Source organism: Quercus lobata, chromosome 8 (genome assembly GCF_001633185.2).
Source record: "Quercus lobata isolate SW786 chromosome 8, ValleyOak3.0 Primary Assembly, whole genome shotgun sequence".
Taxonomy (NCBI): Eukaryota; Viridiplantae; Streptophyta; class Magnoliopsida; order Fagales; family Fagaceae; genus Quercus; species Quercus lobata.
The window spans coordinates 16,947,620-17,019,708 of NC_044911.1; the positions used below are offsets into that span (position 1 = coordinate 16,947,620).

The 72,089-nt window shown below is 36.1% G+C and overlaps 4 protein-coding genes across 6 annotated transcripts; 1 reads left to right on the plus strand and 3 right to left on the minus strand.

Annotated features, from left to right (window-relative positions):
- Positions 1–10,919: 10,919 nt before the first annotated feature.
- LOC115956508 (G-type lectin S-receptor-like serine/threonine-protein kinase At4g27290) lies at positions 10,920–15,382 on the minus strand. Its single transcript, XM_031074862.1, has 7 exons — positions 14,080–15,382; positions 13,832–13,945; positions 12,653–12,846; positions 12,186–12,396; positions 11,843–12,077; positions 11,590–11,737; positions 10,920–11,269 (listed from the first exon to the last, which is right to left on the minus strand). The coding sequence occupies exons 1-7, from the start codon at positions 15,380–15,382 to the stop codon at positions 10,961–10,963; spliced, it is 2,514 nt and encodes an 837-aa protein (XP_030930722.1). The 3' UTR covers positions 10,920–10,960.
- Positions 15,383–21,407: 6,025 nt separating this feature from the next.
- Positions 21,408–38,296, minus strand: LOC115956509 (receptor-like serine/threonine-protein kinase SD1-8). The gene is made up of 9 exons (XM_031074863.1): positions 37,665–38,296; positions 27,408–27,423; positions 26,762–27,305; positions 24,289–24,465; positions 23,992–24,191; positions 23,556–23,766; positions 23,082–23,318; positions 22,847–22,995; positions 21,408–21,866 (listed from the first exon to the last, which is right to left on the minus strand). The coding sequence occupies exons 1-9, from the start codon at positions 38,294–38,296 to the stop codon at positions 21,558–21,560; spliced, it is 2,475 nt and encodes an 824-aa protein (XP_030930723.1). The 3' UTR covers positions 21,408–21,557.
- On the plus strand, positions 27,487–30,827 carry LOC115957668. Of its 2 annotated transcripts, XM_031075974.1 has the most exons (5): positions 27,487–28,088; positions 28,222–28,322; positions 29,301–29,480; positions 29,557–29,957; positions 30,038–30,827. In XM_031075974.1, exons 1-5 carry the CDS (start codon positions 28,075–28,077, stop codon positions 30,572–30,574), a joined length of 1,233 nt encoding a protein of 410 aa, XP_030931834.1. In that variant the 5' UTR covers positions 27,487–28,074; the 3' UTR covers positions 30,575–30,827. The 2 variants fall into 2 exon arrangements, with proteins under 2 accessions (XP_030931834.1, XP_030931833.1); XM_031075973.1 differs by having other exon boundaries at positions 27,487–29,221.
- Positions 38,297–52,596: 14,300 nt separating the features above from the next.
- LOC115957667 (G-type lectin S-receptor-like serine/threonine-protein kinase At4g27290) lies at positions 52,597–55,966 on the minus strand. Of its 2 annotated transcripts, XM_031075971.1 has the most exons (7): positions 55,051–55,966; positions 54,644–54,766; positions 54,385–54,506; positions 54,073–54,283; positions 53,642–53,879; positions 53,285–53,435; positions 52,598–53,213 (listed from the first exon to the last, which is right to left on the minus strand). In XM_031075971.1, the coding sequence occupies exons 1-7, from the start codon at positions 55,877–55,879 to the stop codon at positions 52,905–52,907; spliced, it is 1,983 nt and encodes a 660-aa protein (XP_030931831.1). In that variant the 5' UTR covers positions 55,880–55,966; the 3' UTR covers positions 52,598–52,904. The 2 variants fall into 2 exon arrangements, with proteins under 2 accessions (XP_030931832.1, XP_030931831.1); XM_031075972.1 differs by lacking the exon at positions 54,644–54,766 and having other exon boundaries at positions 52,597–53,213.
- Between the last annotated feature and the right edge of the window lie 16,123 nt (positions 55,967–72,089).

Genomic DNA, 72,089 nt, shown 5'->3' on the forward strand with positions numbered 1-72,089 from the left:
TGCAATCATGGATGCTGATGAGCTGTACATAACAGACTTCAATTTAGAGAAAGAAAAGAGTCAACAAAGTCTTTTGATGGTGTGTAGTTATTTAGTGTTGGCATTAGTTTATTATGTCAAAATAGATTGTAGTTAGAACTTTAAAGGAGTTTATTTTGTTAAACTAACAATGAATTTGTAGAGCTTGAACGAAAGAACTAGATCTACTCCAAAAGAAAGACAATGAAATTTGCTGATTTAAGAGCATTAAACACAAATAAGATAAGAAAATCTGTCCTCAGCATGGCCTGAGGAGCTTATATTATAATGTTTCGTTGATGAACAAAATTACAAGAGTTCATAGTATTATTATAAAGATTTCTTGATTTTTTCCTATCCTGCTTTTTTAGGCCACCTTCCCATGCTATATACTACAATCTTGGTATCATTCCTACCATACATGTGTAGGTTAGATTCCAAGAACTCCTTTTTGTCCCATTCAACACCTCCCAGAACCATCAACTAGTAGTTGTAAGGTTGCTTGACCACTGTTTAGGCATTACCTCTACATTAATGCGACCAGAGAGTTAGTTAGGAGGCATTTAATGTACAGGTAGTAACTTTTGAAGATATTTGTTGCCTCCCTTTGCTCATCCCTTATCCAATGTCTGACTCTTAGTTGTGATGCAAATTTGAAGGATGTCCGGGATGATAAGACATTCTAATTGATCTCGGATCTCCGTTTCCGAGATGACTTTTCTCCTTGGACGTATTTTGGACTATTACATAGAATCTTTATTTCTTCTTTTTATACCATTCCCATTATAGTCATATTTGACCATCCTCGGATTGGTTGATGTCCTCGGTTTGGGCCATAGGCCCAATTCATACAATTTTAATAATACCTTCTAGACAATTGGCCCCCACAATATATATATATATATATATATATATTTTTTTTTATATCAAGATTCAAATGAAGGATGTAGATATGAGATTGAGATTATAAAATTAAAACTTGATTAAAAAATTTATATTAAAATAATGACATGAAAAAAATATTAAATTTCAAAGTTTATGTGGCAACATTCAAAAATGTAAACAAAAAGTAAAATGATTTCATTTTATATGTAGAGATTAATTTCTCATTATTAATTTCATTAAACTTCTATTAGATATTCTCTCATTATCAATCATTCTAATTTGTTCCTTCAATGAACTAATTATCTTTTTTTCCTTATTAGTCATTAATAAAGTACATAAAAATTACCATCAATCTCTATGTACCGATTTTATTTGCAAATCATAATACATAAGTCCTTTTAAAAAAAAAAAAAAAATCATACTTATCATTTGAAATTCGTATTCCCATTTAAATTGTCTATAAATATTACGTATAATAAAAATCAACTGAATTTAATAAAGTTTTGCCAATAGAAGAAAAAATAGAGGAAAAGAAGAAGATAACGGTGCATAACACTGGTTATAAATTAGTTAATTGCTTATTTTAAAGTAAAAATAATACTATTTTGAGAAAATTTTATTGAAAATTTTCTCAGAAAGTGTAATTTCCAACCTTCCATTCTAAAAATGTGATAGAAATGGTGAAATTCGAATTTTGTAAAACATTTTTGGATGAAAATTTGTGAAAGCAGCATTGTTATCAAATAAAGGTAAAAAAAAAAACTATCTTAATTCAGTTATTGAGTAGAAAGATTTTTTTTTTTTTTTTGGTTGAAGAAACCCAAAAAAAAAAAAAAAAAAAAAAAGGGATGGCATTGCCACAAAGATGAGAATTAGGGGGACAAATATGTTGGCAATAGAAATACAGTTAGGTTCGGCCCATTGACAAATTTCTTAGATTTCTTCACTGTGCACGATTGGGTTAGTCCTTCATAGGCGCACGGCCCCACTTGTTTTAGCTGGACCTGGCCCATTTCTTATTCCAGTCAAGTAGTGACTTAGATACAACTTCTTAAATGCTATTATAACTTAGTTTCTTAATCGGATTCAACCGCATAGTTGCATTGACCAATGAGCTACTTGGTTGAATTTATTCTTTTAAAGGATAACATTATTTGTTACAATAGTCAATATAACTATTTAAACCTTAATCATGATTTCCAAGTTTTTCAGGCTAAATTATTATTATTATTATATTTATTCCAAAATATGGCATCTACCTTGGCCTTGGTCTTCTTTTGGGTGTAGGCGCCTTTCAAGACTAGCCCTCCATCTTTAGAGACCAAGTTTGTGTCGTTACTATTACTGATGAATTGAGATTGAGTAATGATATTAGCAACATCGAACAATAAAAAGTACAAAAGAAGCAAATTGGAACTCAAAATCACAGAAGCAAAGATGTCCACTGCTTACAATTCTTAGATTTCTAGCCAAAACGTAGTGGCTTGTTTGGAAGTTTAGAGAGGGAGGAGAGTAGAAGGGAGTAAATGGGAGGAGAGTAGTAGGGAGGAGAGTAGAGGGGAATGGTTATCCTCCACCTTATTTGGATGTTTTTAAAATTGGTAAGGGGGAAAAGAGTAATTAGTTCTTTCTCTTATTTGGATGTTTTAAAAATTAGAATGGAAATGAGAGGAAATGATTTAAATAGACAAATTTAACCCTATTTGAAAATGCATTTGCAACATTGGTTTATGGTTAATTTGTTATATTAAATAATTATTTAATCAACATTCTCATTCCATCAAATGCCACTAATAAAAGTATAAAACTACTATTAACTATTATAAAATAATTTTTATTACCTCAAAAAAAATTATAATAAAAATAAAAATAAATTTTCTTTGTTGTATATACTTGTGATGGGGTTTTGGTGGAAATGTTGAAATTGGTCAATATGCCACTCTGCTTCGAAATGTCACTCTCTACACTCACAATCTTCTTCACTCCCTTCCCAGGCTCCCATTCAAAACAACCCAATTCCAAGTCCTTCCTCACTCGCTGCCTCGACTCGACCCCGACTCAAACTCAGGTTCTACTCCTCTAAGAACGACTCGTCCTTATTGTAAGGTTGAATTTTATTAATCATCTTGTTGGCTTTATTCCATGCCAAATTTTTTTCTATTTTAGCAATTAGTAACCCTGTATTTAGGTGGGAATCATGTAAGGGTAGTATGTGAGAGAGTGTGAAGAAATGCTCAAGATTATGCAAAGAAACAGGGACTCGTAACTGGATCTCGCGGGTGGCTCGCAACTTGCAAGCCACCAGAAGTTGCACACGTGCCAAACATGCTAAAAGTTGAAGCGTCATGCCAGTTGTTGCACTACAAGACAAAAGTCTCAGGCTGGCCAGGGCGTTAGCTCACGACTTGAACTCGCGACTCAGTCTAGTCGTGAGGCCAAGTCGCTAGACCACCTTGTTTGGTAAAAACTGGCTCTTCGCATTCATTTCTCACCCCATTATATATAGACCCTTATACCCATGAAATGTAGATAGCTTCTAGAGAGAATTTTGAGAGAGAAACCCTAGAGAAAAACAAGATTGACTCATCCCCAATTTTCACATAGAGACTCTTCAAATTCCTCTACTCTCACCCTCTCCATTGTTACATCCTTGAGAGGTACATTACCAAAACCTTTTCTCACCATACCCATATCTATGAGAAGGCTGTTTGGTACTTTGGGAAGCAGTTAAGCAGGGACTAATTTCATATTGGTTGATACTATGGTCAGTAGTGGAATCTAGTAAGCTAAAGAAAAAATAGGTTCGGCATAACCTCGTTGGAGTAGTAGCTTGGAAGGCTTAGGTACACTGGGTAGATTAGGCTTGGAGGGTCTTTTGCTGTTCATATATCCCAACTACATTCTTTAGTGGATTATTTACCGCTTGGAGGGCGACGGAGAGGTTTTACGCTATTTACCGCTTGGAGGGCGACGGAGAGGTTTTACGCCGAGGGCTTCGGTTTCCTCTTCGATAACACATTGTGTGTTGTCCTTGTGTTTGCATCTCTCTTCTCTTAATCTTTGCCATTTAATTTCTACTGTGTATGTGATTTTATTTGGTTTAGATTGTTTATCAATTATGTATTAAACTTATGTTCATATTCCGCACATTAATTGTTTGATATTAAGCTTGAATTGGTAATTTGAAAATTGAGGGTCTAAACGTTCATAGTGTTTTATACAATTATTGAACTTTCACTCATCCTCATCCATTGAAAACCCTAGCTTTGCTCTAGATCTAGAGACCAGCTTGGCAGCTCGTATTGTAGTTTTCGCTTCGCTTTGTTGATTAAATCATTGGTTTTTGAGTTCAAATTGTGGTGTCGTGTTCTCGATCTTGTGCTTTTTTCAGGTTACAGCTTTGAGATTTTGAGAAAAATTTTGTGGCTTTAATTTTTGTTTGGATGCTCTGAAAATGGAGGAAAAGGAAAAGGAATTGAAATTTGAGTATTGTGTATTTTGTTTGTTGTTTTGTTTGTTAGAAAATAAAACTTATAGTTTTGCTAGGCTTAGTTACACTTTTTGAAAGAGAAAAGTGTTTGTTTTTGGTGGCTTTTCCGGTTATGAATTTCTAAAAGTTTAGTATTAAATTATTTATTTTCTCTAAAAACAAACAAAGATTATTTATATAATCGGTTTGTAATTTTGTTAATTTAGAAAGGGTAATTTGGGAAATTTATTTGGTTAATAATTTATCTACTCTACTCTCCCTCCAAATCTCTTTAATTTGGGGGAATTAAAAATGAGGAGTTAGAGATAGTTGAAACCTCTCCAAATTCCTCTTTCTTCCTTAAAAAACTTCCAAATAAGATAATTAAATTACTCTTCCTCACTTTACTCTACTTCTCCTTCCTTTTTAAACATCCAAACAGAGCATAAAAGTTAGACGCTTCAAATGGTGGTTCTGTCTAGCATTGACTCAGTCACTTCAAAAAGAACTGGCTTGTTAGAAAATTCTTCATTTTTATTTTTTATTTTTTTGAACAAGAATTTCCTTTATGGTACCCTTTTGCAGATGTTGCACATTTTTTGTAGTGCACCGTGGTCCCCTCCGACTATTTATGCACCAGCATTTGGAATTATACAGTAGGATTACTTACATTTCTTGATTTTTTTTTTTAATTTTAAAAAATGACATTTTTTTTAGGCAAAAATATAAAACACCCCTTTAAATTTCATTAAAATTTATTTAAGGCCTTTGATCTTACTTTCTTTCATTCCAATCTTTTAAGTTTCAAAATTATTCAATCAAGTCCTCTGTTTAACTCTGATAGTATTCTTTGTTAGTTTGGTTTTTTAGTGATTTCCTGAATATTTTATTATTATTTGAAATTAAAAAAAAAAAGAAGAAGATGATTAATAAAAAGAAGAAGAAGGAGAATGTGGAACTCCCTCTTTTTCGGTGCCAAAGCTAGGTGCCAAACAGAGCGATCCCTCTAGATTCTCAACATCCTGCTTTGTTTCTCACAAAACTAAAAAAATCACCCAAAATACCCAAACACCCAACAACAGAGATCGAAAATTGGCTTGACATAGAACTAAAATCGCTCTAGTAACCCCAAAAACAACAACAAAAAGAAACTGTCTATAGGTCCGGCTATATTGTTGGTTTAGAATCTATAAAGGAGGACCAGATTAGGGGTCACATTAGAGCTGAGATTGAACGCATTAGGCCAGTAATGATTCAAAGCTTGTGTTTGTAGATTGACCCCAAAATTATAAAGAAAAAAGAAAAAAAATGTCGTTTTTTTTTAATAATAATATAATATTCAAAAAATACTAAAAATAACCAAAACTAACGGTTTGAGGGGAGATGTAAAGTTAGAGGACTGAAATGGTTTCTAGTGAAATCTAGAGAGTTAGTTTTGTATTTTAGCATTTTTTTTTAAAAATTTTATTTTATACCAAAAACCTTGTATCTCAACTTGCATCTTATAATGTTTCTAGGGAAGATATACAAGATTTTCATTTTGTTGGTGAAATAGTTGTTCTAAATAATTTGGCAGTTAAATTCATTCTAGCAATAATCAACTGTCCGATACTTTTACCAAGGGCTTACTTTGTCAACCTTTTATTCAATTAAAGAACAAATTGATGCTTACTTATATGTGCATTAGTTTGAGGGGGATGTCAACATCATTAATGAAACTAGCACCATTCAGCCAGTTGATACTCACCTCTAAGAGCATCAATATCCGGAGTTGTAAATCTCCAAATATGCTAAATTTTAGCAAGAAACCTCTAAAAAAATGCATTATTTGGACTACCAAATTGTGCCAATCGTAAAATTTTTTACAATATCGCTATAGTACCATCCTATATGTAAGATGGTACTGTAACAGAATGGTATAATAAAAAATCGGGTTTTATTGTTTGATTCTTCTTCTCTCTCTTTTGTTTTGCTCCCTCCTCTTCAAACCCAAAACTCATGGTGGAACACCATCACCAAGGCACCATGGCCGGACCATCGTCGCAAGCCACCGCAACCGACCTAACCAAGCCACACTTCTTCGACTTCTCTTTGTGGGTCATGGGTTGTTGTTGGTCTCTCAAGTCCAGCTCTCTCCTTTGGCTCATGGGTCTCTTAAGTCCAATTATGGTTCATGGGTTGTGGCTCTCTCAGTGATGGATTTTGGGTGTGGGTATGGGTGGTGTTGGGTTTGCTTGCTAATGGGTTTTGGGTTTTGGTGATGTTTTGGCTGTGGGTGGTGTTGGGTTTGCTCCTTTTTTATTTTTAGTGGTGGTGGGTTTGATGAGTGTGGGTGTGGTTGGGTTTGTGACTAATGTGGTGGTGGTGGTGGCGGGGGGTTGCCATGGTGGTGGTGGGTTTAATGAGTGTGGGTATGGTTGGATTTGTGATTAATGTGGTGGTGGTGGTGGGGGTTGCCATGGTAGAGGTGGTGATGGTGGGTTTGATGAGTGTGGGTATGGTTGGATTTGTGACTGATGTGGTGGTGGTGGTGGTGGGGGTTGCCGTGGTGGAGGTGGTGATTGATGGCGATGGAGGGGTGATGATTGATGGTGGTGGTGGGTTTGATGAGTGTGGGTGTGGTTGGGTTTTTTTGGTGTTGCTAATCAGTAGTGGTTGTTGGTTGCTTAAGAGGAAGAGAGGCAGAGGAAGAGGAAGAGAGAGAGAAATAGTAAAAAAGGAATATTTAAATAAAGTTGCAATAAAAAAAAGAAAAGAAAAAGAGTTTGGAATGTTGGGTGTGTTGTAAAATGGTATAGTATAATAGATAAAAGTAACTTTTAAGATGGTAAAATGAGATATTTTGTAGAAAGCAAATGCTAATGCTCTAAGTCAATATTGTAGAACTTGTAGGGTTAAAGGCATATTTTGCCAAATAGCATAATTTTAGGAAACATTTTGGAAAAAAGCATTGAGACAAACTTATTTAGTTATGTAGCATTTTTTTGGGAACTCGAGTTTGACATTATGGTAATCTAATCAAACATAATGCTTGGAATTTGAGTTTGAAAGTCTAGTTTGATAAACTTGAGTTCCAAAAAAATGCTACATAACTAAATAAGTTTGGTCATGTACTATTTAGTAAATTCCTAAAATTATGCTATTTAACAAATTTTCTTAGGGTTAAGATATCAAGGGTTATAGTGGGCTGCAATTAGTAGCATTGGTCAGTTAAGATATAACTATTCGAATTGGTCAGTTAAGATATAACTATTCGAATTGGTCAGTTAAGATATAACTATTTGAAAACAATTTTGTAACTAACTATTAGTTATGGCTTTTTCTCCCATGTATTATTTTAAAATGTGTTTATATACTAAGAACATGTTTGGTAGACTATAACAGTAATTATATTGGAATAGGAATAAATATTACAAGGAATATAAGATGTTATAATGTAATACTTATTACTATTTATTTGTTTGGTGACAAAACAATAATAGAACTCTGAAGACAATGAAATGACTATTCAAAAAAAAAAAAAAAAAAAAAAAAAACAATGAAATGAAAGCATTTTAAATCAAACTTAAGATATATTTTAGGAAATATCGTATTCATATAATTATATTTCCTAAAAAATAATATTTTTTAATTTTGAAAGAGAGATTAGTTGTTTTTTATGATTTTTTTTTAATTTTTATAATTGTTATGTGCATATGGAAAATTTGTTTATTTGAAAATATATTAATTTTAGAAATTAATACACCTAATAAAGAATAACTATTACAACCCTTTTAGAGATGAATAGTTATTTCTCATTTTAAAGAATAGATATTTATAAGGAATGACTATTCCCTGTATTAAAAACATAATTAAACTACTGAATAGCTAAACCATATGAATAACTATTATATTACAGTATCTATTACAGTTTACCAAACATACCATAACAGTGTACATATCGTATACTCAATGAGAATAGAATCACTCTTCTTCACTTAATCCTCTCTTCATTTTTATCTTTGTTCTCTGCTTCTTCTAATTCTACAGTTTCTACTTTTGTGATTTAAACCTCTCCTATTTAAAGAGAAAATTGGAGAAAAAAGAGAGCTTTATTGCCAAGGACAATTTTGCATTGTTAGTAGACTTCAGCCACAACCTTTCTTTTTTCATTTTTTTTTTTTTTTTGGTCCTGCAGTTGCTCCTATCCTATTACAATTAAATTTAACTACTTTTTTTCTTTTCTTTATCCAAAATCTAAATGAGCAATTTACCAATGTTTTAGTGTTCTTCACAATTCAAGTCTGTTTGGGATCTGCTTATTTGGCTAAAACTGAAAACTTTTTGCTGAATGTATTATAGATAAAGGTAAAAGTTAGTTAAAATAGTACAGTGAGACCCATGAATAATACCAAAAAGTGTAGTAAGTTTCGTGAATAGTAGCAAAAATAAGCTGAATAATAAAATAAGCTGACTTTTTAAGCTGAAGCCAAACGCACACTTCATTTGGGATTTTTTATTTTTATTTTTTTTATGTTTTAATATTTTATTTTAACTAATTTAATAAATTGAATTTTTTATATATAAAAATAAATAGAGAGAAATAAGTTAAAATAAAGTAATAATAAATTTTTTTTTTTGGAGAAACAAACACACACATAATATGTGTGTGTTAAAAATAAATTAATAATTAGATTGTGTTACTTTCATAATGTGTCCAATTATTTCTTATATGCTATGTAATAGGGGCATAAGAGTAAATTGATACAAATTACATTTTTTCATTCTCTCACCTTTCTCATCAACCAAACAAATAAGTATTCTATCCTTCCAATTTAACTATAAACCCATCACCAATTGAATAATTATTTTATCGTGTCAGCTTGTATTGATAATTAAGCTTTTTTTTTTTAAATTTATATATATATATATATATATATATATTTATTTATTTATTTATAGGAAGGTGTTCATAATTAAGCTTGTGTTGATAGTTATTCTTCACTTAAAAGAGAGGGGGAAAAAAGCTCGTAGGATTGCATCTTATATCCCACTAATGTGGACTCCTAATCCATTAGGAATACAATTGAAAAAAAAAAAAAAAAAAAAAAACAAAAAAAAAAACTATGATAGCATACCAAACGAAAATCACATTATCTAATTTTAATCATCTTCATTTGGTACCTCAAATATGGACGCTGGCACAGAGTTACAATCCCACACATATAAAAAAAAGACCATCAAATCTTATCCCAAAAAAAAGAAGAAAAAAAAAGAAAAAGACCATCAAAATAAAATGTGGGTTTTCTTATTAATCTCTAACCTTTGATCTCAGAGAGGAAAAAACCCTATGGGCCCAAAATGACTGTGCTGGTACGAATCCCGCAAGCCCAAAATAGTGGAACCGAGAAACCCACTTCAAAAGTAAATGGACAGACCTCAAACATGGCCACAGGCACAGAGTTAGTTGATCTTAGTGACTCTTATTTCCTTGAATCAGCCACTTTCACAATCCCATTCGCACATTCAGACTCAGATTCTGAACGCTAACATGAAATTTTTTGTGATTCAGTTTAATATATATATTAAAGTTGGTTTGCCCTTACAAACTAACATCAATCTGTTTGTCTCTAATGGAGAGGATCCATTCAGAACTTTTTTTTTTTCATAAATCTAAAAGAATTAACATTTATATTTGTTTATTTTCTCTAGCCTTTTCTTTTAGTGCTCAATAAAGAACTTGACATTTCTTTACTGGAGCAAAGCCTTTTGTAGTCCCACTCTAATCATACTAATCGTGTGATAAAAGTTGTAAGCAGTAGCGATTGTAGCTAAACTTTTTTTTTTAATTGACTGTAGCCAAATTAATTAAAGCTAATTCTGTCTTCTTTCTTGCTGTCAAGTCCAATTTTTGATGATAGCCTGTTTCAATTAAGTACTTGGATATATTTTTCAGTAACAAAACCACTTAAGGTGGATCGTAACAGCTTCTGTTTGTTCTTCTCTTTCAAGGAGTGTAGATAGTTTGAAATCCTAGTATTGTACTTCCTAAATATATTTCTTTTGGGGAAAAACTTAGATACAATTTCTTAAATGCTACTATAGCTTAATTTCTTAATCAGATTCAATCACGTAGTTGCATTGACCAATGAACTACTTGGTTGAATTTATTCTCTTCATAGGAAGATAACATTGTTTATATTGCATTAGTCAATATAATTATGTGCTTGTATTTAATTTGAAAACCTTAATCATGATTTCCAAGTTATTTAGGCTAAATTATTATTACTATTATTTTTATTAAAAAAAAATGGCATCTGCCTGGGCCTTGGCCTTTTTTGGGTGTAGACTTTCAGCAGTGGCCCTAAGGCCCTCCATTTCAGTCCATGAATATCCTTATGCAGTTATGCTAAAAATAGAAGGAGAAGAAGAGGAGGTATATAATGACAGCAGGAGAAACAAGAAGAAGAAGCTTTTAATGTAGGACTTGACAGACAACAATATGGCAGTGAGCCAATGATATTATAATATTATTTTTTATTTAAAACATACTTAGATAACACGATGAACAATTGAGGTATGATCACCAAAGTCTAAGACTCTAAATTGTTATCGAGCTTCCAAAATTGAGGCTGTCACGTCATTTACAGAACAAATTTCTAGCTTTTTCTTAGATGAACCCAAATCCTCGATACCTCTGGCAAATGAAAATGCTGGTTTTTTTGGTGAAGGTAGAAGTGCAGGTTCCTTATTGAACATCGAGATCACATCTGATATGGTAGGCCTATCAGCTGCATTTTCTTGGACGCAAAGGAATGCTATGTTTATATATCTCAAAAGGACATTTGCAGGAGGAGTATCTCCAAGGATTGGATCCATCAACTCCAACGACTTATTGCTTTTCCACAAATCCCATGCCTGAAGAAAATTTATCATCAAAATTAAAAGTAAGTGCCATTTATGATGCTTATCATATTATACATTACAAATAAGAAGAATTGCAAACTGAATTAAAGGAGCATTAGAAATGATCTTGGGTAAAACACTGAAAAATAGCTACTTAAGTTTAGAGGAAACTCAATTTGACACTGGATATATAACTTTTAAATCAACATTACAGAATTAGAAGATAATCCTTTGAAAAGTCAAGAGATGGTATAATACAGACACGGACTCAAATGGTCAAAAACATTTTCTAAGCTTTTGTTAACTTAAAAGTAAGAGGGCCCATTACTCACATATCCAATAAGATTGATAGAGCCACTCTGATAGAAACCAGTATTCTTCTTGCCACTCAAGATCTCTAACAATAATACTCCAAAACTAAAGATGTCAGATTTAATTGAGAAGAGGCCTTCCATTGCATATTCTGGGGACATATAGCCACTGTATTTCATTGTAAAACAAATTAGTTAGTAGCTTCATTGTGAATACTTTGTATTTATTACTGATATTTGCTATACAACATATATACTTATGGATTATACTTACTAAGTCCCCATTATTCGGTTGGTTGCTTGTGACCCATTCCCACAAAAAATTTTTGCCAATCCAAAATCTGATATCTTAGGATTCATGTCTTTATCCAGCAAGATGTTGCTAGCCTTCAAATCTCTATGAATGATTTGTAACCTAGAATACTGATGGAGGTAAAGAAGCCCTTGAACAATCCCTTCAATGATGTGAGTTCGGGTTGCCCAATCTATTATCCCGTATCTAATTGGATCTATCTCGATACCACATACAGATAATAAGATAGAGATAGGAAATAATTGGTGGGCATAATGTAAGCAGATGACTTCGAAAGTAATTAAGATTGTGTTAAACTACATACCAAAAAGGAAATAATCTAAGCTTTTATTGGGCAAATATTCATAGATCAAAATCTTTTCATTTCTTTCAATGCAGCAGCCAAGCAGTTTCACAAGATTTTTGTGTTGGAGTTTGGCTATAAGCATTGCCTCATTTTTCAACTCTTCCCATCCTTGTCCAGATTTTCTTGAGAGTCTTTTTACTGCTATTGATTGTTCATTCAGCAAGGATCCCTGAAAATAATTCTTTTAACTTAGTATTTGATTAAACCTTGGGAAGAATCCACATCAAACAATTATTATAGGTTGGATACTGGTGTTAGAGGTATTAGGCTTACAATATAATTAGGCCTCGCCCATGTATACCTAATACCAGTTTCATTCAAGTATTAGGACATCAATATTTGTATTAAAGGTTAGATTGTTGAATGTTATATATCACTTCAGAATTTCTCTTCTAAGATCAATATGGGTAGTTATTGAAACTTACTTTGTAAACAGGTCCAAAACCACCCTCTCCAAGTTTATTTGAGGCACTGAAGTAATTTGTAGCGATAGATACACTAGAAAAACTGAAGAGTGGAAGCTCCATTTCCTTATTTCTACCTTTTCCAGTCCACTTCTTGTTGATTAGTCCTCGTTGTATAGCCCTGTCGCTGAAATCAAATGATATCAAGTCCTCCCCTGCTTGATCAAGAAGATAGTTCCGATTAGTCTAGTTGTGTGGTTTTGTTTCTCAAATCAAATTATAACAAGTCCTCCCCTACTTAATTGTGAAGATGGTTCCTCTAATCTAATCCTAAAATGATTCATAAAAGCCGTCATGACTCAAATAATAACTAAGTTCTGTCACATGGTTGCAAAGGAATATATATACATATAATTTCAAAAGCATTTAATTGTTTTGTTGAAATCCTTGATGAGTTCTTATGCCGGCAGCAGGAAGTAAATGAGCTGCTTGAGCCCACATATATTTACTTGCTTGAGTGGGCTTTGGTCTTTGCTTGAGTGAGCCGCTTCAGTCAACAATACTTCGAACAACCACAAGTACATAGTTTAACCCCTTTTTACATCAAATAAAATATATCAAGAGATTTACCAACACTCATATTTGCTTGTTATCTTTTAAATTTATCTTTTCGATTAGAATTAGACTCAATTGTATATGCCTCATTACGTTAATGAAAGTAAGTTCCCTTCCAATGTTTTACTTTTCATGCAATTAGTTAATTGTAGTCTCAAGGTTTTTTTTTTTTTTTTTGCAACTATGAATACTTCGAATTAGAATAGAGCATACTGACTTAGCCTTGAAAATGCTTGTTTTAAGTTCTTCACTTAGTCCTACTTATCATATCAAAAGTAACTTAGCCCTCGAGGATAGAATCAGACGCAGCCTCGAAGTGCAAAATTTTCTATCAAATAAACACACTTGCTGCAAGTACTACAAGTGATTCAAGGTTGCACAAAATCCTGGTCTAGTGATAGTTTGGCTTGCGTAATTCTTTCAAAAAAAAAAACTAGTTTAATGACGCAATTTTTCTCCCAAAAAAAAAGAAAAAAAAAAAGGCTATACAACACAGCTTTTCTTGTTCAACTATCTTATTAGGTGCTCTGTACGTTTATAGAAGTTATATCAAAGAACCTTTGTAAAATGACTTCGTAATATTACCTCTGAAGTTTGACCTTTTGCAAATGTAGTAGGGAATCAAGAGTACCCCAAAAACTACGGCAATGGCAACCACAACTATCATTATCACCTTCATCTTTTGCTTGTTTTTCACCTCTTTTTGATTGAATTTGCGATAGAAAAGCAAAAGTAGATTAGTAATGCAATAAAACCGACGGAAACAAAGATTTTAGCTTCAATGGCATGTCAAAATATGAATTAAAGAGCAACGAAGACTATAGGCACATTACCTTTCTCTGAAGCGGACATTCGAATATATACATTCTGACTATCAACATCCATGCTGTTATCATCTGCAATCTGTCTAATATCAAATAGATCCCCAAACCACATGGCGCAGCCACTTATTCCGTATCTGATATTTGAGTATGTATAAGCCGTACAGCTACAGTTGTTCAAACATTTGTCTCTGCATTCCTCAAAATCCATGCTTTCTTCCACCCAAGAATCCTTAGTATCTGGCGATTTGAGCCCAACAAATTTAACAAACGCAATTTTATCTTTATCGTGGCAGCTCAATTTCTTACTGCGTTCACATCCCTTATGCCACTCTTCTGGGTTCCATGTTTGTAGTGATTTAGGCTTGAATCCTTCTACACATTGACAGACAGGTGACTCACCCATGATACAATTTCCATAAGCACCGCATAAATTATAACTGTCACATTTGTCTTTTGGTAAATATAACAACATGCTCCATTCTTTTTTTTCTTCAACCCACGTGTAGACCTCATACTGTGATTGGTTCATAACTATTCTTGTGATTATTGCAGAACTTTGAGCCATGTCGAATGTGAATTGTACCTCGTCCTTGTTGTAGACAAAAGTGAAGCTGTAATCCCGGGTGGTCTGTAACTCTGGCATACCACTGAAAAAAAGGCCATTCCATGGGCCGGACCGGAAGCACTTCTGGGAGCCGTTCTTCATGACAAATTGAGGGTAATTATGAAGTTCAATCCCCCAGCTCAGTTCTCCAGGTGAGGGGTCATCTGAACTCTTCCATGAAGATAGATGCCGATTCAGACCAATCCTTAAGTCCCATCCAAGTTTCATCCCAGGTAGCCACGTATCAGAAGGATAGTCAAAGCTTTGCCACAAATAGCGTTCTGGGTTTCCTTCATTCTCTTCTCTTAACACTAGATTTCCAGAATCTAAAAGCTCAACAACTGGACTCCCTGCCTCTTTCGTTGAATTCGCCAACCTAGTAATAGACGTATTCTGGCTGAGAAGAACAAGACTACCTGAACTGTTTAATATCAACATGCCGGACGAGTCATTGATTGGGTTGAGCCGGTTTGCTACCCAAACAACCGTCTTAACTGGGATTTTGTTGTACCAAATTCCCAAGTAACGGTTAGAGGAATTACCGGGACTGAAGAACCCCAGGACAAAGCCTCCATCTTTAGAGACCAAGGTTGTGTTATCAATGTCACTGAGGAATTGAGATTTAGTAATGCTATCAGCAGCATCCGAGAATGCAAAGAAGAAAAGAAGCAAATTGGAAATCAACACCACAAAAACGAAGATGTCCATTGCTTGCTAGTCTTAAATCTCCTGGCTAACATGATATAGTTTTATTTATTTATTTATTATTTATTTATAATTTATAATTTTATTTTATAAACATGATATAGCAATGGACGGCTCTAGGAATATTTTTCAAAGTTTGAATCCCTTTATTATAAAAGTCTCTTCTTCTCCTTGCTTACCAACATCTTGCCTAAATAGGTAGCAATACAAATAAAACACTGCATCTTTGTCTATATTATAAACCAACCATTTTCTATTTACATACCAATTAGAACTAACATAGTTTAATTTTTTCTTTGTCTTTTATAATGTCTTGTTCTGGGTGTTGCTTTTAAGTAGACCAGGATCACTACCCCAATCCAATGCCATGGCCCACCCTAACTCAAGAGACAATAGCCAATCAATAGTCAACACAAATACACAATTGCATATTTACATATATATACACTTAGAGCATTCACATTGGACCGTGACAAATCAAAATCATGTTTAGTGCTTTGCTAATGTTCTCTTGACGGCAGTTAGTTTCCAAACCTATTTACCTCATCTTTCTAAAGTTTCTCGGATTTCATTATTTGTCCAACGTCATTTATTTTAATCCACATCTCTAACGGTGTACAAGGTTGATATTATGGACTTAACGACATTTCTACTAATATATATTGTTTTGTATTGTAATCATTCTTTTGAATTGACTATAAAGTCTATAATGGTGGCTCTTTCTTGTCTTGGGAATGGTTATTTTCAGCTAACTTACCATAAAGCATGGCGGCATTATATATTAGTCTCATGTAAAATTGTACATGGAGGAATAGAGCCACATATTTTGCTGGACCTGTATGACTGGCTTCCTCTTAGACCTAAAATTCATTCTTTGTATTTTCCTGGAGTTGGAAATGCAAATACAATTAGATGATTTCTAGCTAGGTTCATTTAAATTCAATCTGTGCGTTGGTGGTACAGTTTTCTATTATATCATGACTAACCGCTGTCCTACGCGATGCTCGTGTCGTGTATGCTATAAACTTATTTTGAAATATTTAATAAAAAATTATTTTTATTACTATTATAATATTTGAGGAAAAAAAAAGAGAAAAATGTAAACTTTTAAGATTAATGTAATTTAGAATATGAACATGTTGTAATATTGTTTGCATAAATTGACAAATATTTATTTATTTTTTTTAACTTAACAACATAATTATTTTCTTTACATTCTTGATTCTTGATTGTATGTTAGATTTATTTTCTAAGAATGCATTACATGTTATAACCGGGGACTACTGAGATTAGAAGACTAAAATGACAATTCACAAAACTTTTGAGAGAGAGAGAGAGAGAGAGAGAGAGAGAGAGAGAGAGAGAGAGAGAGAGAGAGAGAGAGAGAGAGAGAGAGAGAGAGAGAGAATATTACCATTAGGGGGCCAAAGTATAAACGATTTTTATTTTTTAATGCAAACAAGTATTTATTTAGTATTATCACAATATCAACAACAAAAATGCTAAAATTGCCACTAATCAATCAATATATATTATATATAAAAGCAGAGATCTCAAATTAGAAAGTATGAAGTTCTGCTAAGTGGCACATTGTATGACATTCTTTTCATTTACGCTTCCACCTCATCTAAATTTAGCATTTATGTCAAACTATTAAGTAATAGCAAATGCATTTATTCAATGTATTAATAAAATTCAAAGAATTTGTATACATTTATAACTTTACATGCTTTGAATAGATACGGATGGATCTAAAAAGTTATGGGAAATGTAGGAATTAAGAAAACTTTTTAATTTTCTATATAAGACTAAACTCAATGTAGAATTGCAAGATTCATATTTAATGAATTGGGTAAATATTATTTGTTTCCACATTGGTCCAATGTAAATCCCTATTTCCATTGGACTTAAAAATTAAACTTCTATAATTTTTCTCACAATATCTTTTTTTTTTTCTAAGAGGTATGTTAATTTTCAAAATATTATGTTCATCTTAAATATTTTGTTTAGATTTTATATATACGTTTTTACTTATGTAGCATTGTAATGTATTTAGGCTTATATTTTTGGTTTTCCATATGATGCATATACATGGTAAGGATATGTTTTTGGTTGCTTTTAGTTCAATTAAAATTTAGAGGTTAAATTGTGATATTATTGCATCACCATAGCTTTTTTTTTTTGGTTGTATCATGAAATTCTAGAAGTTGTTATAGCTAATTGATATATAAATCATAAATCATACAAGAAAAACACCTAGGAACCAATAGGTTTGTAGGTAACAATGTGAAATGTGATCTAGTAACATTTCTTGGTTGCATAAATTAGAGAAATCCCCCCCCCCCCCCAAATGTATTTAGTTTGAATTTAGTTTTAGGAGAAAACTTCATGGATTAAATATGGCTAACAATAATAGTATTCATAAAATCAATGGGTAATAAATAATTTCTTACACGCGGGATATTGGCTAGCTTTACTAAAGCTTTTCAGACTAATGTGACAATAAACTGAATGTGATTAGTGTCACATGAATAGCATAATAAATAAATAAAAATACCAAAAAATAAAATACCAATTATATTACAAAATATTTACAAACTAATTTACCAATGAATGTGATCGGTAACACATCAACAATATAATAAATAAATTTCTTAATTACTAATTTGTTGTGTTTTAACATTGATACATCAATTTGTAATGCTTATGTAATCAAATTTATAATAGCGTTGAGTCATCATTCTAAGTAAATTCCTTTGGCCTATTAATAAAAAGACCCAAAATAATTTTTTTTTTTGAATTCTTTGCATTTTTCTTTTAAAAAATATCAAACAATGTAGCTAGGTTTTCCATAATTTACCATTCAAATATAAGTCATAACAATAGGGTATGTATATAATATTCTCAAAGTACAATAATGACTTAGTCTCCTCTCACATAATAATATTTCTTACCATTTAAATTCAGTGTAATCCATTATTCATGTGAGAGGAGGACATTAATATACCCAAAGTATTGTATAATTTTCACATGAGAATGATATATATATATATATATATATAATATTTATGTGAATGAATGAGTTATAATTCCCATAAATTTTGAGTAAGACATGTGAACTTATAATACACATCTTGCAACAAGACCAAACATAATAATATAATATTTATATTGATATATCAAACTGATGTACATATAAATAGATGCATATTTGAGAAGGTTTGAGCAAAAAAAAAAGTTATTTATTATTTTTTTTTTTTGGAGTTTTGGGTCAAGTTATTAAGGCAGAGTTAGCTTAAGCCATGCGAAGATTCAGTTGACATGTTGAATCCTCAAGGGGACAAGTCAAATGAAAATTTAATTGCACCAATTTGTGACTTTTACTAACTCCAAATCGCTTGAATTTTCTTTTTAGAGTTCCAGATTGTCACGGATGAGTCGTTTGGTGGAAAAGTCTAGAAATAGTTGTGCTCTAAGTATGCAAGTTGTTTGCTTGATTATATGTAATCGAGCTATAAGTTTTGAAAGTAAGACTTTTAACAATTTTTTTTATGTTGGATTTTCTCTTATTGTTGTTTACCTCGGAGTACTTTTTCTTCTGAATAAACTCTTCAAAAGATTTTATATTTTTTCACCAAATACTGTGTCTTTTAATATTTGCTTTTATTGTTATATGGATTGTGGTGATATGTATGTTTGATTTACAATTGAGAACTCTAGACTGTTTTTAATGATCTTGTACGTGCTTTGATAATCAAATTTGAATTGTAAAATAGTTCGCAGTCAAAACTGATTTTTTTTAATAAAAATAAAATTTTCTGTTTAACATATTTTGAACCACCAAAAAAAAAAAAAAAAAACACTTCTTTCTTTTTTGAGGAGAAAAAAAATAACACTTCTTTTTTCTATAAGAAGCGAATAAAGTTGGGATTAACATATGTGTAACTTAAAATATATAAATACTAAATATACCAACTGCGAGGAGAGCTCTATGTAAAGGTAATAGTTTTTCTTTTTTTGTTGCTCAATTATGTAAAGGAAATAGTTAGTCATCATTTGGCTGATATTTTAATTTTCCTATATATAAAAAAAAGCTGATATTTTAATGAAAATTATATACCATATATAGCTCGGCCAACGTGTGTCGGTCGTTTTGATTTTCCGACTTGAAATTCTCCAAAAATAAAAAATAAAAAATCCTAGTGCCCTCTCATTGCCTTCTCACTTGAAAAACCTATTACGTCTCTTTTTTATTTGAAAAAATCAAATTGAAAAAGAAGAAAGTGGTGGAAAGCGCCGGAACCGCGGATTTATACGAAGGAATTATCTGTAGTATTAATTTGATAGGAAAATGAGAGTCAACTGAACTAATTCCAATTGAACTAATGATAGTATTAATTATGATTACTTATAAGTAATCATAATTCCAACTTCCAAGTTATTGAGAGCTTTTCCAGTGAAGTGAAAATGACGTGAACCTGCTTTCTCTATCATAACCCAAATCACGAGTTTTTGTCTCAGAAACTTCCAAGAAAATGCTAAGCTCTGGCGAGCTAATCTATATCACACTACAATGTCTATTTAACTGATTATACACTCAAACTTTCCACAACAAAAATTGTATTTTTCTCCTCACCATTGTCTTCCCTGGGACCCTAACACTGACAGTGACAAAGCTATATTTGATTTCTCCACAACTGTTGCAAACTCTATTGATTAAATAAGAAAATTTAAATGAATTTATTTGATATTATTTTGTAAAACAAAGGTAATCAAACTCTAATCCTTATCTTATTATAATTATTAGTGATAGCTTTTCCAGTTCTTCTACTTCTAGGACTACATATATTGTTATAACTTGATAACATATGTAATTGTGATTGGTAAACTATTATTATTTTCACATAGACTTGTTACCTTTTTTTTTTTTTCCCTCTATTTAAGTTTACACATCTTTTAGAGCAATGGCATAAAACTTGTGTCCATTAACTTTCTCTAACTTTTTATATATATTTTGAAGGGTCGCCTATCTATCATCAAAAAATAAAATGTAAAAGGAAATTTAAATATAGAAAGGGAAAATATGAGGGCATCTTTTTCAAACCCTACGGAATTTATGAACCTACCTGTGTCACTCCTTTCTTACCTTATCTCCTTCGACCAACTGTCACAAATAGTATATCAAAGATTGTTTTTACTTAGTTAAGACTTAGAGATCGTGATGTAGAATGGAAAGCATGATAAATGATAGATCTTATTTTAACTTTAATGAAACCTCTTCTAAGTCCAGTAGGAGCTGTTACTTGAATCCACCTGGAAAGAGAAAAATCCACTGAAATTTTATTAATAAAATTCTCAACTTCAGTTTTTATGTGGTTCTAATGGATCTCATATGAGAGACTATGCAGGTGAAGTAAAAAACACAGCGAATGAAAAAATTCAAAACCAAGTTGTGCTATTTGAACTTATGTGTGACCCATCAAGAAGTCTGGAATACAACAAATTAAGAGATAATGGCATGTGAGGAGAAAGATTGTTAGATACAAATGCGTGTGTGGAAGTCCCACATGAAAAAGAAAGAAAGAAAACCTAGAGAAATTGATATAACATTATTTGACCATAACACAGTCTCAAACTTTTGGGTTAAATTGTTACTGTATGTTAAGGCCTCCTTTGGAGTCTCCCAACTATTATCCCCCAATAGAGCTTTCCAGCAAGGAATTACATAACAACTTGCAAATCTAAAATATTCTTATTCACAACATTTCTCTTGAATATTATTGCAAAGCTTCTAGATTATCAACATTCATTTATGAGACAAAGTTTATTGCTCAAATGCAAAATTGTCCTGTCACTCAAGATCACTCTAAAATAGTTTATTGTAGGGTTGTAACAAAAACTTAAATATACGTTCTCCAGCGTAATATAGCTTCCTATATTAGCATTGCCACTTTGAAGTAACAGAAAGACCTTGAATTTCATTTCAGACATGCTTGTCTCCAACAGAGCAATGCGAGAAGCTAATCTATTGAATGTCAGGTACCAACGGATCTTTTGATGATACATATCAGAACCATAATACATTTGAATAATGTTGTTAGGCCATAGGCAAAGAAATTGTAATTTTTTGGATGATTTACTGGGATATACTAATGCTTATGGCTTTAATTCAAAAATGTTACCGGCCTTCCATAGTTGAAACAGTTGCATCACTCACAGAACAGATTTCTGCCCTGCTATTATCAGTTTTTGCCTTCATCACACTTTTCATATTCAAGAAAGCAGGTTGTTTAGGATAAGGTAGAGCTGTACTTTCATTGCTAAGCATTGCGACAACATCAGACATTGTAGGTTTATCCGCTGCACTTTCTTGAACACAGAGAAGACCTATGTTAACATATTTCAATGCCACATGGATAGAGGATACATCATTAAGTAGTGGATCCACCAAGTCCGATCCCCTATCACTTGTCCATAACTCCCATGCCTTAAATATTGGGGAAAGAAAAAAATAAATGTTGTGTAATAATATAGTCAAGTTTCAAACTACTAATAAGAAAGAGAACAAATAAATCAGTATGTACACACAAAGATCATGTGGAGTTACATGGTAGGCATGCATGATATCTACGTTCACAGGCGGCAACAAGGAGCAAACTTCTCTATGAAGATGGGAAGATTACAATAATGGCATAAATGCTCTCTTAAGAAATTCAAAGTCCAAATACACCCAAAGAACACTTTCTCTATTAAAGATTAGCACACGATAAGATACCTGATTAGAACACGCACGTAGGAGTACTAGTTAAAAAGGTTGAAAATATGTTCAGCACATGGTGGACACAAGGGAACCTGGAACCCCTTGCGCAAGTCGAATTTAGCTAGAGGTTTGCCAACTTTCAGGTGACACGTCAACAAATCTCCATCTTAGCTTGAGTTGGATCAAGTAATACAAGCAAAAAGCCTATATTGCCTCGACTAAAGCTCTCAAGGGTATCATAGATCTTGGAATAATTACATAATAAAATCTAGAGTTTAATATTATTTAAGTTTAAAACTTTGGGTTTAATTAGGTTCATAAATGTTCCGAGTATAATTTTAATTTTTTTATAAGTTGGGGTCCATTTAACAACTAAAAATTATTTCATATGAATGCTAAATGAAATTCTGACTATGAATTAATTATAACAATAACTGATTCATGTGAAAAACCATTCATAGAAAAACACAAATAAATTAATATATTATTATTGTGTGGGCTTTTTTTGGAATGAAAATACTATATTCATAAGGATCTGAAATATTGTGCACGTGTGTGTTAGGGGGGGGGGTGGGGAAGTGAGATGGGGGGATTGTTGAAAATATTAATGTATAAAAAAAAAAGAAAAAAAAAAGCAGCAATTGTTAATAAGAAGTAAAAAGTATATTGAACTTTTGCCAAAAAAAAGTGGCAAATAGGATACTCACATATCCAAGAAGATGGAAAGAATCGGTTTGATAAAACCCAGTGTTCTTCCTACCACTCACAATCTCTAACAGCAAGACACTAAAACTGAAAACATCCGACTTAATGGAAAAGAGGTCTTCCAAAGCATATTCAGGGGACATATAACCATTGAAACCATAATCAAGTTAAAATATTAGTAGTCATGTTTTGTCTCTCAATCTGTTTGAGCACATATCATGTTGGTTTGTACTTACTAAGTGCCAACAATTCTATTTGTATTTGCTTGTGATTCATTTCCTCCAAATATTCTTGCCATTCCAAAATCTGATATTTTCGGATTCATTTCGCTATCTAGCAAAATGTTGCTAGCCTTTAAATCTCTATGAATAATCCTCAACCTAGAATATTGATGAAGGTAAAGAAGCCCTTGTGCAACACCTTCAACCACTCGAATCCGTGTTTGCCAATCTAAAATCTTGCGTTTTTCTGGATCTATTTTACAATCATGAGAAATTAGTTGTACACAATTAAAAGAACACCTTCAACCACTCGAATCCGTGTTTGCCAATCTAAAATCTTGCGTTTTTCTGGATCTATTTTACAATCATGAGAAATTAGTTGTACACAATTAAAAGATCATATGCAAAGATCAACCATGAAATCAATCACAATTATATATATATATGTGTGTGTGTGTGAGAGAGAGAGAGAGAGAGAAACATTACTAACCAAAAATGAAGAAGTCCAAACTTTTATTTGGCATATGCTCATATATTAGTATCTTTTCATCTTGTTCAATGCAGCAGCCCAAAAGTCTAACAAGATTGTTGTGTTGGAGCTTGGCTATGAGCATCGCTTCATTTTTTAGCTCCTCCCATCCTTGGCCCGATCTTCTTGAAAGCCTTTTCACAGCTACCAAATCCCCTTTCAGTAATATTCCCTGAAATTGTTTTCCTTAAGCTTAGTTTTGTGGCCACCATGAAGAAATTAGGATAGCCCAATTATACTCGACAGAAATACATAGAGTAGGGATTATAACAGTCGACGCAGTAACAAACTGGCAGTGCCTGTTTGTTCTCGTTAACATGGCAAGTGTAAAGTTGATAAGAGTTAAACCTTTGTATACATTCCTCATCCTAAGCATTGCGTTTATGGATAATTATACCTTGTAAACAGGTCCAAAACCACCCTCTCCAAGTTTATTTGCATCTGAGAAATTATCAGTTGCAGCAGAAACACTTGCAAAACTGAATAATGGCATTTTGACTTCCTTTTTCCTGATATCTCCACGCTTATTTTCTTCCATCTGCTCCGAATTTTCAGACTTTATGGTCATGCCCAAATCTAACTGTACCAAATCCTCACCTGAACAGTGAACAATTACAACACATATATTTATGACAATAATTAAGGATTTACATTTTGATTGCTTAAATAGCCTTATCAGCAATTCTTTTCTCACCCTTGCTTGTCATCCTGAGTTTTCTCCATACACAATAGACAAAGAGGCCCAACATAAGCGTTGCAAGAGGCAGAGATATAGCCAGAATGGTGACTAATTGCTTAGCTCGTACAAGCATTACTCCTTCAGTTGCTCCAGGCGTTACTGCTGGGCTAGATTCATTCCTTGAGATTGGGACTGTCGAAGAAAATCAGAGAAATAAATAAATATATGCATTGTACTTGCATTACAAATTGGCAATGCCCACTATCTCAGATAATAATAATATGGCAAAGCCAAGAATTATCCCGTAAAAACTTTGAAACTCAACAATTGTAAATGTAAAGTAGTGACCGACCTCGAATTAAAGAAGATTTTAACACTTGTTTGCGATATAGTACCTTAGATATAATACATTAGATTATCTAATTAAAATTTAACACTTGTGATAGTTTTTAGACCCCTTAAAACAATTTATTTAACTTAGGTAATTAGCCAAGTTGTTACTTAGTCCAATTTAACAAGTTTAGGTTATCACAATAACAAAGATCAAATAATGCAAAAGCAGCGGAAAATAAATAACACAAGATATGATCATCCAAGAAACCAAACCGGTAAAAACCTAGGGAGGATTTGACCTAATTATCCTCAAGGTAAACTTGAATCCACTATCTTGAAAGAATCGAAGTTCATACAATAAGACTTACAAACCTCCACGCTCGACTTCTTGTTGCTACCAACCAGTAGAACTTATTGACACGACCACGTGCAAGTTCTGAATCCACGGACTCCTTCTTTCTTGGATTCACCACCAGATACAAGCACACCCGCTTGTGTTTTCTTTAAGTTTCAATGGCAGCAACTGAGTTGATCATCAAGGTGTAGATAAATCTTCTCCTTGAAAACCCTAAATTTGTGTAAAGGAAAGCTCCTCTAGATCTCACAAGAGATTTACACAAACCGCAATATGAGCAACACTAAAACGTGGCTAGAGTTTGCCTTTTATACTTAGGACAAATAAGAAACCCTAAAAACGTTTTAAAACAACTAGGGCTGAGTTGGAAAATTCTGCAGACACTACAACAAAAAATGTTTATTACAACAAAAAAAATCGTTGCAATAACATCGAAGTCATTGCAGTAGTTTATGCGAAGTGTTACAATAAAATTTGAGGTAATAAGTTTGTGCTACAAAAAAAAATTTGTTGCAATAAACCTTAAATATTTTAATGAAAATTTTGATGTAATAATATATTTTCTATTGCAATAAACAATTTATTACTTCGAATATCTTGTAGCAATAGGCTATTATTTCATGAATTTTATTACAATAGATTGTAAAGAATTGAAAAAAATAATTTGGGTTCAAATTATTGCAACAGTATATTTATTGTAATAGTTAAATTTTTCATATTTTTTCTTACAATAGATTGTAAAATAATTGGAATTAGATCATTATAATAATATATTCATTGCAGCTTCATGTTTGTCATTGCATTAGATTGTAAAGTAATTAATATTTTAGTTATTGCAATGTTAAATTTGTTGCAATAAGCCATCTCTTTGAAATTTCGATCTATTATAATATATCGCAAAATATATAATTGGTATCAAGTTATTACAATGGTTTCTTCAATTTAAGTTATTAAAAAAAATTGATTTCTTCAATTTAAGTTATTGCAAAAAAATTTCTAAATTCAATTTAGAATGTAATAATTTACTATTTCTAAGTTACTATTGTAACGGCTTTTAATTTTTAGATGTGATATTATGTCTAATACCACTATACTAATTTTGTTGTATTAACACTTGATGTAATAGACTTATTTTGGTGTAGTGAGAAAAGCATTCTGCCCGAGTTTCGATAGATCGAACCTAAGCTTCGATCGATCGTGCCAAGCCAAAATGCATTAATCTTTTCTGCATTAAGCTCGATTCTAACTTTACATAAACGCACAACTTTGAGCAAGAGTAAAACACTTCTAAACACATTGTTTTGATCATGGTTTGCCAACAATACAAATTAGAGTTCTAAATACATAAAATCCTAAATCTTTAGAACCTAACAACTTGTTTGCAATTAATTTAATTGTCCTTATCTTAGGTAACCAAATTAAATTTTAAGAGAATGTTTTCTAAGTTTTTGTGATTTATTGGTCAATAAAATTAAAATTAATTGGGAAAGCTAATGTAGTGCACCCAAGATAGTGTACCCGAGTTTTGTCTTTAGTTTCATAACATGATCAATTGCCACTTGCCTAAAATTCTAAACAGTTAGGAAAGAGTGACATATATATTTTGATAATTCAATAGTTGGGATAATGTGTGATTTAAACCATGAATATCTCTATTAAAAGGTGTGAACCAATTGAGGTGCAAGACTCTTGAAAGGAAAGAGTGAATTTGATAGCATTTGACAATTTTTCTAACACAAATAAATTAAGAAGAAACAACATCCACGGTACTAATAAGGCGAAGTCCTTCATATTTCTTACCATTGGTGAGCAAATCCAAGGGGGATAGTTTGAGATAGAAATCATGCCCATCATCGTCTGGTAGTTGTTTCAGATATGACAAAGAACCAGTCCATTCTAAGCACTTAGATTTGTTCTTATGGGAACGGTAATTATCTTCATAGGCATAAGCAATACAAGAACAAGTGTTCAAGCAAGCTGATTCGCACTCCTTACCACTCCCAATGTCGAAAGACAGCGGACTATCAGGCCAATCAATTCTAGACATGGGAAGAAACCCATCATTCTGAACATCACTATTATTACTGCAGTGCAGAGCAGTTTTCCTCACACAGTCCCTGGACACTTTTCCTTTGCTCCAAACGTCGGCAGAAACGGGTTTGAAGCCTGGCAAACAGCCACATGGATCCTGGGCTGTCTCATTGCATATGCTGAAAGTACCGCATGCAAAATAATCCCCACACCCAGATGACTGTAACGAGGAATTCCACTCTTGCTCATCTTCTGACCATGACTGCAGTTTAAGCTTCCCGTATTCATCCAACACGATTCTCGAAAATTGAGTCTGAGAAGTGTTATTAACAGGCCAAGTAACGTACTCCAAATTAAAAGATAAAAAATCAAAACTGATGACGTTGAAAATTGTCACCAATGAGTCGCACTGTACTCGCGAGTCAACGAACCTGCACAACAAGAACGAACGGGAGAAAAACCCTTAGAGAGCACCGGTGTGGTGCCGGCCAAAAGTTCTCCGAAGGTCAAGTTAGAATTCGTCCCTTGAGTTATTTTTTAAAGGCGTTAGAGAGGGTCAATTAATCTTACCTCGATTTGCGTGAAAGTTACTCCTTTTATAGCAGTGGAGAGGTGGCTTTTCTTCTTGACCTCCAGATCTTTCCAATGTGGGACTCTGATACCATTTCCCTTATTGGATCTTAAGGCTTTTCCAGGCAATAGAGATTTCGGGCTATGGGCCCTTACTATGTCTGTCCATGATGGGCCTTTAGGGAGCGTGGGTCCCGCTTTACACAGACCAAACAGTACCTATCCGTCAGGCCCATTAAGATAGGCCCACCAGACTAAATCTTACCATCTTCAGTTGCCCCCTTCACCCCAATGGTCCGTCTGTTCCAAGGATCAATGGGGTGACGATCCTAATGTAGGGGCATGACGGGTACTTTAATGACGGAATGGATCCGTGAAACAGAAGATTTAAAGTAATAGGCGGACACAACCGTCAGAATGTATGACGGTTTCAGATCTTTAACCGTCAGATAGGATGACGGGTATCTTGCAGTTTCAGACGGTTTCATATAGTCGACGGTTACCATCTACTGATGCGAGCAGACAGGTTAGCATTTATTAGCATGCCACGTGTCAATCTCTGACTGGCCGTTGTATAGGATCGAAGCGTCGCTTCGTCTTCCGTGTATCTCCTATATATATGAGGCGTCTCAATCTCTCATTTTCGCATTTCCAAACAGAAAACGTCTGTCAGAGAGAACCGTCAACCTTGCCAGAGAAGTCCGTCGAGCACTGGTAACCACCAATTACCACAACCGTCAGCATTACTCCGTCAGGTGTGGTAAGTATTTACTTTAATTTCATATTCAAGTTACATTTTCGACCAAGGCTTAATATACCCGTCAATGTTTTTAAACCCGTCAAGTCTTAGGTTTCATCATTAATTGTAGGAAATGTCTAGTGCGTCAAGTAACCAATCGGTGGTTCGTGACGGGACGGAATACGAGAATGTATACCCGTCCGGTCATAAAGACCAAGATAGTCCAGGCGAAGATAGGAGTCCGTCTGCATCCTCTTCGTCCTCAACAAGTGAGGATGTGGAGAAAATTGAGATAGAGGGTCCTGACGGGAATCAAGCACTGGAGTCCGTCGTAGGTGCTGATGGACTAAGGCAGTTCATCATGTTACCAGAGTGGACAGTGCATAGGTTCACATCCGTCATCCGGGAGAGACATTTCAGTACCTTTAGAACAAATTTTCAGATACCAGACTACATCCCGATCCGTCTTCCCTACGTGTCGGAGAGATGTTATTATGACGGAGTAGAAGGTGTTGGAGTGTACGAGCAGGTGTTGAAGTCTGGACTTCGGTTCCCGCTCTCTACACTCCATAGGGAACTCTTGCATTACCTGGGACTGTCCGTCACCCAGATTTCTCCAAACGCCTGGAGGGTCTTCATAGCAATGGAGATTCTTTATGGCGCAATGTCGAATGGAGAAAGGAGACTGACGGTCCGTGAATTTCTTCACTGTTACCGTCCAGATGAGATTGATAGATCAAGGGGGTTGTACCGTTTTGCTAGTCGAAGTCCCTTGTTGAAGGTCATCTTTGAGACCCCAGACTCAAATAGAGACTGGAAGAGTCGCTATTTCTTCCTGGAGGGTGACAGGTGGATGAACCGTCCAGGAGAGACGGAGTACATGCCCGTCGATACAACTTGGGGGATAATAAACCAAGCGCGTATGCACCCGTCTTGCTTGTTCCTTTTTTATACACCCGTCCTCTATTATGTGCGTATTTTGACCGTCTCTCTTTGCAGGTAGAGGGCGCCCGCAGGTTAGCCTCGAGGAATTTAGTTTCCTTGAAAAGGTTTGTAGAAAAGCTAAGCCGGACGAAAGGACCTGGGCCAAGTTAGTGAATCCAAAGACAATACACTGGTATTGTGACGGTCCAGAACCTACCCGTGAGGCCATTGCTTACGACGAAAGAATACACAAACGTGAGTCCGTCTACTTTTACCCTTGAAATTGAAATTTTACTTTTGAGAGAACATCATCATCCGTCCTGTATTGCAGAAATGGACGACGCCAAGAGAAGAGCCATGATAAAATCTCTAGCCGTCGAGCAAAAGAAGACGGGTGAGATCGTTGTTCCCAGTGTGCCGGGGTCATCGGGCAAGAGGAAGCAGCCACCAAAGTCCGACCGTCCACACAAGCAGCCAAAGGTGTCAATGGAGCCCATCGTGGGCTTGATGGCTGAGGGCCCTAAGGCCGTCAACCAAGTTAAACAGGGGGCCGGTAAGGGCCTAATGCATGCTCCACCCGTCAGCGAGGAGAAGCCCCCTCCCCTTCTTCGTGATGATTCGAAGTTCGCTTTGGAAAAGCTTACGTCCATACTTTCTGCAGAGGACTATGAGGATCTGGGGAATCACTCGACGGAGGCGATGGGAGAGACGGGGTTATTTGCCGTCGGACAGGTAACTTTTCATTATCCTTCAGTGTATGTCCGTTCACTTTCTAGTTTCATTTTTAACACTTCTAATTTTCTTTATTTCAGTCCTTGGTTATGATGAAGGGCTTGATGGACCGTTGCCTCAACCGTGAAGCGGCTCTGGAACGGGTACGGTCAAAACTTGGGAAGACGGAAGAAGAGCTTAGCCAGCTGCACAAGTGGAAGTCCACCATGGAGCAGAAATTTGAACTGTCTGAGAATACAAGAAAGGAGCTCGAACAGAAGACGGAAGAAGCTGGGAAGGTCTTGAAGAGCAGAGCGGACGAGGTGAAAGATCTGAAGAAAAAGCTCCGTCATGCAAAGGACGACGCCGTCAGCGAATATCGCAACTCCGAGTCCTTGTTGAAGGAGCTTGGAGGATCGTTCCTTCAAGGCTTTGACGATGCGCTCCGTCAGATAAAAAAGACCTACCCAGATCTGGACGTGTCTATGATAACACTTACTGATCAAGATCAGACTTCTGCCCTGCCCGTCGCCTCCGAAAATACGGAGGACCTCTTTGGGGAAGAAGCAGCTCAGGGTGACGGAGAGTCCGCTCCGCCGAATGAGGTCGCTGTTGCCGACCCCAAGAAAGCAGAGTAACCCATGTAATCGTTTAGGAGGATCCGTCTCCCTTTTATATACAGTTAATTATTTGTAGACGGTTTGTTTAAAGTTTGATTTTGTATTGAACAATGTTTGATTTTAAGTGTTGATTTGCACAAGCTAATCTGTTGATCCGTCCATTTTAAAAGCTGTTGCTGACTTATATAGTCATGTCGTCCGTCCACCTCGTGGGCGTTCTGGAGCCGTCCGCTTTATTTATGTATGTAATTTTCCCACCGTTTTGGCTGAACCGTCCAATTTATGGACATGTAGAATTATTCACCGTTTTAGATGATCCGTCCACTTAGTGGCTTAAATACCTCGAACTTATGGAAGTATTGAATTACGTAGGTCCGTCCACTTTGTGGAGGCCATACCGTCCAACTTGTGGACTTGTTTAAATACTCATCGTTTTGATGATCCGTCCATTTCGTGGACATGTAGAATTATTTACCGTTTTAGATGATCCGTCCACTTAGTGGCATAAATACCTCGAACTTATGGAAGTATTGAATTACGTAGGTCCGTCCACTTTGTGGAGGCCATACCGTCCAACTTGTGGACTTGTTTAAATACTCACCGTTTTGATGATCCGTCCATTTCGTGGACATGTAGAATTATTTACCGTTTTAGGTTACCCGTCCACATTGTGGCGTATAGACCGTCTACTTTTACGGACGCGTAGAATTATTCACCGTTTTTAGGTGATCCGTCCACTTAGTGGCGTATTAACCGTCCACTTTGACGGACATGTAGAATTATACACCTGTTTAGGTGATCCGTCCACTTAGTGGCGTATTTAACCGTCCACTTTGACGGACATGTAGAATTATACACCTGTTTAGGTGATCCGTCCACTTAGTGGCGTATTAACCGTCCACTTTGACGGACATGTAGAATTATACACCTGTTTAGGTGATCCGTCCACTTAGTGGCGTATTAACCGTCCACTTTGACGGACATGTAGAATTATTCACCTGTTTAGGTGATCCGTCCACTTAGTGGCGTATTAACCGTCCACTTTTACGGACATGTAGAATTATACACCTGTTTAGGTGATCCGTCCACTTTGTGGACTTTTAACTAGCATCCGTTCAATTTGAGGACAATTGTAGTGACATCAAAGTAGACAGAAAATCATACTTGTTTCTAATTGCGTAAAGGAAAAGTGCCTGCCCCCTTGGGCTTAAAAAAAGGCACGACTGGATTGTAGCAAAGAAACACATGTTAAAGAAAACTTATAAATAGTTAATAAAAAGCCAAATGGAAAATTGGTTGCCGTTCGCCGTGTTACTATCACTGGTAGTATTTCCTCAAATGCTCCGCATTCCATGGATGTAGTAGCTTCTCCCCCTCTGTAGTCTCCAGGTGGTATGTTCCTTTCCTTTTCCATGCCGTGACTCGGTAAGGTCCTTCCCAGTTGGGGCCGAGCTTTCCCTGTGTAGGGTCTCTAGCTGCGCCCATGACCCTTCTGAGTACCAGGTCTCCCACTTGGAAGTCTCTGTGTCGGACCCTGGAGTTGTAATGTCTGGCCATGCGTTCCTGGTATCTTGCGATCCTTTGCTCCGCGGCCGACCTTACCTCATCTATCAGGTCCAGCTGTAGCCTCATTGATTCGTCGTTCCTGCCTTCATCATGGTTATGAACCCTGTAACTTGTGAGGCCAACTTCTGCGGGGATGACCGCCTCATTCCCGTATGTCAGTCGGAATGGCGTCTCTCCTGTCGGAGTCCTAGCCGTCGTCCTGTACGCCCAAAGTATGCTCGGTAATTCTTCGGGCCATATCCCCTTTGCCCCCTCGAGCCGAGTCTTGATAATCTTTAGCAGGGATCGGTTCGTGACTTCAACCTGGCCATTGGCCTGAGGATGGGCGGGTGATGAGTAGTGGTTTTTTATTCCTAGCTGTGTGCAGAAATCCCTGAAGTGGCCGTTGTCGAACTGCCTCCCGTTGTCCGAGACAAGGACTCTAGGAATACCAAACCTGCATACGATGGACCGCCAGACAAAACTTCTAATGTTCTTTTCTGTGATGGTGGCCAAGGCTTCCGCTTCTACCCATTTTGTGAAGTAGTCAATACCCACTACCAAGAACTTGAGCTGCCTTACCGCCGTTGGGAAAGGCCCCATGATATCCAGTCCCCATTGAGCGAACGGCCATGGAGCCGTCATGGGTGTGAGCTCCTCAGCCGGCTGTCCGATAAAATTGCTGAACCGCTGGCATTTGTCGCAGCTTTTAACGTAAGACTCGGCATCCTTCTGCATGGTCGGCCAGTAGTACCCAGCTCGTACCAGTTTGTGCACTAACGACCGCGACCCAGAATGGTTCCCGCATATCCCTTCGTGTACTTCCCTCATTACGTAGTCTGCCTCTTCAACCCCGAGGCATCTTAGGTAAGGACGGGAGAAACCCCTCTTGTAAAGAATGTCTTTTATCAAGACGAATCTCGCCGCTTGGACTTTTAATTTCCTCGCTGCCTCCTTCTCTTGGGGCAGTAACCCGTCCTTCAAGTATGAAGTTATCTGTGTAGTCCAGTTTCTTTCGGAGCGTATCTCCTGCATATTGTCGGGGTCTATTAGTGGGAAGACTTGAACAAAGGAAAGTACATTACCCGGTGTCGTCACATGTTCTGCTGAAGCGGCTTTGGCTAGGCGATCGGCGAGCTCATTCTCTCCTCTGGGGATTTGGACGACCGTCGCTTTTAGCCCGTTGATTCTCGCCTTCACTTGATCAAGATATCTCTTTAGCCTTTCCCCCTTACATTCATACTCTCCGTTTACTTGATTGGTTACGACCTGCGAGTCGCAATGAACGGCTACACTTTCCGCTCCGGCGGCTTTTGCCAGGTCGAGTCCTGCCGCCACTGCTTCGTACTCTGCTTCATTGTTGGTAATGGGAAAGTCGAGACGGACCATACATTCGATCTTGTCTCCTTCTGGTGACAGCAACACTATGCCGGCCCCTCCAATTCGCCGATTGGAGGACCCGTCGGTGTAGATGCTCCATTTGGGGGGTTCTTCTGCCCCCTTGTCCTCGTCTCGCGTAAACTCTGCTATGAAGTCGGCTACAGCTTGTCCTTTGATGGCTACACGCGGACGGTACTTGATGTCAAACTCACTCAATTCTATTGCCCACAACGTCAGTCGACCCGCGGCTTCGGGATTACTCAGTGCCCTTCGCAAGGGCTTGTCGGTCATTACATTCATGGTATGGGCTTGAAAGTAAGGTTTCAGCTTGCGAGCCGCCGTTATCAATGCGAAAGCGAGTTTCTCCATAGGTTGGTATCTTTCTTCGGCGCCGCGGAGCGCCCGGCTGGCGTAGTATACAGGCTTCTGTGCATTATCCTCTTCTCTAATTAAAGCAGCGCTGACGGCGACAGATGAGACTGCCAAGTAGAGGAAAAGTTCTTCGCCAGGTTGCGATGGACTCAATAGGGGTGGTGAAGATAGGTATGCCTTTAACTCCTCGAACGCTCTCTGACACTCGTCCGTCCACTCGAAGGATTTCTTTAATGTGCGAAAAAAGGGCAGGCACTTGTCCGTGGCTCTCGACACGAATCTATTTAACGCCGCTATCTTGCCGTTAAGGCTTTGTATCTCCTTCACATTTCGCGGGGGTGCCATTTCTAATATGGCTCGGATTTTGTCCGGGTTAGCCTCAATCCCTCTCTGGGATACCATGAAGCCTAGGAATTTGCCTGCCGTTACGCCGAATGCGCATTTTCCCGGATTGAGTTTCATGTTGTAGGATCGTAGCGTACCGAACGTTTCCTTAAGATCTTCGAGGTGGTCTTCCTCCTTCCGGCTCTTCACAAGCATGTCGTCGACATAGACTTGAACATTCCTCCCGATCTGCTGCGCGAACATCTTGTTCATTAGCCTTTGGTATGTTGCCCCCGCATTCTTCAGGCCGAATGGCATTACTTTGTAGCAGAATAGTCCTTGGCTGGTTACGAACGAAGTCTTTTCCTGATCGGCCTCGTGCATGCGGATCTGATTGTAACCCGAGAAAGCGTCCATGAAGCTTAGTAACTGGTGTTGAGCCGTCGAGTCTACTAGGACGTCGACTCTTGGAAGGGGATAACTATCTTTAGGGCACGCTTTGTTGAGATCGGTGAAATCCACGCACATGCGCCACTTGCCGCTCGCTTTCTTTACCATTACCACATTCGCCAGCCAATCGGGATAGTAGACTTCCCTGATGAAGTTTGCCTCTTGGAGTTTGCGGACCTCCTCCGCTATTGCTTGGTCCCGTTCCGTTGCGAACACTCTCTTCTTTTGTCGGACGGGTGGAAACGAGGGTAATACATTCAATTTGTGTACCATGACGGAGGGATCGATTCCCGGCATATCGTCATGGCTCCAGGCGAACACATCCTTATTGCTCCTCAGGAAAGCTACTAGCTCTTGACGGATTCCGGGTTTGGCAAGCGTTCCGATCTTGGTTGTTCTGTCCGGATTGGAACTGTCAAGAGTTATCTCCTCCAGCTTCTCTGTCGGTTCCGCCACCGTTCGGTGCTCTTCTATGTTCAAGGCCTGGATTTGGTCTTGCATCTCCATCATAGCGACGTAGCATTCTCGTGCGGCAACTTGGCTTCCGCGTAGCTCTCCTACCCCATACTCCGTTGGGAACCTGACCATTAGGGCGTAAGTTGATGTTGATGCCTTCCACGTGTTGAGCGTAGGTCGTCCAAGAATGGCATTGTAGGCGGACGAGCAATCGACCACCAAGAATGTCACGTTCCTGGTGATTTGTTGGGGGTAATCTCCTACTGTCACCCGTAACGTTACTGAGCCCAGAGGGAATACCTTACTCCCTCCAAAACCAACGAGCGGGGCGTCTGTCGGTATTAGCAGGTCCCTATCAATCCTCATCTGCTGGAATGCCGGATAGTACAATATGTCGGCCGAACTGCCGTTGTCGATCAACACTCGGTGGACGTTGTAGTCTCCTGTCCGCACGCTGACGACGAGGGCATCGTCGTGTGGATGGTGTAGGCGCCGTGCATCCTCTTCCGTGAACCCAACAATAGGTTCTTCTCCGTTTGCTATCCTTGGCAGTCTGCTCGTCAACTGGACATTCTGTACCGTCCGAAGGTATGTTTTGCGAGCCTTCTTTGACGATCCGGCCGCAGCAGTCCCTCCGACTATCATTCTTATGTCTCCAATTGGGGGTCTTGGTCGCTCGTTTTCTCGACGGAGGTGTTGTTCCTGTGGGGGTTGATCCGTTCTCCCCTTGTTGACGAACTTCTGCAGCTTCCCTTGTCGGATAAGTGCTTCGATTTGCTGCTTCAAGTCGTAGCAATCGGCCGTGTCGTGGCCGTGGTCACGATGAAAGCGGCAATATTTGTCTCTAGGCCTTTTGCTGGGGTCACTCTTCAGCTTTCCTGGGAACGTCAGGGATCCTTCGTCCTTAATCTGCATTAGGACTTGGTCAATCGGCGCGTTTAGAGGGGTGAAACTCGCGAACCTTCCGCCCATGGGTTTTGGACGTCTGTCCTCCCTTCGGTCTCCCATCCTTCCTTTCTTCCGCCCCTGGTCTTGTCGAGAATCCTCCTGTCGGTCTCTTTTCTTGGGCCTATCTTCTCGCGATAATAGTGCGTCTTCAGCGTTCATATATTTGGTGGCCCTGTAAAGGACCTCCGACATGGTCTTGGGGTCGTTTTTGTATAGGGAGAACAAAAACTTACCCCCCTTTAGTCCGTTTGTGAATGCTGCTACCAATATCTTGTCGTCGGCTTCGTCGATCGAGAGTGCTTCTTTGTTGAAGCGTGATATGTAGGCCCTTAACGTCTCCTCTTCCCGTTGCTTGATATTCATCAAACAAGCCGTGGATTTCTTGTACCGATGTCCTCCGATGAAATGCGTAGTAAATTGAGCGCTTAGCTCCTTGAAGGTGCTGATGGAGTTGGGCGCTATCCGGCTGAACCAAATCCTTGCTGCGCCCTTCAGGGTTGTAGGAAAGGCCCTGCACATAATCGCGTCTGCCACTCCCTGAAGGTGCATCAGGGTCTTGAAGGTCTCTAGGTGATCTAGAGGGTCCTTGACTCCGTCGTAACTATCCATACTTGGCATACGGAACTTATTTGGCAGGGGGAAGGAGTTAACAGCTGCTGTGAATGGTGAGTCAGTCCGGTTGACAAGGTCGTCAAGATCACTTGACACTCGCCCCTTGAGAGCGCTCATCATCACATCCATCTGCTCCTTCATCGCCTGCATCTCCGCGATGATGGATTGTGGGGCAGTGTCCGTCGGGGAAGGGATGCTTATGTCCCGTCTTACTGGTTTGCTCGGGGCGTTACTCCCCTGTGGTCCGTCCTGATTTCTCCTTTCGGCGCTGTTCCCCTCTTGATCCGCTCCTTGGTTACTGACCGCGGCATTCTTTTGGTTCAGCTGCTCTTGTAGGTCGTGGTTTTGCTTGGTGAGGCGCTCTACGGCTGCGGCGAGCGTCCTGACCTGTCTCTCAAGGGCCGTCGTAGGGGCTTCTTCCTGAACGTCATTCGTGGTTGCCATTGAGCGAGTGAGTACCATGTAACTCTTTTGTCTGGGAATCTACGAAGTACTATACGTCTCTCGTTCTTCCCCACAGATGGCGCCAACTGATGACGTTGAGAGTTGTCACCAATGAGTCGCACTGTACTCGCGAGTCAACGAACCTGCGCAACAAGAACGAACGGGAGAAAAACCCTTAGAGAGCACCGGTGTGGTGCCGGCCAAAAGTTCTCCGAAGGTCAAGTTAGAATTCGTCCCTTGAGTTATTTTTTAAAGGCGTTAGAGAGGGTCAATTAATCTTACCTTGATTTGCGTGAAAGTTACTCCTTTTATAGCAGTGGAGAGGTGGCTTTTCTTCTTGACCTCCAGATCTTTCCAATGTGGGACTCTGATACCATTTCCCTTATTGGATCTTAAGGCTTTTCCAGGCAATAGAGATTTCGGGCTATGGGCCCTTACTATGTCTGTCCATGATGGGCCTTTAGGGAGCGTGGGTCCCGCTTTACACAGACCAAACAGTACCTATCCGTCAGGCCCATTAAGATAGGCCCACCAGACTAAATCTTACCATCTTCAAAAACTATCGATTGGAATAGACCAATATACTTTAGACCCCTCCATTAATGTCAGCCGATACCAATATTCCAGCTTTGGGTACCAATATTCCAGCTTTAGGGAGAAATTACCTGGAGCAGGGTCTTCTTTACTTTTCCATGATTTTAATGACCAATCATATTTTCCAAGAGTCATTCCGGGCAAAAGAGTATCAGTAGGATGGTCAAAGCTCTGCCACAAAACCTCAAAGCCCCTGTCCGTGAGTACAAAATTACCTGTATTCAATAGCATGGCATAGGTACCGTTGCCAGCTGAAGTGTTGGTCAACGGGGAATATATTCTGCTATCGGATATTACAAGATCTCCATCCTGATTAATTTTAAGAACAACAGAGGAATCTATGAATCCGTACTCTCTGTTTGCAACCCAAACTACATTCTGCTCAGAAACTTTCTTGTATCGTATTACCAAGTAATACTCTGTCGAATTTTTTGGAGAGTAGAAACAAAGTTGGAAGTTTCCATCAGGCGATACAATGGTGTCCGAGGTAGTCAGGGATTGGCCAGGTTGGATAGTATTCGTGACAGTAACATTGGTGGTAGTATTGGTGGACTGAAAACCCAGAAAGAAAAAAAGAAGCAGGAAAGCAGTAAGAGGGGAAATTCTACTACACATGTTTGTATGATCAGGCAGCTATGCAATGTAGCACAGTTTGCAATTTGCAGTTCAACCCGGAAGGAGACTTAAGGAGAATCAAAATTCATGTTGTTAGGTTGAGGAAGGAGACTTAGAGGTCAACCAGCAGCGCTTCGCCCTGTGCGATTGAAAAGACATAAATCATGATGTGACATGTCACCTAAACTGCAATATCGTAGAATTCTAGATATTACTGGAATCAATCCTATCCCCAGTTCAAAAAAAAAAAAAAAATCTTATCCCCAGTGAACATAATATGACATGACATAGTTCGTAAACTTACTAATCAGGTTTTAATTTTTGGTTTGACTAACATTAGTTGGTTCAGCAACGTTGAATTCAGATATCATTGGTGGTAGTAGTATACTGGTATAGTAGTATTGGCGGTGTTTATCCAAAAAAAAAAAAAATATATATATATATATATATATTGGTGGTGGTAGAATACTATTATAGTATTGGTGGACTGAAAACCCAGCCAGAAAAACAGTAGCAGGGAAGCAATAATAGCTGAAGTTCTACTACTCATATTTGTATGTATCGAGATAGAGGGGAGGTTATTTTTGGAAGATTTTGATGTCTCTGAGGACCAAAAATTTCCTTGGGAGGTTCGTTTGAGAGATTTTTGTTTTTCTTTTCTTTGTTTTTGATTTCTTTGTCGTAAGATTTCTTCTCCCTCTTTACTTACCTTTGATTTTTTTTTTATTTGTGAAGTTGCTTATGAAATTTTGGTCTAGAAAGGTTAGAAGTGAATGGGTATTGTTCTTTGGCAAATTCTTTAATACATTAATTGATATCTTTGATTGAAATTTATTGTGGGGCTGTAGGATCGATAAATTATGTACTCGGACCCATGCCTTACCAAAAATGGCATGTGTGGGTCTCTCCATTATTTGACTTTATTGCCAAATCATGTCTTTGCCGAAGACTTTTGATCTAGAAAGCACCAATGCGGCTCCAAGGTCGCCGTATCGGAGTCCGACGTAGCCTGACACAGTGACTCTCCCCTTTTCTTTTCTTTTTTATATATTCGTGCCGACTCAGCCAAATTCGTACCGATTCGGGCCATAACAGGCCGATTCCGGCGGAAACGGGAACCAATATGGCCGAAACGGCCACTGAAACATGCCGATACGGCCGATTCCGACCAAAACGGCCACCAAAACAGGTCGAAATAGGCAGCGACTACCATTCTTCTACTTCATGTGGCCTTGTGAGAGGGGGGGGGGGGAAATGAGAAGGAAGAAGAAGATGAGAAGACACAGAAGAATGGATGGAAGAAGAATAAAGGTATGTAACAAAATAATATAAATTAAGTAGGTGGAAAAGTCAATTATTTAACGTGGGTGGGCTTGGGAATTGGAAAATGAGTAAAGGAACCTTCTTAAAATGTGGTTTTTTGTTTACAATTACCAAAAATATTGATTTTATTAAAAACAAATCATAAATAATTGTTTTTTAATAATAAATTCTACCATTTATTTGAATTTTTTTATATAAAAATATTAAATTCACTATATAAAAATATTTTTAATAATTTTTTAATCGCCGCACCTGCACCCTACTTTTTCAAAAATTGCCGAGTCCCGCACCCGCACCCGCACCCGAATCTGGAAACGCACCCGTGCTTCATAGCTTTTGATTCTTCTTCTCTGTTTAGTTTCTGAATCATGTGGTTTTTATGCTTCAAGTTTCATTATGGTCATAATGAGAGAATAAAGTTGAGAGAGAGAGAGAGAGAGGGGGTGAGATGAATTCTTTCTTCTCTTCTCCTTTCTAAGCGAGAGAGATAGAGAGAGCAACGAAAAATGGGAGAAAAGCGATTTTATAACTTGAAAGTTCAATAGTAAAGTTACTAAGGGCCTATTTGGTTAGTTATCTCTAATCAACATTTTCACATTTTAAACAATCTTACACACTTTTCAACACATTTTTTTACCCACACGTATATCAAAAACACTCAAACAACATTACTCAAACTAACTTACCAAACAGACCCTAAAGCTTGTTTAGATCCCAATTTTAAAATATGGTTTAATTGCTTTTAATCTACTCAATTAAGTGCGAAACAAGAGTAAACAAAATGCAATTTGTTTGTTTGTTTAGACCCCTTAACAACAAATTAGTTTAATCTAATGAATTAGCAAAGTGCTTACTCAGGTTAATTATGAGTTCTAGGTTAAACACATGCAAACATATTACTTGATGCGGAAAAGTAAAGACGACAGTAATATAATGATTCAGGAAAACCAATGAAATAAATTGTTTCAAGGTAAAAACTTGAGGAGGATTTAATTTAATTATCCTCAAGGTAAACAAATCCACTATGAAAGAATGGAAGATTACAATAAATTTAAACCCTAAATCTAGAGCTACCTCTTATAGAACTTACTAACACGACCACGTATAGATTCAACTCCACAGACTCTTCTATCTTAGATTTGCTTAACACAAACTCTCCATTTATGACTTTGAGATCCCACTCAAAGGTTTCACATCACCATAAGTAGTAGATTTTTATGCAAAAACTCGTTTCCACTAGTTATTGATTGTAGATCTCTTATTCCGGTAGATGCTTGTTGAGTTAAAAGGTACAAAAACCTCACAAATCTAACTCATATGATTTCTAAGAATTTGTAAAACGTAGTTTGGGTTTTCCTTTTATACCTAGTAGTATTTCACTTAAACCCTAAACGTTTTCATGGGCTTTAGACCTAATTTCAAATTTTCTAAATATGATTTTCTATCAATCGAGTTTTATTTTCGATCGGTTGAGCTTCACAGAAACTAAATTCTTCTTTCTGCAGCTTGCATGTTCTTGAATCTTGACTTGAACCATCATGAGCAATGTCTAACACCTAATTTAGACATGTTTTGATCTCGGTTTGCCAACGTGCATAAATTTGGAAACTAAACATTAATCCTAAATATTTAAAACCTAACACAATTAATCGGGATTACTACCTAGTGCATGGAGATACATGATTAACAATTAAATCTAAAGTACAAGGAGTAAGGGAAGAGAGGTGCAAACTAACATAGATTACATGTGGATGTGTTATTGAAGAAGAAAACCAAAGTGCTCGGTGTAAAAACCTCTCTGCAGCCCTCTAAGCTGAAATGATTCACTTGTGAATAAAGTTAGAGTATAAGGATATCAAAAAGACCCTTCAAGCCTAATCTACCCAAAGTACTTGAACCATCCAAGTCCCAACTCCCAACGGACTTCATCGAGTCATATCTTCACTAGTTATCTGGATCATGCAATTAGCTCTAATTGCATCCACCAAAGAATGGCTTCAACCAATGCTTCCTATAGGCACCAAAACAACTCACAACACTCAGATTGGGTGTGAAATGTGTTTGAGCTAAGAAACTCTCAAAGGATATGAAATTAGAGAGGTGGGAGTAAAGGAAAACTAAGATAAAATAATAGAGGATTGTAGGTGTGCAATCTCTAATTCTCAAATGGATTTCTAGGGTTTTCTCTCTAAAATTCTCTTTATAATTTCGTGGGTAATTTGAGCTTTTATAGTATGGGTAAAGAAATGAGAAAAGCACACAAAAAAGGCTGGGAGTGCATCTCACAAGTTGGCCAAGTCACGAGATAGTCACTAGATGCCTTTTAGCACTTGACTTTTCAACTTCCAGCATGTGCTTCTCATGTGACATTTCGTGAATTGTCCACTCGCGAGTTAGTTGTGAGCAAGTTGCGAGTTATTCAGTTCTTCATTAATCTCACACACTGACCCCTTATATTAAATCCCACAAACATACAGGGAAATGATTGAAGAAATACAATCAAATTTGACACTGAATTAAAGCCAACATAACATAATTGAAAATCACAACTTTACATAACTTCTTCTTCTTTTTAATGAAACAACTTCATAACTTTATTGGTGTGTTTGAATGATAGAATTTAGGTATACAAATTTAGATTTGGGTGATTAAAATTTAAATATCTTGTTTGAATAATTAAAAAAAGGTTAAGAATTTGAATTTGATAAATCCACAATGTGTGAAGTTCCCTCCTGGAGACTTGAAGTAGTAATTTGAATTAACTTCTAAATCTATAGAATTTTTAAAAATTCATAAAACATACTTCAATATTTATAAATTTGAAATTAAGGCATTTTAATCCATCATTTTAAATCCAAATTCAAATTCAAGTATCTAATAGCAACTCACATGTTTTTTTTTTTTTTTTTTTGTGTGGATAATTTAGATCTGTATGGTTTGGTCCTCGTGTGTTGATTTGCGAGATTAATTTTTGTAAGAATTTGTGTTATTAGAGCATTCACATTGGGAATGACATATGCCATATGTTGGTTCAATTTAGCATAAAAGCCCAAAATCCCCACACCATTTGGACTTGTAAAATTTGACTATTGCAAAAAAATTTGCAATTGTGCTACAGTGCAATTCTAAATGTAGAATCACACTGTAGCTCAATTGTAAAACAAAATAACAATATTTTATTCCTTTTTTCACTGTTTACTTTAGCTGATCTTATATTTTTTTCTTTCAACTCCTCTCTCTCTCACCGGTCACTCTCATCTCCTTTTTTTTTTTTTTTTTTCAATCCCTCCTCCTCTCTCGTCCCTCTTGCTTATCACTCCCAAGTGTAGGAGATCATAACAATATAATTCTCTGAGTACCGAGGTCAAACCACAAGGAGCGGGGTAAATTCAAAAAAAATATAATTAAACAAAAAACTTTTGGTGAAGATGAAGAATAATTTTTTCCTGGTAATTTTAAACAAGAATAACATTGATAATTGATTTAAGTCAATAATGTAAATACTAGGGCATCGGGGTGTTTCCCGATATTGATATGAAATTCTTTGTGATCTAAGAAATTGTATATTTCATAATTGATTGTTCTTATACAATTAAATAATTATGATTTGGTTGAACTGAGATAATTCAAGAACATATGATAACCTAGATTAATAATGCAGTTAGAAAAATTTTCAGAAAAACTCATTCACTTTAAAACTTGATTTCTATTTGAAACTATTAGAAATTCATCTAAACAATAAGAAAAACATGATTGAACTTATTGAAAGCATGGAAGAACTAATACATCAAAAGAAATCTAATTGAATAATCAAATATGTTGTTGATAAAATCCTAGAAAGAATCATATTGAATATTCATACCGTATAGAAGAAACATAACCCCTAGCCCTAGCAAAGAGTTTAGGCTGCCATTAGAGAAAGGAAAATACAAGGTTTTTCTCTGCCAAATTCGTTCTACACAGCCTCCCTTCAAAACCCTAACATCAAAAAGTGTCCAAAGAAAATAAAACTTATTTTAATTTTCGTCCAGGTTAATAGCAGTAACTTGTGAGTTGATTTTGGTCTTTAAAAATTGAGAATTTTGAAAAACTCAAAACTGGAAAGTTGTAGATATTTAAGTCACAGTTCCAACCCATTTGGCTGTCAATTGGATTTTTGAGGAGAGAGATACGCCCAAAATACTGATTAGTGCTCAAATCTGATTTTTCATTTTCAGATTTTACCTCTTTGATTTCTTTCCTTATTTGAATCTTCCAAACATGGGAGATGACCCAAGCACTCTAGCTGCACCTCCTTAGACATTTAACTATGGTCCTTTAGCTCCATTTTAATTCTAGTTTGGCCTTCATTCTCTCACAAACTCCTGTAAACTCATCTTTCCCACATGATTTCTTGAAAGTAGAAAATTACATACAATGAATAACATCTTATTCAAGAAATTATGTAAAGATAAATAATAGGGATTAATGCAAATCATGGCTTAATTATACAAATTAAGCATAGTAATAAGGAGATAATGCCCACATAAATATATAACAAGTATACATTTTAAGGTGTTATCACCTCTCTGTGTGGATCGATGCCCATGCATTGGTGGTTGCAGCGGTGTGGGCAGATGGTTGCAGCGGCGTGGATCGGTGCCCTTTCTATCTCTCTTGCACCTTCACTCTCTCGACCTCCCACAATGGCATAATCCCGTGGCCGAAGCTCTAAGCCGTAGCGCTCTCTCTCTCTCTAAACCAAAAATTACGACCACCGTGAGCCACCACCAGTGGCTTTCTTGGGTTCCCTCTCTATTTTCTATTTTCTATTTCCTCTTTTCTTTTCTCTTATTTTATTTTTTATTTTTCTGTTGCTCTTTGATTTATGAAAGTTCCCCGTTTTATTGCTTGCCTGTTTATGGGTTTAGGGATTTGATTTTCTTTTTGGGGTTTTAGGATTTGGAAAAAAAAAAAATGATTTGGGTTTGGGTTTGGGGGTTTGAAAAGGGGATTTGGATTTTATTGTGGTTGTTGGTGCGTCTAAGTTATGGGTGCAGTTTGATTTGGGGTGATGGGGTTATGGGTTTTGCTGTTGTTGTTTGTATGTGTTTTTGAAAATGTGTTTGTGCAAGCATGCTCTGTTTGTATGGAATCAGTGTTCACTGAGTGTGAGAACAGGAATAGGTTTTGTCATGTGTCTGCGTTCATTTGTACACTCGAGCTACTATAAACATGTGAGCATGTATTCTAAAAATAAAAGCATAGCATGAAAATGGACTAGGAGGGATGAATTGTTTGGTTGTGTTGTTGATGGTTGGGTTGATTTGGGTTTGGGAGATGGATGTATTGTTTGGGGTTTGAGATGAATTTCTGTGTTGGGTTTGTTTGGGCTTTGGGATGAGTTTCTATGCTAGGGGTATTGAGTTTTCTCTATAGTACTTGACCATTGGTTGAGAGAGAGGAAAGGAGACAAAAATTAGAGAGAGAATGAAATATATTTTATTGTATAATTTATATTATTTTAATGTGTTGTATTGTAAAATAAAAATTGGAATGCTATGAGTATTGTAAAATAGTACGGTATAGTTGATAAAGTAATTTTTTAAGATGGTAAAATAAGATAAGATACAATTTTCAGATGGGATAAGCTTACTAAATCTACATTTGAATATATTTGGTTAATAGGAGAGGTCAGGAAATAGAAGATAAGATTTCTCAAAAAAAGAAAAAAAAGAAACAGAAGATAAGATTTTGAAGTCTACCTTTACTTTCTCCTATTTAATCAATAATTATAAGCTTTTGAATTATGCGACTTGGTGAACTGCAACATTGATTGGATTGAACAATGGGATTACAGAAAAGTCTATCAATGACTTGCGGACTTGTGCCCAAAATGGACTCAGCTTCTGTCCAGTGACCAGTCACTGGACACGTTGGATACGCGACACGTGTCCAAGACTAGACACGTGTCACATATCCAACGTGTCTAGTGGCACTGGCCACTGGACAGAAACCTTGCCCGCCCAAAATTGTATTATGCTACACTGTTCCCGACCAATTTTGTCCTTTTCTACTACTTTTTCTACCATAACCCTCCTGATTGATTTGTCTACTTTAGCAATGACAATAATTTATATTATTCTTTTCTTCTCTAACCACACCTCATTTCACACGATAACTAAATATCCTTTATTTTCAGGGTAATTAGCAAAATACCTATAATTTTAAAGTATTTAACAAGTATCCCTGTTTTTTGAGCTCAATCTTAATAAAATCAAATTCTAGGTAGAAGTAATGTCGAGTTCTATACATATTCTTTCACTTAAATTTTTTTTTTCTATTTTGGAAAATTATGTGGAATTTGACATTGTTAATTTCAAATTCTACTTAAAAATACACATAGAACTCTATTTTGATGATATTAAGTTTTACATAAAACTAGTTCCAAAATAAGGGCATTTTGCTAAATACTTTGTAAAGATAGATTTTTTTTTTCTTTTTTTCTAAATACTTTAAAAACAAAGGACATTTAGCCATTTTTCCCATTTCACACTGATTCTCCCACCCTTTCACAGCCCTTATTACCCTTGGTCCCACCAAAATAAATACCACACCTTTTTTTTTTCAAGGAAATACTAAAAACTCCATTAAACACAAGATAAAGAGATTATTTTAGAGAGAGCTTATTCAACAAAACAACGACTTTTTTTTTTTTTTTTTTTAATTCAAATTGAGAAATCATTGATGTCTAAGGCAAGTTTAGCTAAAAAATAAACATATCTATTACCTCGTCGTTTAACATAGGAAAACTCTACGTTACGAAAACCATGAACTAATGACAAAATGCCATAGACAATTGGAGCAACACTGGATGGAAGAGGAGATTGTTCACATAAAGAATTGGAAATAAGATTTAAAGAAATCTTATGTTTGTAAAGGTCATACTTTTATGCATTGGTATATCTGAGATCAAAACGCACTTTATATATATTGGAGTCTTAGTTTCTACTATGTTGAAGAAGTACATCTATTGACTAACAAGTGGTATTATTGAAAATACAAGACTACTCAAGAAACTGCTCAAGAAAAGCTGAATTTGCAAGTTTCAATACCTCCTTGATACTTGTCAATCTATCAAGAATTAATGAAGCTCGATACCTGTCTTTGATACCTCTCAATTTATTGAGATATGAGATTTTTGATATCATTTTATTTAAGCAACTGTTTATTTGTGAGTTTGTGCAACCTAATAGGAGAGCCTATTCAAAAGCCCATTATGCTCCTATTTAAATAAGGTGGTAGAGATAGAAAACCTAAGACTTTCATATTGAAACTCTACCCTCCATCTATTGAACCTATGAATTCTGAAAACAAAAGTTGCAACTCTTGTGCTCTTTTTGGTCCTGTACCAAGCAAAGTCTTTGACACTAACAATTAAAAATCTTATTGGTGTTTTGTGTGAAACCGCTACAAAAAAACTACAACAATTAAAAGGGTTGCTGTGAAGTTAGTTATTGATAGGAGATTAGTTGGAGTTCAAAATTAGGTGTAGACTTCCTTGATTTTGAGCTTCTTACATAGATTAGTAAGCTCTATGATAGGTAGATACCTTGCCATAGGCTTATAGGATAAGATTTTTTTTGTACTTGTTACCTCTTTTCTTATTCATAGATTATTCAGAGTACTAACCTGAAATTCACCTTGTGGAGTTTTGTCTAGGGGGCTTTTCCAATCATAATCAAATCACCATGTCTACTTATTTAATTTAGTTTGGTAATTTGACTGTGCCTTAATTTGATTAGTGTAAATATAGAATCCAAAATTACTAAAATACTGTAGCTAAAATGAAACCAGTGTAAATGTACAAGTATTAGTGTATTTAGAGCATCTCCAACAGATTCTCCAAATTTTTGTACTGTTTGGAAAATGAATAGTAACTTTTGCCTTTTAACTACCCACTTTTTCAAATCCACTTTCCAACAGATTTTTTATCTCATTCTCTATCTCATTTAAATATTATTTCTTCATTATTTCTTTAAACTTTTTTTATTCTTTTTTTAATATTTTTTTATTCTTTCTCTATTCATTCCCAACAACAATATTTTTCAAATTCCCAATAGCTATATTTTTAAATCTCCCAACAATAATATTTTCAAAGCCACACACACAATCTGAAGCCCCCGTATAAGGGCAACACACACACACGCACACAACCCCTGTATATGGGCAGCACACACACACAGCCCCTGTTAAAGGGACACACACACACACAGAGCAGCAGCACACACGCACACACACACAGCCTCTGTATATGGGCAGCACGAACACACACACACACACACACACACACACACACACAGCAGTACACACACATATAGCCCCTGTATATATGGGCAGCACACACACACACACACACACAACACCCTGTATTCAGCACACACACACACACACACACAAAAAGCAATACAAAAGCTTTAATATCAATAAGGTTGAACACCACCCTTTTTTTTTTGATAAACTGCAATTTCATCAAAAGACTAAGGACTACCATCACCTTGGATATACATATATAGTGCAATAGGATCACATTGTAGCAAAACAAAATGAATAGTGCAACAGGATCATACTGCAGCAAAAAAAAAAAAAAAAAAAAGAGTGACCCAATATACAAAACAAGTTTAAAGAGCTCTTTTAATCATATACAAAATAAGAGCATTGATGATGATAATAGTCTAAGAACAAGACCTTCGTTTTTCAAGGATTTCCATTTGGCATTGACGAATATATTCTTGTTGCACTGAAGACAACATATTTACATCCATCATCATAAGCTCTTTTTCTTCCTTCAACTTTTCCATTCTCAATTTCTCCATTTCATTTTCCTCCTTCATTCTTGCTATTTCAAGTTTTTTATCCTTAAGTTGAATTCATGCCATCTCATGCTCCTGGTCTACAAGACGTCTTTTCTCAATACAAGCCATTTTCATCTCACTTATTTTTCTTCTTTCTTCCATCATGACATTCAACATCTCTTCTATATGTGAAGTCGTGCTTTCTCTAGACTTTTGTTTCTTCAATCTTTCTTTTTCGGCCTTCACCCCTGGTGGTCTCTCCAAGTTTACAATTGGAACCTGTGGAATATCATCATCCTCTAAACTTATTGACTCTAGATTAGAAGGTGAAGATGCCTCAAATCTCCCTCTTTTTTTTTTTTTTTTTTTTTTTTTGGTTGCTGATTGTTACCAATAGCCAACCATTTTGGTGAGTACATTAATAAATTCCAGCAATGTTCATATTGAAATTTGGTATGCTACAATACTTGATAAAGCTCTTTTGCTGCATTAAGCTGAAAAATTAACAAATAGTTTATAGTTACTATCTTGAAATAGTTGGAACAAATTAGCAAATTAACACAAATTTCTTTATAGGATGTACCTTGTCTTCATTAGTCTTACCACTTTCATTCTTTGATTCAATTTGTGCCAAACACCCACAAAACTTATTGGTGCAAAGTTAAATTGTTGACCATCGGTTCGTTAGAGAACTCACCGTACGCTCAGAAGTGAAGGTCTTCCACTGGTGGTAATACTCCTAAATTCTTGACCAATATGTTGTGCGTTTTTGGTTAGTGCTTTGCACTACATCTTGGTTGACATTGAGAAATGCGGACACAAGAAGCATGTCTTCTTGTATGGAGAAGTTGTTGCCACGTTGTAATTTCTTAGCTATGGATTCAACTTGGGGTGGAGACATTTGGCTAAATGCTTGAGCTTGTGAAACACTATCTTCACCACTTATATGTGAAGATCCTAACATATATTCATCACAACTATCTTCTAAAAGATTAGTGAAAGATGTGTCTCTTGGAATACTCGAATCCATTCCAAGTAACAAAAACAAAAACAATAATTTACATTTAGTTACACAGAAACAATAATTCTATAATGTGTAAGGAATCCCTTTCATTTAGTTCATAGTTTATTGGCATCAAACTCCCAGTTCTATCACAGTTTCAAGCAATTAACAATAATTTATCTCAATTACACAGAAACCATAAGGAACAAAACTACAATGATCGCCACATTCTAAAAATCTCAACCTAAAAGCTGTCCATAAATTTTTCATTCTCAACCCAAAATATTAACAGCACAAGAGATCTCACAATTAAGATTGTACATTCAGAAACAATTTTCACAAAATCTCATGGAACCAAGCAACAGAAATTACCACATTCTAAAACTACACAACTCAACACAACATGAACTCTTAGATTAGTCACTTACATTTTCATTCATAGAATTATTTACACATACACACACAGCTACAAATCACATTCAGAAACAAAAATTCACAGAATCATATGGAAATTATGAAAATGCTCTTTAAAAAGAACAAAAACAAGAATTCCCAGAAAACATTTTCCAAAAACCATTCCAACCACATAGATATCAAAAACCCACCAAGCAAAAATGACAAACATGCAAAACCCAATATGAATTCATTGATCAAACATCATTGCCATTACGAAGAATTCTTTAAAGACAATGCAGCAGAGAACACAGACACAATCAACAGGGTTGACCCCAACTCAGAAAAAAAAAAAAAAATCACTGGATCAAAAAATTTTGATTAGAGCTTGAAACCCATCACAATTTCAGCTACAAAAAAACCCAGAATTCGGATTCTCAATATTTCCACACCCAAAAAAAAAAAAAAAAAAAAAAAAAAAAAAAAAAAAAAAAAAAAAAACAGAGACATAAATATTACTAATAAACAATAAAAAATAATAGTTAAAGATGAATTCTTTTCTAAAAATAAAAAATTGGGTATTGAATTATTAACCTGATTATTGAAGAGGAAAAGGAAAGCAATGTATAAAGGCATGAAATTTGGGTTGGTGGGTATCAAACGAGGAAAACGATTCTATTTTCTTTTTTTGTTGTTTTGTTTGTTTGGGTTTTTTTGTTTTTCTTGGTTTGGGTACCGATATTCAAGGTTGAGATTAATTTATTGACTCTAATAAGATTAATTAAATAGAAAAAATAGAGAAAAGATCAAGAACAGAGTGAAAGAGATACAGAGAGAAAAGAACCAAAAACCCAAAACCTAAACCCAGATAGTGGCGAAGAACAATAGAAAATCATTCAAAACCACCAAATCATCAACTCGTACGATAAACTAATAAATTCAAACATGACAAAAACCCTATTAAATCAAAATTTTGGGTACCGATATTCAAGGTTGAGCCAATGTTTTCTGAACTCATTTTTCGTCACAGGTGGTTGAGCGAACTTCGATTGAAAGACACGGTGCGAGTTCTTTTGTGAAAGACACGGTGTGAGTTCTTTGTGAGAGAGAGCAACGACGAGGGTTGATTTTGTGAGAGAGGAGTTTTTGAAGAGAGAGAGCTTTCTGAAGAGAAACCAAGCGGACAATAGAGAAGAAGGAAAAGCTTTTGGATGAAAGAGAAGGAATTGTAAATTAATAGCACTGTTTAATTTTTTAAGATAAAATAAGAGAATAGAGTTGCTACTCTAAATTAAGAGAACTGCTGTAGCAACCTCAAAAATAAATTTAGAGAATCCATGTGTTTAGATAAGCTGCGGAGAGTGAATGGTAACATTTGGTAGTCCAAAAATAGAGATACAAACTCTGTTGGAGATGCTCTTAGAACAGAACTCGTCGTATTGCAATCGGAACAGAACATCAATTGGGGTGGTCGACATTTGGCCTTTCTCTTTTACCTTTCTCCTCATTTGGCCTCTTCTCATTCCCTCTCTCTCCCTCCCCTTCAAGCGATCTTGGAATCTCTCTTTTGCCTCTTTGGTCGACAGCATTTGTGGTGGTCAGTCTTTGGCTGTGGTGGATTCAGCGTTTGACAAGCACAAGGGTTCAATTTCTATATTGTTGGCTTTGGTGGGTGTTAAGAGTAATTGAGGGCCGAGTTTGTGCCCGCAGCGTGGCATTTTGGAGGTGGTTCTGATTCTTTGGCCGGTTTGGAGAACTGGGTCATGCTGGTTTTGTTGGAATATAGAACTAAGATGTTTGATTTGGCTACATTGAAAAGCTTCATGTGAATTTGTTGTTGTTTTCTATTATTTATTTATCTGCAACCTCACCGACCTTCAATATGCTGTAGTCAAACTTATCTGACGCTATTATAGGAGCACACTTTGATCATGGTATTCTCTTCTAGCGTAGTCCTTTGTCTCTGTCAGCTTACATAAATGTTGATTGAGCTGTTAATGCCTTTGATATACACTCTACATTTGGTAAAATTGTTTTTCTTGGCAATAATCCCATTACTTGGTCTGCCAAGAAACAATCCACAGTATTTCAATCTTCCACTGAAGTTCAATATCAATCATTGCTACCACTGCTACTAAGTTATGTTGGCTTAGTACAATTTTATAGGACTTGGGTGTTTTCCTTTCCATCATATTGCTTGAATTTGGTGTGAAAATGTTTCGGCACTAGCCATTGCCCCAAATCATGTCTATAGTGCTCGAAGTCTCGCACTAAACATATTGATGTTGACTTTCATTTTGTCCATGAAAAATTTGTTTTAAATAATTAGAAAGTTAATTTCATTCTAGTTCTGATCAAACTGTCTGATATTTTTACCGAGGGCTTATGACACTCGCCCCACTCCAGCCAGTTGATACTCACCACTCAGTCAATATTGTAGCAGTTGCAGAGTTAAGATGTGGGCTGCTATTAGTTGCAGTAGTCAGTTAAATTAGTTGCAGAATGAGTTATGGCTTTTTTCTTTTGACAAGTAAGTTATGGCTTTTTTTCTAACAATTACTTTTGGCTTTTTTCTCCCACGCGTTTTCTTAATATACGTTTTAAATACCAATAGTTTTCAGATCATATGCTGAATTATTCTTCTGCATTTAAGTCTCTCTTCGTTTTTATCTTTGTTTTCTGCTTCTTCTGGTCCTGTACTTTCTGCTTCTGTGATTCAAACCTCTGTAAACTTTCAATAGGATCCATGGATTATATGTCAGTTTCACAACAAAATGCCAGAGAAGCGCATAAGTAGATGTCTTAATTACTTAGATGCTAGATAAGAACTGGCTATGATGGTCAATCCATTCCCATTAAAGAAAATACAGAAAAAGCTTATTAGTTTAGCTTTAAAGCACTCAAGCAAGTAGCAACTATGACCCCCCAAATGGTACATTTACTTCTAACAGCAAAAAAGATGCCAAAGACTCTAATCCCAAACACACCCCTTAAACCCAAATTGATAAAAGTATAACTTTCACATATAACTCCTCGGTAAGCTATTTATGAATTCCTATCTGGCTTCCGGCATAGTTATAGTCACCACATTTTCTATGCTGGATTCTTCATTTCTTGATGTTGTACCTGCATTGCTGGAACTTCTTTCTATGAAGAAACCAGGCTGCTTTGGCTCAGGTAGAATCACTTCTGCATTCGTTAACATAGAAAGCACACAAGACATTGTCGGCCTGTCTTCAGGGAACTTTTGAACACATAGTAAGCCAACTTGAATACATCTTAGTACTTGAGATATGGAATCTGAATCCTCTAAACAGGTAAACAATAGTTCCAAGGCCTTGCCCTCCTTCCACAGCAACCATGCCTGGAACAATTTCAATCCAGATACTCACATAATTCACCAAGAGAGAGAGAGAGAGAGAATTTTCCACTTACATGTCCCAAAAGGTTATGGCGGTGATCTGGATGAAAAAACTTTCTGTTTTTCTTGCCACTCACTATCTCTAACATAAGCACACCCAAGCTAAACACATCGGATTTCACTGAAAATGTTCCATCAACTACATATTCAGGAGATATGTAGCCGCTGCATGAAACCATCAAATATAAGTTTTATTAACTTTATTGTTGTTGTTGTTGATAAGTTGCATGTCAATACATCTTTAACACATGACCTTACCCTTCACACCATGTTTATGAGGAAAGGAAGTGTCATTTGAGTCAGAGCACATTGATGAAATATTTGCTATAGTATGACAAAAAAGAATCTAGTTCCATTTTTATATTACTTACTATGTTCCAACAACTCTATCTGTCTTCACTTCACTTTCATCCCCTCCAAAAGTTCTTGCTAAGCCAAAATCTGATATTTTTGGGTTCAAGTTGATATCTAATAAAATATTGCTTGCTTTCAGATCCCTGTGGATGACTTGAAGTCTAGAGTCCTGGTGGAGATAGAGAAGTCCTCGCACAATCCCAACAACAATGTCATAACGCTTTGGCCATGCCAGCATTGCACTTTCATTTTGTTCTGCATATAATTCTTTCCCTTGTTACCATGACTTCATCTATGACTATTTTTAGTTTTTTTTTGTTTTATTTATTTTGTTTGTGAAAATCAATTGGAAGACTCTATCGGATACATAATAGGCAATAAACACAGGTACACAACATATAAAAGAGGGAAAGTAATTATAATACATAAAGGGTCAGGAGAATTGTACCAAAAATGAAATAATTCAAGCTTTTGTTGGGCATGTACTCATAGATTAACATCCTTTCATCTCCTTGAATGCAGTAGCCTAAAAGGCTGATAAGATTCCTATGTTGAAGTTTGGCAATGAGAACAACTTCATTCTTGAACTCTTTAAGACCTTGTCTTGAATCCTTTGACAGCCTCTTCACAGCAATATCTTGTCCATTACATAGATTTCCCTGCAAATCATCACATAAAGATGCATGTTTTTTCCTTTTGAATTTGCATAATATCACCATACAATTTGTGACCTGTATAACAAATTCAGAATCCTTTTTACCTTATAAACAGGACCAAATCCACCAGCTCCAATCACATTTGCTTGAGAGAATTTGTTTGTTGCGGTAGCAATTGTTGTAAAATCAAATAAAGGTACCTCTACGTCTTCTTTCTTTCTTTCACCTATTGAATCCATATATTACCTTTTCAGGAACTGCTTTTTAATTTTAGTCTAAGCACCCTTTATTATGCCCTCTTTAATTGATCTTGCTTTGATGGATGAGTGTATATATATAGGAAAAATGGATGAGTATACTTACATCTTATATTTGTTGCTTTCCAAATACAACTAAAAATCAACCCCAAAGTAAGCAATCCAGAAATGATTGATACCATTAGGATGACCACCAGCCTTTTCTTCGTATTTGATTTGTGGATTGATCCTAGAACGGACAGCAGTTAAGAATTTGTTCATTTTGCTTGAAATGTTCTTATTTCTTTTTGGTAAATGTATTAGATCATTGATTACACTTGTCAGGATTTATTATAAGTCAGTTGAGAATGCTAATGAAAGCATGAACAAAACTATAACCTGGGAACTTAAACTGAACTGTATTCTACTACAGATTATAAGACTTTCTGCACCATGTTGGCCAAGGCTTTTACAAAGCCTAAATAAGCTATCATGTGAGAAGCTGTGTGTTATAGAGCAGATAAGTGCACTTACTAAGTTCTGAAGCAGGCAGTCGAATATAGATGTCTTGCCCAGGATTTTCTTCTGAATACCCACTAATATCATTTTCTTCGCTGTACCCCATAATATCAATCAAATCCCCAAACCAGATCAAACAACCGTTGCCTCCTCCTCTAATATCTGAATTTGCATATGCTGTACAGGGACAGTTCTTCAAGCACTCCGCCTCGCATTCCTTGGTGCTCATACTCTTGTTTAACCAAAACTCCAACAAGTCAGGCAATTTCACCCACGCAAGCTTTATGAAACCATCTTTCCTCTGGCAGTCCAGCGGAGTTCTCCTCACACATCCACTCGACCAAATGAGCTGTTTCCATTCTTCTGGCGATTTGGGGATGAAACCTTCCAAACACTGGCAGATTGATGATTTGTAACTTCTGCAAACACTATTGGCACCACACTGCCCATAATTGTCACACAAGTCATTTGGAATTGCATTCATAATGGTCCATTCACTGCTTCCTTCCTTCAATAAAATGCCTTGCAGGATGCCTGACTGACTCAATGTTATCCTCATAATATTCAACTTGTCTTTAGGTTCAAATAAACCTCCCACCACGTCCTTTTGAAGTCCTAATATGGGAATAAAATATTGATTAACAGGCACAGGAAGACCGCCGAATCGAACTCCATTCCATAGTCCAGTGCGGAATTTTTTTATTGACCTCCTTCTAAGAATTATTTGAGGCAACCCCTTATAATCAAATTTGTATGTAAAATCTCCAGGAGATGCAATATCTGAGTCTCTGCAAGATGTCAAAAATCGGTCTACACCATTGTTCATGTCCTTTCCTATTGTCATGCCCGGTAACAATGTGTTAAGTGGGTAATCAAAGCTCTTCCACAGATAGCTTTTAGAGCTAGATGTAACAGTGTCTTCAAGAACAAGGTTACCAGAATCTAAAAGCTGAGCAACTGGTGTCTGTGCGACCCTGGACAAGTTGGAATACCAGATAGTGTGGTTTCTTTGGTTGAGAAGAATAAGCGTTCCATTGTTGCTGATAGTGAAAACTCCAGATGCATCTGTGAGTGGACTGTTCTGGTTCGCTATCCACACAAGTATCCCTGGGGTCTTCTTGTACCATATGCCCAAGTATCTGCTCTTGTTGTTGCCTGAAGAGAAGAAGCCCAGCTCAAAAACTTGGCCTGAGGAAACTAGAGTCTGGTTACCGCTAATTGATTGCCCAGAAGTAATGGTGTCAGCTGCAATGCAGAATTGCAAGGAGGTTGAGAAAGCAATGAGACAATAAAAGAGTGAGGGAAGAGCAAGTGTTTCCATTAATTTAGGCTCTTTTACTTTTAGTTTCGCTGAAAAAATAATATATATATATATATATATATATTTATTCAGCCAAAAGCAGTAGCAAACTGCTGCTTTTCTGTAGAGAACTGCAAAACTATAAGCACCTCGTCACTGCCTAAACAAGGACTTTATATTTCAAGTGATATTCATTTTTGTGTCCACTGCTTATGTGGAGCCATGTCTTCTTATTCTTCTTCTTCTTTTTTCTTTCTTTTTTTTTTTTTTTTTTTTTTTTTGTTTGCCCCACTTTTTGGATAAATTTAAACAAGGGAACCTAGTTTCTCTGCCCATACATCATGGCTCTAGATATAGGACTTGGAAAAGACGTTGTGCCAGCTTTGAATTGTGCTGGTGTGAGAGTAACCTACAAGACTGAGGCACTGACATTGACTAATGATGATAGAGAGCCACACATACATTGTATTTTCCAGCCGAGGAAAATAATATGAGCCTGTTTTTTCTAGGATAACCCATATCTTGTGTTTTTGTCTCAGAAACTACCAAGAAAATGCTGAGCTCTCGCGAGAGCATGGTCAAGGTCAAGTGCCAAAGATTTTGACTTACTTTCAGGATGGAATTAAAGAAAGAAAACGGGCATTAGCCAATGGCTTTACCGGTTGGTGCTCCCAGTCCAACTGGTATTTTCCTTATTACTTCGACTGTGGGTTTACCTGAGATTAGACCGATTCTCCTCCTACTGCTCAACCAGCTCGGTCTGACCTGACTTTGACCGCTTCCTGATCGCTGGTCAAATAATACCCCAGATCTCTGTATAAGACTGTATCTCACTACAATGCCCATTTACGTAACTGATTATAAAATCAAATTTCCACAACCAAAATTGTATTTTTCATTTTTTTCTCCTCAACAAATTGACTTCCCTGACACTACAGCGACAAAGCTGTGATTTTTCTCCACAACGGGTGCAAACTCTAATTAAAAAAGAAAATTTAAATGAATTGTTTTGATATTATTTTGTAAAACAAAGGTAATTGCTTTAATAATTATTTTTTGATAACTTTTTGGTTCTTCTAGGACCACAAGTATTACCACAACATAATATTATATGCGATTGTGATTGATGAACTATTACTTTTACATAGACTCATAACTTTTTTTTTGCCATTCGCAACTGCACATGTCAGGGTTGTGGTAGGAGTTGTGTCCATAGTCCATACTCCATAAACTTTCTCTAACAGTATATATTTTGAATGTGTAGCACATGTGTTGGAAATAAAGGAGAGATAATACCTGAATTTTTCTTGGAAATTACATAATTTGATTTTACCAAAAGAGGTGGCAGAAATGAGGCGTGGACCAAGTCACTGTCTTGAGACAAATCGTGTCACCTACGGTATACCCAATATAGTTAGACAAATAGTTTGTGCACATTGTCCCCAGGACTGATTATCCTTGCAAGCCTACACTGCTCGTAGAATATAAGCTCTCTATAGTACTTTCTTTTTCAAGAAAATTTTGTAAAAGATAGAATATTTTTGTGAGTAGCAAGAAACAATAGATGGTAAGTGTTTAAGACAATAAAAAATTGTTTTTGAAAAGTCTACAGTTTTTTAATTCAAAAATAAAAATGTGTATATATGAAACTTTTATTTTTTTTCCATATATATAGAACCGGACATGTTGCTTGTCCTTAGCCAAAAAATAAAACGTTTAATATCAATTAAATAATATATATATATATATATAATCAATAGCATTCTTTATATATAAATATATATATATATATATATATATATATATATAATATAACCGGATATCAAAGTTGTCTTAGCCAAATTTTGTACATTGAGAACAAAAGGAAAGGATCATAATGCCATGCATTTAATGGCCCATTATTATAATACCTTTTCAAAAGTTTTTGAGTATATATATGTTACCAAAAAAAAATTGCCGGTTGTTTGACCGCTTTCCATTAAACCAAATAGTAACAATTTGTGTATATATGATAACTTATTATAATATAAAATAATTTAGCAATAGTTGTGCATTTAAGTGTTAAAAAATCTTCCATATATGGCATTGTTATGTCATATTTAAATAAGAATGTTTGAATACAAAACATTTAGAATGGAAAGTATATACTTGTAATAAAACCAAATATGCTGGCAATTATGGTATTAATAGCACGTTAATGTTCATAAGTTTTTTGATTAAAACTATTGACAAAAGCTATTCAAGTTTTGAATTATATTTGAATTTCAGAATTTCAAAACTTTAGCAATCAATGTATCTGATATTAAGGGATAATTGATATACATAAATGAGTATAATATTTTTTATAAAAATATCCAACAATCCCCCACTTATTTTTATAAAAAATAAATAGGTAAATACATGTATAAGAACATTTTTTTTTCTGGGTTAGGTAGAACATTATGCATAATGAGAGTGCCAATGGCTTGAACCCTCCTTTCGTGTTTCAGCAACATTGTTCCAAAGTTAATAGTGATCTAAGTCTTGAACTATAACTTTTTCTATGGATACAAAACACTACATCACACACATAATATTCCAGTACTCTACTACGAGCTTCTAAGCCAGCACATTACAGCCTTGTGCTTTATCCCAGCATCCATGAGCTATTTAGAGAACTAGCCCCATTCTCAAAGGAAGTGGCCTCACTTCCATGCTCACTTAAGTGTGGCTATCGAGGATGTTCTTTTAACTCTAACATCCCACTCATAAGAGCTATAGTCCACATTAAGGGTTTTTTTTTTTTAATAAATAAAAACTCATCCTATATAACGTTACAAGATACATGCACGCACACCATAGGGAGGGACATGAGTATTATTACTCATACATATATTTTGTGCATGTTAATCAAACTACTCTATGATTAGTTTTTCCCTTTGAACCTAGTTCTTGGGATCTCCAGTCCCTAGGTAGGGTATCCTCATAGGTAGTTTATTCTTCTTTGGGCTTAAGTCCCATCCCCTTCAATGCTATCCAGATCTTTTCTCTAGTTAGAGCTTTAGTTAATGGATCCGCAATATTATCATTTGTGCTAATATAATCAACATTTATGATACCATTGTTTATGTATGATCTCACAATACTGTGTTTTCTTCTAATAGATCTGGATTTACCATTATAGTATTTATTGCGCGCTCTACCAATAGTGGCAGTAGTATCACAATGAATTAAGATGGGTGAAATAGGTTTCTCCCACATGGGAATTTCAGATAATAAATCTCGTAACCAACCCGCTTCTTCACTAGTTTAAGATAAGGCAATTAATTCTGCCTCCTTGGTGGATTTAGCAATAATCTGTTGTTTTTTAGATTTCCAACTTATTGCTCCACCACTTATTGTGAATACATAGCCAGTAGTAGACAAAGAATCACCTGATAAGGTGTTCCAACTAGCATCACTATATCCTTCAAGAATAGCAGGATATCTTTGATATAGCAAACCATAGTGCACAATTCTTTTTAAATATCTCATTAATTGAGTCATGGCATTCCAATGCTCAAAATTAGGTTTGCTAGTAAATCTTGCTAAAACTCCTATGGCATAAGCAATGTCAGGCCTAGTACAATCAGTAGCATATCTAAGACTACCAATAATACTATCATATTCCTTTTGATTGTAAATATAATTTTCATCTTTAGTAGGAAAAAGATGCACACTAGAGTCAAAAGGAATACTTGTAGGTTTACAATCAAAGTAATTATATTTTTTCAAAAAAAATTTCTATATAATGAGATTGATTTACAAATATGTCATTTGAAGTTCTAGAAATTTTCATCCCAAGAATCACATCAGCTTCTCCTAAATCTTTCATATCAAAGTTATTTTTAAGAAGCATTTTGGCAGCATTTATAATATCCATATTAGGATCAAAAATTAGAAGATCATCAACATATAAACAAATTATAACATGAGCATCATCAAAGTTTTATAATATATACATTTGTCACTTTCATTTGTTTTAAAACCATTAGAAAGCAAACATTGATCAAATTTCTTATGCCACTGTCTAGGTGCTTGTTTTAAACCATATAAAGATTTTAATAATTTACATACCTTGTGCTCATTACCTGGCATTGTAAAACCTTCTGGTTGGTCCATGTAGATTTCTTATTCTAAATCTCCATTTAGAAATGCCATCTTTACATCCATTTGATGTATCATCAAATTATGAATAGCTGCTATAGCAATCAATAATCTAATAGACGTAACTTTAGTAACAAGAGAAAAAGTATCGAAAAAATCAGTATCTTCCTTTTGTTTGAAACGTTTAGCTACAAGTCTTGCTTTGAATTTTTCAATAGATCCATTAGGTTTTAATTTTCTTCTAAATACCCATTTACATTCAATTGTTTTACAACCTGGAGGTAAATTTACAAGTTTCCAATTATTAGGTATAATAGAATCCATCTCATCATTGATGGCTTCTTCTAAAGTAGGGTCACCTTGTAAATTATACACATAATATTCAGGACCAAAAACCTTTTCAATTCTAGGTCTTTTACTCCTCCTAGGTTCAATGTCATATTCATCAACATCTTTTGACTTAGATGTTGAACATTCAAAATTCTCTTGTTGTTCAAAACCCCCACTATTTTTATATTTATGTGGAAATTTATTTTCATGAAAAATTGCGTCTCTAGATTTAATTATTTTATTATTATCAATATCATAAAATCTATTAGTTGTACTGTATAAAGAACAACCCAAAAATACACATGTAGAAGCCTTTACCCCAAGTTTAGGTCTTTTAGGGTCAGGTAGCCTCACATATGCTAAGCAACCCCAAACTTTGAAAAAATTCAGATTTGGTTTATATTTTTTCCATAATTCAAAAGGAGTTAAAAAAGTCTTTTTATGAGGTACTCTATTCAAAACAAAATTTGCAGTTGAAACTGCTTCACCCCAAAAATATTTAGGAGCCCCAGAACTAACAAGCATAGCATTAGTTAAACTTATAAGAGTCCTATTTTACGTTCAGCTACTCCATTTGAAGATGGAGAATAAGGGGCAGTAGTCTCATGAACAACACCAAGAGATTGAATATAATTAGTAAGACCAAGAGTATCATATTCTTTTCCTCTATTAGTTCTAAACCTTTTAACCTTTTTATCAAAAGTATTCTCAACTTCTTTTAAGAAAATTGATAATTTTTCAAAAGCATCACTTTTATTTTTCATAAGATAGACATACGAATATTTTGAAAAATCATCTATAAAAGTTATAAAATACCGATTATCTCCACGTGTCAAATGTCCTTCCAATTCACAAATATCACAATGGATAAGCTCTAGTAATTCGGTATTTCTTTCAATTGATTTATGGGGCTTTTGAGTAATTTTAATCATGCTACATATTTCACATTTTTCAAGTTCATTTTCAAGTTTAGGAATTAAACCTAAACCACTCATATTTTTCATATATTTATTATTAATATGACATAATCTACCATGCCAAACATTCACACAAGAAACAATATAAGCAAAACTTGAATTTTCATTCATCTCAACATTAAGTTTAAACATGTCATCACAAGCATAGCCTTTGCCAACAAACATGCCATTTTTAGAGAGTATATATTGATTAGCCTCAAAGACTTGTTTGAAACCAGCCTTATTCAACAAAAAACCAGAAACTAGATTCTTTCTAATGTCAGGAACATGAAAGACATCTTTGAGAGTGACTTCTCTTTTAGAAGTAAATTTGAGAAGCACCTCTCCAATACCTACAACTTCAATGGTATTAGAATCACCAAGCATAGTTTTCTTTGTCTCATCCAAAATGGTGTAGGTTTTGAACCAAGTTTTATCATAACAAACATGTCTGGTTGCCCCAGAATCAATCCACCAGCCCCCTAAGCCTTCAAGAATATTAATCTCGGTAACCATAGCCACAAGAGGCTCTTTAATGACATTGGCTTGAGCCATAGGCCGATGTTTTCAAAAACGACAATTTCTAGCCGAATGTCCAGGCTTTCCACATACAAAACATGCATAATTGCTATTATTAGAGTGGCTACCATTATTTGAAGCATGCTTAGGATGGTGTGCTTGGTTCTTTCTTTGACTAGAGTGGGTCTTATGTTGAGACTGATTTCCATTTGGCCTAGTTTGAAGTTCCTTTTCTTAGGCCTTGCATAGTCATTAGTTTTTGCATTGGCTTTTGGCATGTTTTCATTTGAAGAGATAAAATTTACCTTAGGACCATTTGCTCCATGGAGTTCAATAGCTTTGTCTTGGTTCCTTGCCTCTTCCTCCACTCTCAAACGGGTGATAAGGGATTCAATGAAGAGTTAATTTTGCTTGTGTCTTAGGACTTTGGCAAACTCCTTCCGAGACTCAGGAAGCTTGTCAATGATGGTTGAAACTAGCATTTGTTCATCCACTCGAATGCCTTCAGATCGAACATCTTGTGCAATCAATTAGAGTTCATAGGATTATTCCACCACAGACTTGCCTTCAACCATCTGAAACCTGAAAAATTGACTACATGCATATTTCTTGGATCCAGCTTCCTCTGTATCATATTTTTGATTCAATGCCTTCCATATCTTTTTGGCTGATTTGTAAGCTTGATCATAATAATCATACAAATCATCAAAAAGACAATTAAGTAAATAATTTCAACAGTAAAGATGATCCTTATCCCATTTCTTAACATCTTTTTCATGTTGAGAAAGTTCTTCTCCAATCAATTGTTCAGATTTTTTTTTTCTTTGGTTTTTTCTCAGTTAACACATAAGCCACATTCATGAGAGTAAGATAAAATAAAGTCTTTTGTCTCCACCTCTTAAAGTTAACACCACGGAAGCGGAATGGCTTATTAAGATCACCCGCTCTAGAGGAATTAGACATAACATTACCATTTTCCAAGGATGATTTTGTGTTCTCCATATTGATTTGTCTCAAATTGTTGGAAATAAAGGAGAGATAATACCTAAATTTTCCTTGGAAATTACACAATTTGATTTTACCAAAGGAGGTGGTAGATATGAGGCGTGGACTAAGTCATTGTCGTGAGACAAATCGTGCCGTTTACTGTATATCCGATGTAGTTAGACAAATAGTTTCTGCACGTTGTCCCCAGGATACAACAACCCAGCCACCTTTGCTGATTATCCTTGCAAGCATACACTGCTCGTAGGATATAAGCTCTCTATAGTACTTTCTCTTCCAAGAAAATTTTGTAAAAGATAGAATATTATTGTGAGTAGTAAGAAATGATAGATGGTTAGTGTTTAAGACAATAAAAAAATTGTTTTTGAAAAGTCTACAGCTTTTTAATTCAAAAATAAAAATGTGTATATATGAAACTTTTATTTATTTCCATATATATAGAACCAGACATGTTGCTTGTCCTTAGCCAACAAATAAACCGTTTGATATCAATTAAATAGTCATAAAGTTATTGAAATTAATATATATAATCAATAGCCTTCTTTATATATATATATATATATATATAATATAATATAATATAACCGGATGTCCAAGTTGTCTTAGCCAAACTTTGTACATTGAGAACAGAAGGAATGGATCATAATGCCTTGCATTTAATGGCCCATTATTATAATACCTTTTCAAAAAAATTTGAATATATGTTACAAAAAAAAATTGCTAGCTGTTTGATCACTTTCCATTAAACCAAATGGTAACAATTTGTGTACTAGACTGTGCTACAGAACCAAAACCAAAGAGGGAAGAATGATTTTCCTCAATGCGAATAATCTCCCGGGGAAATCCTACCATAGAAATTAATCATTTTGAGGGAACCAGACCTGAATGGTTGGTGCCTAAGAGAACCCTTTGCATTTGACAGAGAGCAGGACTTTGAGAGGGAGAGAGGGAATCAACCTATTGGTGCATGTCTGTCATTCTAAGTCCTCTCTTTTATCTTTTTTGTTTTCCTTCTTTTCTTAGTACTTACTCTTGTTTTTTATGATTTTCTCCTAGGGATTCCTATTACCATGATTGTCCTGCCCCCTATGCACGACAAGAGCCCCTTTTTATAGTTCTTGCCGTGACCGGATTTTACTATTTTAGCCTTTAATCACATTTGTTTGGTCTGGGTGTACTTGTTGACCACCACTATTCTGTCTGCCGTGGCACCCTTACCTACTACGGTGTAGGTGCTCTCTCTTTCTATCCCTCATGGCATGCACCTAGTAGTTCCAACTCATTCTTACTTTTTTTGGGTGGTATGTTATCCCAGCAAAACATTTCCCCTAAAAGACCTTGAGCAGGAACCTCAGAATAGGTTTTCCCCTCTCCCCACCACTAGACCATGCCTTTTTATCTCTGACCCATGACCTCATGGTGTCCTGTATTGGCTGGGTACAGGCTGGTAGTGACTGGGCCTTTCGCGTGCCTCACTTCTATGTATGTCCAAAATCTGCTTGCTGCTCATGCGTTCACCGTGGTCTGGAGGCTCGTCTGGACAATCTACTGTCCATCCTTGACTTCTTGTGATGTGAGCTATTTTTTTATTTTCCATTCTTCCATGGCTTACTCCCTTTAGGGACTGGGCTTTATTTGATGGTGGGCTTTGCCTTCTTTCATCCTGCTCTTTTACTGCTATCATTTCCTGCCATACCATTATGCCATTCCTACTGTGATTTTATTTGACCCAATCCTACTGGGCCTTTTTGGACCTGCCATTTATTCTTCTCCCAATGGCTCAGTATGACTATTAGTTCTTTTATTACATTACTTGTGGGCTCCAGTGTCCCATTTGCTTCCGCTCGGGCATCCTCGGCCCATTTGCTTTCCCTGGGCTTCCTTGGCCCTTTTCCCAACTCTTCATTCTCATGGGCTTTTACTAATTTCTTTGGGTTCCCCCGGCCCAATTACCTTATCCCTTATCCTTGGGGCTCATGGGCTTGCCATCAACCCCTTACTTTCTTTGCTTGCATTACTTTGAGCCTGTTGTGGCCCATTTCTCACTTTTCTTCATCACATACTGCCCATGGGTTTGCTACTTCTCTCTTTTCGGGCTCCTTTAAGCTTGTTTGCTTCTTCAAGGCCCATTTGTTTATTTCATGGACTTGTGATCCATTATTCTTGCCACTTGGGTTCAATGGTTTTTCTATCCTCTTACCAACTCTTTTCTGACCGTGTTGCTGGGCTTCTTCTTTCTATTCGGATTCCCAAAATGATCATCAACAAGACTCTAATTTGAATATGAAAACTTATATACACTTAAAATCAATGAATAAAACTCTAAATGATAAAATAACGAACATTACATAAATAAAAATAAAAATAAAAATAAAAATAAAATTAACAAACAATAAAAATTATCTTTCATATTTTGTCCTACATCATAATGGAATATTTATAAAATTAAAATTGACTTCATCAAACCCATCATTATATTATATTATATATAACATATCTTTTCAATTCAAAAGACCCAAAACATTTGATTTTGTTATATGCCTTTCGTTTCTCCAGTAGGACTTTGTTATTTCTTCTACTTTTTTATTTAATTTTTCTTAAGGACGAGGTTAAAAAAATTTTCCTAAGAATTTTGAAACAACAGATAATGTTCTTCTAGAAAAGCATCTGACGTTCCGCTCGGTAATTTTTGCCAATGGCTCTACTTCCACCCATTTGGTAAAATAATCGAATCTTACCACCAAGAACTTCATTTGTCTCGTCCCCATGGGAAAGGGACCAAGGATATCCAACCACTACTAAGCAAAGGGAGTAAGGTACTCTGATCGTCGCTTAGGTATATTACTATAGCATTAACACTTGTCACACACTTTGACATAAGCTTTGGCATCTGCTTGCATGGATGGCCAGTAGTATCCTACACAGACTATCTTATGGACAAGGAATCTAGCTCCTGAATGCTTTCCACAGGCTCCTTCATGGACTTCCCTCAGGACTTAATGGGACTCGTTTAGAGTTGAACACCTTAAATAGGGCTCAGAGAAACTCCTTTTATATAACACCTTGTCCATAAGGATGAACTTCATTGCTCTTACCCTTAGCTTTCTTGCTTCTTCTTTACCCTTTAAAGGAGCCTGTCTTAGAGATAAGATACGATTGGGGTGGTCCAGTTGGGTACTCCGTCTACCTGATTTACTTATAGAATGTCAATACTTAGGATGTACTGGATTTTAATTCGATGACCTATTATCTCGTTTACAGATGCCATCTTGGTTAAGACGTCCTCTTCTGCATTTTCCTCCCTTGGTATCTGTTGAAACTGAGTCATTGTGAAACCTTTAATATGTTGTCTAACTTTGCTCAAGTACCTCTTCATCCATTCCTCCTTAGCTTCACCTTCCATTCACTTAGCCTATCACCAACTATGAGTCTCCTTGGATGAGGACTAAATCTGCTCCAAGTGATTTAGCTAACTCTAAGCCCTAAAGTGGGCTTTATATTCTGCTTCATTATTGGTCTTTTGGAACTACAAACAGATGGCATACTCTAGATGATCCCTTTCTAGTGGCTGTAAAACTATCCAAATTTCTCCTGCATGCTACGTGGACAAACCATCCACACGAACGACCCACTGTTTTGCCCCTAGTCTTTATTTTGTTAGTCACTGGTAGGAGTGAATTCAGCAATAAAGTCTACAAGGACTTGAGCTTTTATTGCTTCTCTTGGTCCATACTGCACGTCAAACTCACCAAGTTCCACTACCCACTGTATTAGTTGTCCAGCGGCCTCCAGCTTATTCATGGCCTTCTTTAATGAGTGATCTGTTAAGACTTTAATTATATGAGCTTGAAAATAACGCCTGAGCTTCCTTGCTACTGCCATCAAAGAAAATGTAAGCTTTTCCATGGGCAAATATCGTCCTTCAGCTCCCCTTAAAGCTTTGTAAGCTTTTCCATGGGCAAATATCGTCCTTCAGCTCCCCTTAAAGCTTTGTTGGTGTAGTAAACGGGCTTTTGTACCTTTCCTTCTTCCCTAATCAAGGCTGAACTCACTGCATAAGGGGACACTGCTAGGTTGAGATACAACTCTTCACATAATTTAGACGGGCTCAACAATGGAGTTGAAGCGAGATAAGCCTTTAAGCCTTCAAATGCTTGTTGGCACTCTTCCGTCCACTCGAATGATTTTCTTAATACTCTGAAAAATAGTAAACACTTGTTAGTAACTTTTGAAACAAACCTGTTAAGGGCAGCTTCTCGTCTAGTGTGGCTTTGAATATCCTTGACATTTTTCAGGGCCTCCATATTCAAGATTGCTTGGATGTTATCAGGTTTTGCTTCGATTCCTCTCTGCAAAACCATAAAACCAAGGAACTTCCCTGATGCAACACCAAAGGCACATTTGCTTGGATTCAGCTTTATCTTATATCGTCTAAGTGTGTTAAAAGTTTCTTGAAGGTCATCCAAATGTTGTGTCTCCCTTGCGCCCTTTACCAGCATATCGTCCACGTACACTTCAACATTTCACCCAATTTATGGACAAAACATGTGATTAACTAGTCTCTGATAAGTAGCCCCTGCATTTTTCAGACCAAATGGCATTACTTTGTAACAAAACAAACATTGGCATGTGACGAAGGATGTTTTCTCCTGATCTTCCTTGTCCATCTTAATCTGGTTGTACTTTGAGAATGCATCGATGAAACTTAGAAGTCGGTGTCCAGCTGTTGAGTCCACCAGCTGGTCAATGCATGGAAGAGGATAGCTATCCTTGGGGCATGCCTTGTTTAAATCTATGAAGTCTACACATCCTCCATTTGCCATTAGCTTTTTTGACCATCACTACATTAGCTAGCTAATCAGGGTAGTAGACTTCGCAGAAGAACTCTGCGCTTACCAATTTTTGAACTTCTTCTTTAATGGCATTATCTTATTCTAAGGCAAACACTCATCCGTATCATGTCCATGGTCTCAGTGAAAATGACAGTACTTGCTTTTGTTCTACTTGCTATGATCTCCTTGCATCAATACTTGGTCAAGTGAAGTATTTAGGGAAGTGTAGTTGGAGTATCGCCCCAAGGACGACCCTGCTTTCTTGCCATCACGATCCCTTTTCTCCCCTACTTTGGCTTTCTTTGGACGAGAATTCTACTCTGGATGGTGTACATAACCATTTTCCAGTCGTTCACCTTTCTTCTTTTTCTTAGCAATAATCGCATCTTCTGCATTCATGAAACTTTAGGCTGAATGTATCAACTCAGCCACCGTTTGTGGCTCTTGATCATATAGCTTATGGATGAACAAATCTGAGATGACTCCATTGTAAAAGGTTTCTAAAAGGATCTTATCATCCATCTTATACACCAACAAGGCTTCTCTATTAAAACGACTAATAAAAAAATGTAGACTCTCGTTCTCTCCTTGCTCTATGCTTAACAAACTAAATGAGGAGCACTTTTGCCTTTGACCTCCAACAAAGTTATTGACGAACAACTTACTTAACTTCTAGAATGAAGTTATGGTATTTGGTGGTAGTTTACCAAACCATACTCTGGTCGGGCCTTTCAACATGGTAGAAAAGGCTCTACACATGATTTCATCTAGTACACCTTGAAGATGCATGGTTGTCTTGAACGTGGCAATGTGATCACAAAGATCACGCATCCCATCATATGAGTCCAAGGTAGGCATTTTAAACTTAGAAGGAAGGGGGTGACTAGTGATGGACACAATAAATAGGGAATCAGTCCTGTAGACAAGGTCATCCATGTGATTTTCTCTCCTCATGGAATCCTTCATCTCTTCCATGACTCTTTTCATTTGATCCATCTCCCTCTCCAAATATAGTACCCTATGAGTAATGGTACTTCTAGACTGATCTACTTCAACATTGTTCTCAGCCCCTTCATTCTTTGAATTTTGTCCCCTTTCCTCACCACGTCGTTGTTGACGCTATTTATTAACTTCTCTAGTTAACTCCTGTTGCATCAATTCTGCCATCACTGTTATCATAGACTGCAACTCTTATTGGATGGTCATCAGGGGTGCTGATGCACAGTTTGGATGACTAGAGGCATTTCCATTCTCTTGGTCCTGGACTGGTGGCCATCGACCTAATCCAAACCATGTAGCCTTTTTGTCTTAAAAAGCAAAGAAGTTAACACTTAGAAACTTTTTTATTGTACCTTCTCATAGACAACACCAACTGATGATACACGAAAATCAATAGGCTGGAATGCTCTGGGCTATGGTGATTATTGTAGGTCTTGAAAAGAAAAAAAGAACTGTTAAGGGTGACCAGTGTAACCCGGCCAAGGACCCTCCGACGATTATGTCAGTTTTTTCTCTAGAACACATGGAAGGGAAATAGTGAATGGTAGAACTCACCCTGAGCAAATAGGACTTGCTCTTTTTATAGAGAGTTAGAAGTGGGTGTACTTATTCAGATCCACCACCATCATGGGTGATGTGTGTGGTTAATAGAGAAAATGGGGTACGTGGAGCAAATTACAGGGAATCCCCTCCACATTGTAGAAGTAGTGCTTCGTGGTCTGATTATATAAAGCTTCTGAAGAACTTTCTCATAGAATTAACTAACTGTCCTCTAATCGTCCATGCTTTTGGGTCATAGACAACCTTCTTGAAATTGGATGACTTTGTTACCTATGAATGAGTTGTATTTCCACCTATGATGCTCATCCTAAGTTCCTTTTCTCCACAAAGCTTTTTGGACATGGTCTGGTTATGGATGACCACTATGGACGAGTTGACCTCAGATCAATCCCCATCAATATTCATACCCAATAACACTTATGATTTTTTTTTTTTTTTAATGAAAGGTTAGAACAAGGGATGTCATTGTAGAAGTTGAAGATGTAGTCACTGTCAGAGTTAACGGAGAAAATCTAAGGTGGTAGTTGTCGATGGAGCACTTCATGCTGCAGAGGATCTCGTTGGCAGATATGAGGCCATTTTATCCTAGTCGTAGTCGTAGAGGAGCTCGTAGATTCTGTCGTCTCCAGAGCCAGCATTACAGGTGGCAATTTGGCTTCTCTTAGGTGAATGCGGTTGCTTTGGTGGGATAATGTGTTCAAACAAAATCACGGATTAAGATAGTAGTAGTCTTTGTTTTTTTAATAAATATTGAATTATATTGGTTTTCGAGCAGGGACGGAGGCATTAATTGACCAGGGGGGGGCGATGCCCCCCCCCCCCCCCAAATTTTTTTTTTATAAAATATATTAGTATATATATGCATTAAATTTGGCAATTTTGTTCTATAAAATTACATTTTGCCCCTTTAACAATATCTTTGATTCTTTTTAGAGTAATGTTACAGTTACAAACTTATCTACAACATTTTTATATACAGTTGAGGTATAAATTCTTTTTGGTTCGCATCTGAGCCTATCACTTACATCACTTTTTTACTTACTAATAATCACTCACTATATCAACAATATACCTCTAGCACTTTCCTCATTTTAAAGGCCATTAAAAAATTTATAGGTCTAAAATTTAAAACAACGTATACTAGCCCAAAAACATTTGTGCAACTACAAAAATCACTAATAGCAAAGCTAAAAAAAAATTAAGTCCAATTAACCAATTTTACTCAAACAAACAACTGGCCCTTTAAAAAGTTTTAAATAAAATAATTTTGCATTTACCCAGTAGGCACACACATCAAAAACTCATTTAAAAAAAAAACCCTCAATGGCTAAGAAGCCATTGAGTTAGCTGTTAGAGTCGCCCCCCTAACTCAAAGTCCTGGCTCCGTCCCTGTTTTCGAGGGATGTTATTCATTGAATCAGGAACCATGTTTTTATGTGAAAGAATATAATGTGCCAACAATGTCTGATTGGAGGGAGTAAATAAGAATTTAATCTCAAACATGTTCTATATCATAATGGGACACATCCATGGATTATAAATCATTGTTATTAAACCCTGGAAATTTTTTCTCAATAAAAAAAAAAAAAAATATTCCCTGGAAATTGATCCAATGTAAGCTTTGGGTAACTAGTTGAACTCGTGAATCACTAGTCAAATGTGTATTTAATTAAAATTTAAATAAAAATTAACAATAGGATACAAATGTACTAAACTACAAAAGCCATCCATAAAGGAGAGTATGACATAGCCTACTTTGTAATCCACAGTACATCGACATAAGGTAGTGGGCAGTCATCTTTGGAATAAACTTTGTTCAAGTCTCAGAAATCAATGCACATGCGAATTTTCCCATTTTTCTTAGGCACATGGACGACATTAGCTCGCCACTCAGAGTAATATACTACATGAAGAACCTAGACTCTGTATTATTTCTCAACCTCTTCTTTGATCTTCAAAGTCCACTTGGGTTTCATTCTTCTCATTTCTTTACTAGCTTCATCTCTAGAAAAATGGTTGTCTTGTGCTTGACTATATTAGATATCAATAAGGCCATGCCAAGAATTAGGCATCCCCCAAAGAGATCTTTTCATATTTATTAGTTCATGGCGTGAAATGTAATCTAAGAAGTACAGAAAAAGGTAATGGTACATTTGTGGGCACAACAAAGCAACACAACAATTTTTGAAAAATAGGACACTGGAATAGCAGGAATCGTTAATTAAATAATCATTAAATATATTTTTTTTATAAATTATTAAACATTTATTCATAAAATGTTATATATATATCTCAAATTAAGGGTAATAATGGATAATAAAACGAATCCATAACTATTACCATTTAGAGCATGCTCTCTTTGTTTTCTGAAAGGATATTCAATTCATCTTATTATTGTATCCCAGTGGTATCCTACATTTAAATAAT

Excerpts from the sequence above, each read along its gene's own strand:
- LOC115957667 (XM_031075971.1), bottom strand. The coding sequence starts at position 55,879 with ATGACAATAGGAAAGGACATGAACAATGGTGTAGACCGATTTTTGACA. Across the intron at positions 54,767-55,050 it reads ACTGCCTGCTTCAGAACTTA|GATCAATCCACAAATCAAAT; the intron begins GTAAGTGCACTT and ends TGTCCGTTCTAG. Across the intron at positions 53,436-53,641 it reads GATAGAGTTGTTGGAACATA|CGGCTACATATCTCCTGAAT; the intron begins GTAAGTAATATA and ends GGTTTCATGCAG.
- LOC115956508 (XM_031074862.1), bottom strand. The coding sequence starts at position 15,382 with ATGGACATCTTCGTTTTTGTGGTGTTGATTTCCAATTTGCTTCTTTTC. Across the intron at positions 13,946-14,079 it reads AATGTCCGCTTCAGAGAAAG|AGGTGAAAAACAAGCAAAAG; the intron begins GTAATGTGCCTA and ends TCAATCAAAAAG. Across the intron at positions 12,078-12,185 it reads CTTAGATTATTTCCTTTTTG|ATCCAATTAGATACGGGATA; the intron begins GTATGTAGTTTA and ends GTATCGAGATAG.
- LOC115956509 (XM_031074863.1), bottom strand. The coding sequence starts at position 38,296 with ATGTGTAGTAGAATTTCCCCTCTTACTGCTTTCCTGCTTCTTTTTTTC. Across the intron at positions 23,767-23,991 it reads GTTTTGGACCTGTTTACAAG|GGAATATTACTGAAAGGGGA; the intron begins GTATAATTATCC and ends AAACAATTTCAG. Across the intron at positions 21,867-22,846 it reads CTTTCCATCTTCTTGGATAT|GCATGGGAGTTATGGACAAG; the intron begins GTGAGTATCCTA and ends CCAATATTTAAG.
- LOC115957668 (XM_031075973.1), top strand. The coding sequence starts at position 28,435 with ATGTCTAGTGCGTCAAGTAACCAATCGGTGGTTCGTGACGGGACGGAA. Across the intron at positions 29,481-29,556 it reads CGACGAAAGAATACACAAAC|AAATGGACGACGCCAAGAGA; the intron begins GTGAGTCCGTCT and ends CCTGTATTGCAG. Across the intron at positions 29,958-30,037 it reads GGTTATTTGCCGTCGGACAG|TCCTTGGTTATGATGAAGGG; the intron begins GTAACTTTTCAT and ends TCTTTATTTCAG.